The sequence below is a fragment of the Falco cherrug genome, chromosome 2 (genome assembly GCF_023634085.1).
Source record: "Falco cherrug isolate bFalChe1 chromosome 2, bFalChe1.pri, whole genome shotgun sequence".
NCBI lineage: Eukaryota > Metazoa > Chordata > Aves > Falconiformes > Falconidae > Falco > Falco cherrug.
Window position 1 is genome coordinate 101,116,300 of NC_073698.1, and position 72,089 is coordinate 101,188,388.

The window sequence follows — 72,089 nt, forward strand, 5'->3', positions numbered from 1 at the left end:
GATACAAGATTTATTTTGTATTAAATGGTTGTGTATATATAGTACAAACGGATGTAGTTATTAGAGGTTTCAAATCCAATCAACTAGAATAAATTTAACACCCCTGACGCAAAAATCCTGTTTAAACTATCAGGCATAAGTACACAAAGTGGTTCAGTGGGTGTAGAGTGGACCCTCGAAGTATTTGCTCATGTTTTAAGTCAGTCTTTCCCAAAGACACACTGTCTAAAGCTGGTAACTGAGTTGCCAGATTTTTTTACCAGATTAGTTATTTGTGCTGGCAAAGCAGTTCTTCACCATGGCCAGTAGCACTTTGCTTAGTTGGGTCCTTAACCCCTGTAAGGTCCCAAGCCCCACCGGCTGAGCCAAGCCAGCGCAGCCCTGAGCTGGTTGCCCCTGAGCACACCTGCGTGCCACACGCCCTGGCACGGGGCAGCTCCTGGCTGTGGGTTAAGGGCATCCATCACTGGGGAAGCCCAGGGGAGGCTGCTGGCACCATTTTTGCTGCCTGGCTGTACGGGGCAAGAGCACCGGAGGACAGATTTTGGCAGATCTGGTGGTGGCCATCAGTGGGGTGGTGGGAATGGCCAAATCCTCTGTGGTGACTCCAGCCGTGTCAGGTCCCAGAGCTAGAGAGAGCTGCTGGACTCCTTGCCTATGGCTGGAGGCAGTAGGAGCAGGCGTGCTTGCTCTCCTGGGCTTTTCTCATGGCTCTGCCCTTCATCTCACCCTGTCCCTTCCTGGGCAGGAGAGTCTCAGTTTGGTCCTCACAGGCTCGAGTGAACCCCTTCTGCCTCAGTAAGGAAGCTCAGGCTGCAGCGGGATGCCAGGAACAGCTGTAAGTGACTGCGGGAGCCCTTACAGGCTCTTGCAGAGCAAAGGCAAAAGGTTACCTTGAATCGCTGCTGCAGGCATGCTCTTTAGTCTCCTATCTTTGGGATTGTAAGGGAACGCTATTCTGTCTTAGATCAAAGTAAAGACATCTCTTTTCAAGGTTGACTTCTCTAAATGATCCAAATACAACCTCTCGTTGTTCTGAAGCTGCTGGGTGCCTTCCAACAGTCAGAACAGGGGAGGTATTCCAAATCTGGAGACATTTCAGCACAGGAATCTTCAGGCTTTTTTCCCTTTTGCCCTCAAAATCAAAGAAATGGAAACAAAAATATCCAACCCACAATGGATTCTACCTACGCTTTTGTGCAGAAAAGCAGGAATCAAATCACTGTCCCACATAACCTTGTCTCTAAATTGGAGACATGGATTTGATGGATGGACCACTTGGTGGATAAGGAATTGGCTGGGTGATCACTTTCAAAGAGTTGCAGTCAATGGCTTGATGTCCAAGTGGAGACAGTGACAAGTGGCATTCCTCAGGGGTCACTATTGGGACCAGCACTTTTTAACATCTTTGTTGGAGATATGGACAGGGGGATTGAGTGCATGTACCCTCAGCAAGTTCGCTGACAACACCAATCTGTGTGGTGCAGTTGACATGCTGGAGGGAAGGGATGCCATCCAGAGGGATCTTGACAGGCTTGAGAGGTGGGCGTGTGTGAACCTCATGAAGTTCAACAAGGCCAAGTGCAAGGTCCTGCATGCGGGTGGGGCAATCCCAAGCACAAATGCAGTATGGGCAGAGAACGCATTTGGAGCAGCCCTGAGGAGAACACCTTGGGGGTGTTGGTGGACAAAAGCTCAACGTGACTGGGCTACATGCATTTGCAGCCCAGAAAGCCAACTGTATCCTGGGCTGCATCAAAAGAAGTGCGACCAGAAGGTTGAGGGATGTGATTCTTCCCCTCTACTTGGCTCTTGTGAGACCCCACCCAGAGTACTGTGTTCAGCTCTGGGACCCCCAATATAAGGACATGGGGCTGGCCATAAGTCCAGAGGAGGGCCATGAAGATGATCAGGGGGCTGGAGCACTTCTTCTATGAAGACAGCCTGGGAGAGTTGGGGTTGTTCAGCCTAGAGAAGAAAAGGCTCTGGGGAGACCTTACAGCAGCCTTCCAGTACCTAAAGGGGCCTACAGGAAAGCTGGAGAGGGACTTTTTACAAGGCCGTGTAGTGATAAGACTAGTGGTAATGCCTTTAAATTGAATGGGGGTAGATTTAGATTAGATATTAGGAAGAAATTCTTTACTGTGAGGGTGGTGAGGCACTGGTACAGGTTGCCCAGAGAAGCTGTGGATGCTCCATCCCTGTTCAAGGCCAGGATGGATGGGGCTTTGAGCAACCTGGTCTAGTGGCAGGAGGTTGGAACTAGATGATCTTTAAAGTCACTTCCAACCCACACCATTCCATGATGCTATGAGAATTGATGCCTCTGATCTTGCCCTGAATGGTTTGGGTTGCTTGACGCTCGCCCTGTTGGATACCCTATTCAAGAACAACTTGACTATTATTGAAGTGCACGTCTCAGTGGGCTACACTGGATGTTTGTGGACTGATTTGTGTGCAGACTTTTTGACTCATTAGTTTTCTTAAGAGATGGTAGCTATTGCCTCCAGACATATGCCCTATTACTCTTCAAGTGCACTCCCCATGCCCAGGTCCATAAGGAGGGAGCTCAGCAGCCACTCTCTTTTACAGGCACCACGCAGCATTTCAAGCCTGAATTAGCAGAAACTTTTAAGAGTAGCATGGCCCTGCTCCCTAACCCTGTGTATGGGCCTGAAAGTCTCTTTTACCAACGTGTTCAGAAACCAGGCAGCCAGTAGGCAGTTTTTATATCTTAATGGCTTCTAAATTGCTGATGATTTAACGGAAAGGGAAAGTGAGCTGGAAATGCTGACAGTGCAGGTATATATTTCAGGAAAGCACAGAAGAAAAGAGACTTCTCAGTCCTTGAAAAGGATCATAAGCATGATGTAACAGAACACTGAATTTTTGAGGCACAAACCACATAAGTAATTTTCTGAGGCTGGACAGCTGTAACTGGCTTTTGTCACTGAACAGAGATAACCATACTGTACTTAGCAACCTACATCTGATGAGCATTGCAAAGCCTAATTAATAAATGTAATGTGCTTACCAGCTGACAAGGGCTGTTGACAAAGTGCTAGGTATTGTCATGCTTAATTGTGGGGTAGCTGACATTATAGCCATAAAGTGGAAGATGCTTAGGTACTGCTGAGGTGAGAACTGTGTGAAGCAGCTGGACAGATTGCTATTACTTAAGTATTGCCAAACTTCACATTTAGGGGACCATATATGCCTATAAACTGTATTTTTCTGTTTTGATATTGATTAGTAGAGGTGACCTATCACTGACTGTGACCTCACACAGCTCCTTTGCCCTACGTGTTTCCAAAGGAAGACTTAAGAATTTGGGTATGAGAAATATCACATTAATTAAATCCTGCAATACTGTACAGGGTCTTCTGTTTATCTGTCAGTAGATATGAAGGGGCGCATGCCCTGAAGCATGTGTGTAGCTTGTGGATGGACAGACTGTGTGGAGATAATTTTGTGTGCTCAGCAGAGGAAGAAGATAAGTTACAACAGAAATCAGCTCACCTGGAGATGCTGGGACTCCCAACCTAATCTGGAGCTCCGCTGGGGCTCTGTGCTGTGGTATGGTATGTCGTGGAGATATATTCTAACACCAGACCTTGGGTGATAATCTAAGGCCTCACACTTGTATCCTTGGCTGGGAGAGGAGAGAAACAGCAGCTGGTAGAGAACTAGTGAATCCAGGCAGAACTGAGGGCAGAAACACTCCTGGGACAGCAATTGATGGTTTCAGAAATCCTTCACCTTCATCTCCTTGGACGTTGGTTGATATATGTCCATAAATTATTTTGGTCAGGGGTATATTCAGCCCTTTGCTCTCTATGTTGGTGTGAGCACCAGTATATCACTGTTCGGGGGCTGAAATAGCTTCTGTAGGCACCTGCCAAGTGCAGGTGCATCTGGCTATCACCAACATCTACTTGTGGTGTTCCCCTCCAGCAGTGATGTGGTGGCAGAGCACTTGATGCAGATATCGTGGCTTTTCTCTTCACCTGGAGGGACAGCCACATGAAGTATCCACTGGGATAGCTCTTGGTATGGGTTCACCATCTACTTTGGGAGGAAGCTCGTGCTTGCCCTGGCATTGTGCTGGAGGTCACTACTACACAATCCTGCAGTCCCTGGGCATTCAAGTGCAGGAGTCCAGGGGGCTGGAGGGGATGCAGTGCCTCTCTACTCCATGTGTACTCCTGAGTAACAGCATTGGCTAGCTCTTCCCAGGTGGGATTGAGGAGTTGTCCTCACATATCACTGTCACGGTTGTTTCCATGGAGCTCCACAGTAGCCAGGCAAGTTGTGCAAGGGCAAAAAAATGATCCAGCCTGTCCTCTGGTCAGAACTCGAGAGGTCTCTTGTTTCAATTTCTTTGGACAGTGTGACTTTGCATATGTCTTCAAGAGGGGTAATAGCAGGATCCCGTATAGCACTTGATACTAGAGAAACTTTGTAATAACTGATGAGTAACACAGTATTTGATACTGTAATTGAAACTCCACTGCTTATTCTCATTATTATTGGGCTGTTGCAGAGATAGTCTGGAAAAGTATTCAAAGCATTTATTTTTAGTAGATTTTCCCCCCTTTTGGCTTTATACATAATTGAAGATATCCAGAGTAATCGCAGAATCATTTGGGTTGGAAAGGACCTTTAAAGGTTACCTAGTCCAACCTCCACTGCAATGAGCAGGGACATCTTCCACTACATTAGGTTGCTCAGAGCCCTGTCCAACCTGATCTTGAATGTTTCAAGGGATGGGGCATTGACCACCTCTCTAGGCAACCTGTTCCAGTGTTTCACCACCCTCATCATAAATTTTTTTTTTCCTTATACTTAGTCTGAATCTACCCTCTTTCATCACAACAGGCCCTGCTAGAGTTTGTCCCCATCTTTCTTATAAGCCCCCTTTAAGTGCTGCAGTAAGGTCTCCCTGGAGCTTTCTCTTCTCCAGGCTGAACAACCCCAACTCTCTGTCTTGCTTCATAGGAGAGGTGTTCCATCCCTCTGATCATTTTTGTGGTGCTCCTCTGGACCTGTTCCAACAGCTCCATGTCTTTCCTGTTCTGACGGATCCAGAGCTGGATGCAGCGCTCCAGGTGGGGTCTCACCAGGGTGGAGTAGAGGTCCACGTCTCTTCCCACACCTCTCGAGGGGATGGACCTCAAGGCAGGGACTGGGGGAGCAAAGTCCCTCCCACCGTAAGAGAAGATCAGGTTCGTGACCATCTGAGGAACATTAACATACCTAAGTCTTTGAGTCCTGATCAGATGCATCGCAGAGACCTGAGGGAGTTGGCTGATGTAGTTGCAGAACCACTGCCCATGGTATCTGAAAAGTCATGAAAGTCAGGTGAAGTCCCTGGTGACTGGAAAAAGGGAAAAATTGCACCTGTTTTTAAAAAGGATAGAAAGGAGGACCCTGAGAACTACTGACCCGTCAGCCTCACCTTTGGGAAGATCATGGTGCTTGGGAAGATCCTGGAACACTGCCTTCTAGAAGCTATGCTAGAGCACATGGAAGACAAGGAGGTGGTTTGAGACAGCCAGCATGGCTTCACCAAGGACAAGTCTTGCCTGACCAACCTAGTGGCCTTCTATGATGGAGTGACAATATCAGAGGACAAGGGAAGAGGTACAGCTGTCTTCTATCTGGACTTATGTAAGAACTTTGACACTGTTCCCCTCAACATCCTTCTTTCTGAATTGGAAAGATATGAATTTGATGGATGGACTGTTCTGTGGATGAGAAACTGTGTGGATGGTCACATCCAGAGGACAGTAGTCAACAGCTCAATGTCCAGATGGATATCAGTGATAAGTGGTGTCCCTTAGGGGTCTGTATTGTCCCAGTACTCTTTGATATCTTCATCAGTGACATAGTAGGATTGAGTGTACCTTCAGCAAGTTTGCAGATGACACCAAGCTGAGTGGTGCAGCTGACACATCTTAGGGTGTGCCATCCAGAGGGACACGGACAAGCTTGAGAAGTGGGATCATGTGAACCTCACAAGGTTCAACAAGTCCAAGTGCAAGGTCCTGCACCTGGTTTGGGGCAACCCCCAGTATCAATACAGGCTGAGGGATAAATGGATAGAAAGCAGCCCTTCAGAGAAGGACTTGGAGGTACTGGTGGGTATCCCCGAGAGGGAGGATCTATCCAAAAAAGGGTAGATACAGAGTAGGTATAAAAAAGAATTTTTTTACAATGAGGGTGGTGAAACACTGGAACGGGTTACCCAGAGAGGTGGTCAATGCCCCATCCCTTGAAAGATTCAAGGTCAGGTCAAACGGGGCTCTGAGGAACCTGAGGTAGTTGAAGATGTCCCTGCTCATTGCAGGGGGGTTGGACTAGATGATCTTTAAAGATCCCTTCCAACCCAAACTGTTCTATGATTCTATGATGACTGAAGCAAAAATGTTGTTGAACCCTCAGCCTTCTCCTTATATGTTGTTACCAGTTTGCCAGTTGTGTTCATCAAGGCAGCGGGGGCGGGGGATATACTTTCTTTGAACTGCCTTTTCTGGCTGACATACCTACAGAAGCCCTTCTTACTATTCTTGTTGTCTTTTGCTATGTTCAGCTCCAGCTGTGCCTTGGCCTTCCTGACACCACCCGTACACAACTTGGGCAGCACCCCTGTACTCTTCCCACGATACCTGTCCCTGTTTCCACTGTCTGTGCATTTCCTTCTTGCCCTTTGGTTTGACCAGCTGGTCTCGATTCAGCCATGCCAGTCTCTTGCCTCCCTTTGCTGATTTCTTACACCTTCTTAATACTGAAGAAAGAGTACTCTGTGACTGCAGATGGTTCTAGGTGGCTGAAACCAAGTGAAGGCTCTGTCTGTGACTTCTCCACTGTCCTGTGCTAGGGGCATGGCATAGATGAATGCTGCTTTTTTTTTTTTTTTTTTTTCTTCTACTGATAGACAAGGAGGCGCATACACCTACTGGAGACTCAGAATTAGAGAAATGGTCCATAGTTTGAGGCCTAAGGCTGTTGCTTTCTCAGTCAAGTCTGCTGTGCAAGGCAGGGACATGGCTATGGTGCTGTGGTGCTGCCTTCATTTTCCTTCAGCAGCTTTTACAGCCTCCCTTTCTAACGGCTCTGTGTGTCTCTGTGTGTCCCCCCGTGTGTCTGTGTGTGCCCAAACGTGTGTGAGAAGGTGGGAAAACACTGTGTGTGGCAACTCGCTTACCTCTTTAAAAAAAGTATCCGCGAAATGGAGAAATGGATTTTCATAAATTACTTTCCTTTAAAAAGTTTATTTTGTTGTTTTTCATGAGAATTTTCATATAAAATTCAATTCAGTAATACTTTCATTATGCAGGGAGAAAGGTTTTGGCTTTTTAAATAGATCACATGGAGAAAAATGGTGGCTTTTTATTTAACAACTTCTGTTTTAACTTTCACTGGTGAGACTTCTAAATTAAATATTTAGTATTTCTGTCATTGTTTAAATATTTCATTTGGAAATTTCATCTGATAATGAATTACATTGACAGAAAAGAACATTTGTTGCAGCATATGTTGTTGTTAAAAGCCAAACCCGGCTTGGATTGAAAAATATTGCCCTTGAAAAAATTGCACCCGGCTCTTCTTGCATTCCCTGTGTGCATCCCAATCTCGCACTCCAGCAGAACAGGTCATAGAGATGAGCAAAGAAATGTTGGAAAAAATTGAACATTTTCCCAATTAGGATAAATTTAACTTATCAGAGGAGACGCAGTGTCACAGCACTTATAATGTTTCAGGATTGCTATATCTCTGAAAAGTATTTTTGTTCAGTACTTCCATGAAAGTAAGAGTGCATTGTGCCAGCTGAACATGTGCCATCCGATGGTTTACATTTTAATAGACTAAATTCAAATGTGAGTTTGCTGGCATAAGCTTTTAGCAGAAATCTGGGAGAAGGTGGTGATCTAAAAGGCACAGTTGGTAAGGCTGCAAACAAATATAAAAACCACCACCAAATGTGCAGATGCATTCTGCATTGCTAAAGTGCTGTTCGTAGCTGCCCTGCAATATCATAGGTCTGACTCACACCGAGAGGAAGCAAAGAGAAATTTGGGCAGAGACTCTTGCCTGAGGCAGGGTGTCCGTTCCACCTTGGTACACAGAGATCAGCCAGATCAGGGAATGGGGGAGATGGGAAGTTCTCAACATTGAACCGTCACCATCAGTACACTTGCAGGATACGGGGGCAACAACTGTATCTTGAAGCCTGAGTGAGGTGAATGACAGTTTGTGTACGTACCTGCAGCTTTCTTAGAAAGAGAAAAGGGGTTGGACAAGTAAGAATGGAAATCCAAGGAGCTGCACCACACAAGGAGCCAGCACCTGAAGCAGCTGGAAGCCAAAAACTTCCTGCTGTCGTTCAAGTAAAAAAAATAACAACCCAGCATACTCCAGCCTCCCCAGATGCGTTCTTGTCCTTCTTTTCTCTATCTTTGTTTCCAGCTGCTCTGATAGCACCAAATGTTTATTGTTACATTTTTTTTTTCTTTCCATGCCTTTTGGTGAGCAAACAACTTTGTTTCGAATATGGTTATAACTTCCGCTAAAACATCTTTCAGAAAAATTCTTGTGTGTTTGTTTAAATACTATGAACTATACTGAAATGTCAAGAAAGTTCTTCCTTTTTCTTGCCTCCACTCATCTGTTTCATCTAGAGCTTGTTTTATTTAGTCATGCAGGTATTTCACAGTAAATTTGTAAAGATTTTTTGTGCAGGACCCCAACTAATTTAATAGCATGTTGATCTGTGGATAATATTGCAGCTGGAACACTTTGCCTTGATCTTGAAGAGTTTTGGCATTATAAGTGTTGCTATTACTGGTGTTGCTATTACTCCATGAGTGGATCTCCTGCAGGATTCAGGAGGGGTCCACCATGGGAAAACCTAGCTTGTGAGAATACTGCCTACCCCTGGCTCACATTACTGATGAATGCAGCAATGGAAAGCCAAAAAACAAGGAGAATTTGCAATAAATGAGAAAGTATTAACCCAGAAGCAAACTAGGACGTATGGATTCCCAATCAGATTGGAAAAAAGTGGCTGAAGGAGAGAGCATTGAAATCCCCCTTTATATGATGTTTTGATCCTCCCTTCAGTTTTTAAAGGCTTCTTAGTTATATATACACCTGCTTTAAATGCTTTTTTTCTGGAGCACTGCTGACAATTATGGTGTTTACAAGGAGAAAGCTTGGTCCTCTTCGAATTTTGGAAAGTACCTTTTGGGGGGGGGGGGCTCACACCACATATGAAGAGTATTTAGAGTACGAGCCTAAGTTTTCTTCCCTAGGGCAGCACTCCAAACAACCCCAACTGTGCTTTCCTAGAAGTACCCAAGCCTGGATTCCTGAGCTGGACTATTTCCTGACCACGGTGTGTCCTCATAAACGCAAGCAAACGATTCCTGCCCTTGTATTTTTGCAGATGGTGAGTTCCTGTGTGTGTGGAAACACCAGCTCCTTCCTTACTGCTTCTGGAACGTGGGACCATGGCCAGGGTAGGCAGTGAGTGAAAAATGTTTGCAAGCAGCAGTTGCCTGTCATCTCTCTCCTCCCAGAGTGCAGGGCCATTTATCAGATGTGGCTAGTGAAAGACTGTAATTAGCACAGACTTCATAGCAGTGGACTCCATGCTCTGCAATGTTATTGCAGGCTCAAGGGGCTTTCTTTGTAAAAGAGCTTGCATATCTATGTTGTCACTTCTACTGTCAAAACCACACTGTGGAGACTGAATAGGGAAGCGTTTATTAGCGCTAGAGCACTGCTAGCATCTGGGTGGGCTTAAGACATAAGAAGAGGTAAGGCTTGGATACGAGTCGATGCTGCTGCATCTGAAGGCAAAGAGAGCTCAGGCACAGCTGCTGAGAGGAGCAGTGACGCCAGCAGTGCCGGGATGTGCTTCGAAAGATTTGTGGGAGCGCTCCAACAACCTGCCAGCTGCTGGCTTCTGGCACAAAACGTGTATCACGTTACAGCAATTGTCATGCAAAGACTAAAACTCTAGAGTTTCTTTTGGCCTGCTTGAGGATATTTATCGTGTTACTGATTTGTCTGTTCTTTTTCCAGAAATCATGCCAGGCTGTGATAATCTGTTTTTGAAGATGTTATTTTGCTCATTTACAAAAATCTATTAGTGCTAAAGCCAGGTAAGCTATCGCAGAGGCAAAAGCATGCTAGAAAATGTCTGGGATACAAGCCTGGATTTTTTCTAAGAAGAGTAAATAAAGAAAATCAAGAAAAAGGGTGGGGAAGCCTCTCGAGAACACAGAAAACCAGAAGCAAGAAATACATGTTGTTTGTATTAGTGTCAGGTCTTCACACCACAGCATTACCTCCAAAGCGTGGGTGTGCCCATTCTGTAGGTTGCGGATTAACTGCCATGCTAAACCAACCCTCCCCTTCAGTCTTGTTCTGACTTCACACAGCATATATTTTGAATTTGTGGGTTTGCTTTTCTGAATCCCCTTTTCCTTCCTTACCCTTAGGTTACTACCAATAACTGCAATTTCACTGTTATGCCTCAAAAATGTCAGACCACTTCTATAATATATACATTATCGTGACGATCATTTTATTACACCAAAAGATTAAACATTATTAACTGAATTGAAAACAATCCTTATCTTCCCTTAGCATTTTCTCTGCTAAACACTTAATATAGATTCTAGGCAAGCAGGTAAAACTGAAGTTTTGCTCTCATTTCCACCTGTGAAATCCCGCCGCAGTCATTGAGGCATCTAGGGTATAACAGAAGACAAGCATTGGCCAGTTGTTTCTGTCTTTGATGAACTATCATCTCATGAAAGTCTTATGATGGGCAGCACTTCACAGCAAGAATGTTAGGAACGCTAAAAATAAAAGCCTGGGGAACTTTTAGAAAAGAAAATTAAATGTAATACAGTGATGCTTCCAACTGGGTTGGAGCAGAAAAGCCACAAATGATAGGTTTTGTCCGGAGATGTAAAACTTTTAATCAGACCATCTTAGGCAAGATTGCATTTTAAAGAAGGTCTGGCATCTGTAAATTGTAGGCTAATTGCAGGAGATGCTAGAGAATGCTACTGAGGCAACCACCTGAACGGGATAAACTGGGATTTAAATTTTCTTTCAAACACATCAATGCTTTTTCTAAAACAATGAAGAAATATATTCATCTCAGACCTTCATATTAGCGATCATGTCTCTTTCTGCATGAAGAAAAAAGCAACTTTATACAAAATACTTCATGTTTCTACTCATTTCACAGCAGATGGGCTGTAGGTTTCAGTGAGTGTAAGCTAGGGATCTGAAGTCAGAGGTCAGCTTCCCAATGCTAGTCTGGGGCAAGAAATGTCCTATAGCCTCCTCAGGGTGAGTCTGTCTCAGTGCTGACATTCCCTGACATCTGCCTATGAACTTTATCTAGTCCATTTTTCAAGCCACCAAGGGGATAGCTTTCCATCCCTTCCTTTAGCATGTCATTGTCTGCTATTAATTCTTAGGAAGACTCAGCAACGTAATAGGTCAGTTCTTTGTATCCAGCACTTCACGAGGTTTTGGCTGTCTCTAAAGGTGTGCAGAGACAGACAGCATAGGAAATTGTTGCCTCTGATGCTCTTTAGCCACTGCCTATCTTCAGATATCCTATTTTTGAACTTTGTGTCCCTGTTCCAAGTTAGGCAAATTTTCTGCATTAATACTTCACAAAACAAACAGAAGTTAAAAGCAGGGAAATTGAAATTTCTGCACCGCATGTTAATCCAAGGGAACATCATCACATTGTCATGGATTTTATATATGGGATTTAAAGCGTGGGGAGCAAGAGAGACAAATGTGTAAAGTTATTTGGGATATTAGGCAAAAAGATTTTCTGCAGTGCTTTTACATTACTAGTCAAGGATTATTATTTTTTGCTCTTCTGTCATTGTTCCTTTTGCCATCTAGACAATGGCATCATGTTAGTGGTAAGTGATGGAGAGAGAAGGAACAGGGGTAAAAGCTACCTCAACTGAAAAGGGGTGGCTCTTCAGTGAAGCTGATAATGGATGTATGTGACATGTAAGTGACTCTGCTTGCACTAGATATGCTGAACTGGCTTTTCACATTCTGCTGCATTAGGTAAAAGATCTTGGAGAAAAATAAGTGCCAGGTTACAGTGTACCTGGGGCAAGCCATGCTGTGCACATCCACTGACACAGTAATAATAGCATTCCAGGAAAGAAAATGCTGAACAACTTGTCTGACATCAACACTCGTCTGTTTTTCCATAAGAGCATCAATGATCAGGATTCTTTTCAATTTGCTACTGATGCAGGGTGAGATTTTTGGAGGTGTTGAGCAACCGTGTCTTCCCCCTCTCCCCACCTCCTCCTCAGCATCGGCGATTGCTGTTAGCACTTCACAACTCTGGAGTTAAAAAATGCTGTATGCTCAGGAGGAGGAAGGACATCATGCTTAAAACATATTTTCCTGCTGTATTTTATTAGAATACACCTTTAGTGGCTGAAAATGGGTCATGACAGGGACTTGGGGGCTGTACTGCCCTGCTGGGGAGCAGTGGGCTCCCCAAGAAGCTGTGAAAAATGGTGCTAAATGGCAGCTGAGCTAATCACACGGTTATCTCCTCAGTTCAGCTCCTCCCCAAACTGCATGCAACATGCAGAAGCCAAGCCATGTAAGAGTGAGAAATCCCTTCTCGCTCTCACACAAGGGGATTCATTGGAGAAAGGTGCTACCAAAGTGTCAAAGAGACAGGGAAGTGTCCTGACCATGGGGTCCTGTTTGAAGCTAACGGACAGACCACCCAAGCCCACTCCTGAAATGCCGTGTATTTTCTGCTCAGGCAGTGCTGTAGTTGCTTTAGGTCCACATTATTCATCAAGACTACAGAACAACGGGTGCCTGCAGCTGATTTACTCACCCGCTTTGGAGAGGAGAAAGGGGAGGAGGGCAGGGATGGGAACACTGAGCAGGAAAATACACAGGTCAGAGAGAAAAGCTTGGCACTGACTTTAAGGATATTAATTTTTTAACATAGTGGGAAAGGAAAGGAAGGGAAATGGTTAATTTGTGTGTGCATATTTGTTTTATAACAAAATAATAGGATCCTGTGGCCAACAGTGGAATATGATTAGTTAATCACAGGTAGTTCTGATATTTTCCCATAATGAAATGGCATGTTTGAATACAGAGAACAAATAATGAGATTCTTGACTTGCCCCCTTCCTGTGTTTTAATTGTAAACAAGCAGATGCAATCCATAATGCTAAATAAGATTTCTCCACATTTCTTTCTGAAAATGGTTTTAAGCAAGATAAGGCACTAAAATGTAATCCTTCTAAGAATGTGCAAATGCTGAATCCTTGACACAAACACAATCTAACCATGAATTTGTATGGAAGCTTTAATGGTTTTGTAAATTAATCAATAATGTGGTTAAATTATATTTGCTCAGCTAATTATTTCCCATGTCCTGTAAATTAGAACTTCAGTAGTCTGTAAGAAAAATCAGTCCTGCTGCTTGTATTGCATTTGTGTTTACTTACTGATACATTATTAAAGTGCTTGTTTATTTGTTCTGCTATAGGCGGGTAGCTTTTTCTTTGCTGTTTGAGTGGCAACCATGGAGCTGCAAAGCTGTGCAATGGTAATTATATTATTATATATTTAATATGCCAAATCCATTTTAGCAGATAAATACTGTGCATTTATAACATTTCCTCAAACTCCTCCTTGTCTCACACTTGCGGGAAGAGGATTTAACCACCCTCTTCCTCCAAGAAACCTTTGGGACGTTTTTGATAGCTGAAATGGAACTTGCTTGGGTTCTTGGCCTCCTGACTTTGAATGGAACAGCTTCAAGCATGGGTTGGCTTAGATGACACCCAGACACTCCTTCTAATTTGCATGATTCTGTGATTCTATGAACCCAGTCATCCAAGAAACTTTCCCCACTCAGTTTTCCCAAAGTCCTGTACCCAGACCCCCATCACTTACAGGTCTGTATGACAGCACTAGCTTGCAGCATGCAAAGCAGCAAATTGTCATTTCAGTTACACAGATCCAGATGCTCTCACGCTGTAGCAGTCTGTGCAGTTCCTATGTCAATACAGCAAGATTTAGAGTGGCCTCTCCAAATTAATGTGTTGGGAATGTACATTCTGCCCAACAGAATCAAGTCATCCCTTATGGCTGGCCAGCAAATGACACCCTTCACACGAGATCAGGGGTTGCAGCTGGAGAGGAGGAGAGCTCTTACCCACCAGTGCTTTGCACCTGCATGCCCTCCTTCCGAAGGTGGCACGGGGTGACACGGGGGCCTTCATGGTCCCTAACGCAGGAGGCTATAGGTCCCCTCCCTTGCCTTGCTCACAGACATGGCAAAAGGGGCTTGAACTGCCAAGGGCAGCTGGCTGATGGCAAGCAGGAGCCCAAACTGCAAATACAGCTGTGTGGCAGGAGAAATGCCGAGCAGACAGTGTAGTCGCAACTAGATCAGGTACCGCTAAGCACCACAGCAGTAGGAGCAAACCTGAAAAAAACAGACACCTGCTTGGCTTCTCAACCCTTCATATGCTTTTGGAGCTGCCATCAGATGAACTGCACTTTTCTGTGCCTCTGGATTAGGAAAGCCATGCAGACAGCAGGTTTGATTTCACAGATATAAACAAAACCAAATGGGCAGAATGGAAAGTTGCCTGGTCACAAATCAGGGCTCAAGGGACCAGAGATAGAAGGGGAGGTTGCCTGCTTTCATCACTTTAGCATGTCTTTATAGCAGCAGCCTGCTGCAGAGGTTGGAAAAGCAGGTGGATATGAAAGCCAAACTGAATGTGGAAAAGAGTCATAGAGTGCATCTTACTTTCCCTTGCCTCCTAACCATAGTCTTATGCACACACAGAAACACACTTAGGGAGCATAAAATACTACATGCAAGTGGGACTTTTACCTTTTCTTTATCATTGATGTGCCAACAAGCTGGCATATTTAACACTGCACTGCTCAATTTTTTTTTTTTGCATTCTCTTTCTGTTGTTGAAGATACATAAATAGCAAGAAAAGAAATAGAGGCAAGAAAGTTCAGATGAAAAGCAGGACTAGTATTTCAATATCTAGCTAATTACAACCTAAATTGATCTTTTACAGTATAGCGAATTAGTTCTTGTTGCAATATATGGAGTACTACTTTGTAACAAATAATCATAGTTTATACCTAATTTTTATTTTCCATGTTAAGGCACAAACAGAGATCAGGCTGAATATTTTATGCATACATTTGTAGCTATATGGATTTGTAAAAAGAATCCACTGTTATATGCCTGGGGTTTTTTTCTGGATTTTTGACTGGTTTCAGTTGCTCTGATTTTCCCAGATTTCTTCACTTGACATTTTCCAGGATTGTCTGCTGGCCATATCATACAAGGACTCTTGAATGAACAGTTCATCTGCTCTCCGTAGTTACTATGCTTAAATTTTTTTTTATAAAATGAGTTCTTTCTGAAGTATTTGTACATGGATAGCTCTAATAGGAGATTAGCTCTAACACCTGGAGAGCCATCGCTTTCCATTGCACTAGATTCCATCATAAGGCAATTGCTGGGTTTGCTTTTGCACAGGAAAACAATTTTTTACATAGCTTAAATCACCATTCTGTAGACCTGATTGTGCAATCATTTAAGCATGTGGATATCTCCAAAAGCCTGCCTATTCCCATATCACTCAGTAGAGCCACAAAAATGTATAAAGCTATATATGTGTACAGGTATTAGCAGGATTGAGGCATTTTATTGTTCCTTTCTACCTCTTAAATGGTCTTTTGCAGCTTTGATTATCCTCTGCAGAACTGTTTCAGGTTCAGAGTTACTTTATCTTTATCCTTTTGATTTGCTTTGTTCCTTGATCCTGTCACTCCACTCTCTTTCAAGCTTCAGAACAAAAGTACTTTTGGGAGCAAAGGCCCTGTGGCAGGGAGCACAGCTCCCATTTCTTCCTGGCAATTTGCCACCAAGCCAAGCCGAAGCAGAATATTCTTGCTTGTTCAGTGCAACAGCTTCAGTAATTGCATCAGTGCCCACCTAAGTCTCCCTAGTGAGACCAGTCCATTTCCTTAGCACAGGCAAACCTGTAGGCAATAGCTAGAGTTGAGCACAGAACTTTCTTTTTTTATTATTTATTTTTTAAATAAGTCACTTCAATGCAAAGCATTTTCCTCAGCAGGTACTTTTATCCTAAGTGGCTCTTGCTGGTTCACACACACCCTGTCCTTTCTCTAGCTGTGGAAAGTTGTTCCACTTGATTGCTCAGTTTGCCTCTTTGAGTCAGTGGTGGCAGGGGAATTATAAAGGCAATGAAGGCGCAGCCAAGTCCCAGGTACTGTGTGCCAGATTTAAGCTGATCTGAAGTCGTGCAGACTGGCTCTGACACTTTCTTTGCACAAGGGACAACGACTTTCGGAAAAAGTTGCTCATTTTTTTTGGCCAGCAGTGTGCGCCTGACTGAGGAAACCTGCTGAGGTGTGCTCGCTTTGCAAAGGCAACATGATCGGTGGTGCTTTGCAGATCGCTGGGCTGCTTGTTGGTGGCATTGGCATGATTGGGACATTCGCTGTCACGGGCATGCCTCAGTGGAGGGTGTCTGCCTTCATAGAGAACAACATCATCGTGTTTGAGACCATTTGGGAAGGCCTGTGGATGCACTGCATCAGGCAAGCCAACATCAGGATGCAGTGCAAAGTCTATGACTCTGTGCTGGCCCTCTCACGGGACCTGCAGGCATCCAGAGGGCTGATGTGTGCTGGGTCCGTGCTCTCATTCCTCGCTTTCACGATTGCCATTACTGGGATGAAGTGCACACGGTGCACGCAGAGCAGCTGGCAAGCCAAGGGCTATATTATTCTGATGGCTGGGATCCTCTTCATCCTCTCCGGTGTCGTTGAGCTCATCCCGGTCTGCTGGGTTGCCAACACCATCATCAGTGACTTCTACAACCCCATGGTCAACATTGCACAGAAAAGGGAGCTTGGAGAGGCCCTTTACCTGGGCTGGGTAGCTGCCTTCTGCCTCGTTGCTGCTGGAGCCATATTCTGTTGCTTTTGCTGCTGCTGTGAGGAAACCAGAAGCTACGGATACTCTGCAGCAACCCACTACCCCACTCACAGCCAGCATCTGCACAGCAAGACTGAAAGCTCATACTCCAGAAGTCAGTACGTCTAGATGCCTCCTACCTTTTTCTACTTTTGAAGCATGGATGGATTTCAGCTTCTGCACAAAAGGGCAGCTAGAAAGATGCTTTTCCCTTCTGCTCTGCAACTGCTGCTGCTGGGGCCGTGTTTTGGAGCTGCAGTTACCCGCAGTGAGCTCTGCTGTGGTGGTTAATGCTGCAGCATGGACAATTTTAATGCATAGCGAGGTGAATGTTTAATATTATTTTAATAGTAACTTCTAATACCTTTTGGGTTGTGTGACGCTGCTTTGGTTGCATTTTACGTGTAAAACAGTAACAAAGGGCTTAGAGTTCCACTGTGATATGAAATTCTGGTCTATTGCAAAGAAGAGGGGAGTTAAGCACCTGGGTGGTTTTATTTCCTGCCTGGGAAAGAGGGGATAACAGTGAATAAGGACAAGATAATAATGTTTAAAAGAAAAGCATTCACTAAGGGATTGATTTACTGTAGGTTTAATGAAAGGTTCCACGAAGAAGTTACTCAGCAGGGGAAGGTAAGCTGGAATATATGAAAAATATCACACATTTCAGAGAATAAACTTAGCTTAATGTTCGTCCTCAATATTATCTTTCTGGTGAAAGTGAATTTTTCTTTTGTAATCCATATAGGTCAAACTTATTCACATCCCTCTTTTTAGAAGCAGCAGTATTCCTTTGCAAACTCCTTGTGGCTTACTACATTTTGCAATATTGCACAGATCACAAACACCGTGTTGGCTACTTATCACAGGACTCTGTGATATATATATATTTTTAAGAAGTGTCTTTTGTGCAGTCAGGCCAGTATTTTTGCTGATACCCACTCACACCAGCATAGTTTATAGACATAAAAACCATAAACAGTGATAGTAATTTCTCACAGTTCACATTAAAACAAGCTAAACAATATTTTTACTAGTAAGATCATGCACCTGTGATAAGAAACAATGTAAAGAAACAAAGTCTACCAAAAAATAAATAGTTCCATACAAATTAATTTAATAAATGACCCAATTTAATCAATAGTAGTAATATTTTAATAGAATTTTGTAACCAATGAATAAGGTGCAACTCCAGACCCACAAAAATCAATGGAATTTTGCCTTGTCTTAACTGGGAACACAATTCAATTTGTCGTGTTTAATGGAGAATAACATTCTTGTTCTAGAGTTTGATTGACTGTTTTAAATATTTTATAGAAAATTTATTATGTGATCTGTACTAAATTCCTTAGAATATTATCAGAAACTTCAGAAGCAAATTCTTCATAGGATGCAACTCTGAACAAGCTAGAAGAAATCAAAATCTGCTCTAGAACTCGCTTCACAGTGTTTGTAAGATACATAGATACATGTGCTTGACTATGTAATTTTATTTTTCCTCCTTTTTAAAAGCAAATTATTTCTACATATGTATATGTGTAATATGCATGACCATCCCATAATATAGTAGTGTGTGGCTTTATTTCCTTTGTATTCTTTCATTAATGTTTACACACCAGCCCTGTGTCTTTTTGGGGGGAAGAGAGTAGAGGAGAAAATCTGTTGTTAGAGGGACTTTTTGAATATCCTACACAGAACACATTGCTAGAACACCAGGGTTTATAATGATGTCTATAATAAAATCTACTCCCTAGTTCATCCCTCTGAAAGGTAGGTACAAGATCTTACTCAGAAAACTACATGTGTATGTAGCGGTGCACTGCAGTTGTCTCTGCTGTCAAAACACGGAGTGACTCATACCGTATTCATCTACAGGACTGAGGCAAGCCTCATTGAAAAGTGAGGTAAGCATGACATCTCTGTAAAAGCCCTGTGTACATTGAACACTACTCCAGCGTCTGCTAGTAGTATCTGTTCCTGGTGAAGCACACACTGATCTAGTTGTACAAACAAAAGAAGAGACAAGAAGACTATAAAAATACTTGTAAAACTATCCACAGGGCTAACAGGAACACAAGTCCAATGGACTGTGAGTGGGACCCTGAAGTTTTTGAAAATCTCCTTTAGAGATCCTATATATGCTGCAAACGGTTTACTTTATTGTAACATACACATATTATTCCCCTTTAAGTACCTCCCATGCACATCCAGACATTTCCTTTAAATTGTATCTCACCCACACCTTCAAAAGAACTGAAGTGAAAGTTTCCATTTCAAACAGAGCTGCCCTCCCTCAGGTTTGTGCTTGAAATAAACCCTGAGCAGTCTGAGCAGAGGGTCCCATCTATGGGCATATATCCAAGCAGAAAACAACCGCCTGAAACAATAAACCTTCAAATGTTGTATCTAGTAATTTACAACTCATTTTTGTGCTTACAGACAAGGTGAATTACTTGGGAAATAAGCAGTATTGCCTCCATAAATGAAATCAAGGGTATCTAGCTTGTTCCCCTTTGGGGTGTTGCTGCGCTTTGGGCACTTGCATGCATTCCTGTGATGTGAAATGGATGTGGAGCCTTTCCAGGTCCACCTGGTGCCCTCTGCGAGGTGTTACTGAATGCACAGCTTGCAGGTCAGAGGAAAGTAATGCTTGTTTAACTCAGATGAGTGAAGGTTCAAGATTTCAACCACTGCTCCATGATTGAGCAACTGGGCTTCCATTTATAATGAGCCTTTTCTGAAACTCTCCCCTGCTACTGCAACCATTGTGGAGGTCTAGAGGGTAGGTCTGCTACCTGCATTACTGGGCACTGCTTTCGGTAGAGCTAGGCAGTGAGGTGGTAAACACATGGACGGCAGCACTGCAGCAGTTTCAGGAGCTGTTTTGTGCAGGCAAGGCAGAGTTGTAACAGAGACTGAGCGTGTGTGAGCTCCTGTTTCGCAGAAGAGCTCCTGTTTTTTATGAGACTGAATCATCGGGGACACATGAGGTTATCACACATCTGCAAATCTAGTAAGGTCAGCTGTATATAATGGATTTGTCTGTCTCTTTAAGGTGCAGTCCTGAATAGGTATTCTACTCCATGGTTTTGAATATACATGGTGCCTATATGTGAGAGTTCATTTGTAGACTGTTTGCTTTCTGTTCAACTCTCTAACAGGACTAGTAAAGAATGATAGAAAATGGATCAAGGCAAGGAGAGGCCATACCTCGGGCCTCGCAGCCAGGAAAGCTCATTACGGAGGTATAAAAATGACCTTACTGTGTCAGCCTTGAGATGTATGGATATCTGCTGCTGCCACTGTCGGGGGCAGGTGCCTACAAAGCAGCAGGAGGCGAGGGCTGGTGAACAGTTGTGCTTGGAGGTACTGTTCCTGCTTCCAGCCTCCTGTGCTCAGGGTATCTTTGGGCTTAATGGAACTGCAGGCTTGCCTGGAATTTAAGCCCTTCACCAAGGGTCATAGTCTGACCCTACAGAGCAGATACAGTGGGCTTTCTGAGCATGAGTCATGGTGCACAGCTCTCCTTGCCTGCTGAGCTGGAGGAAAGGCAGCGCTGGGTAACTCCAGCCCTGTGAAGGTCTTGGCCAGTACCTGCAGTCCTGATGCAGGTATGTCTACTATCCCAGTCTTGCCTTGCAGTGCAGGGTTGAGCCTGTGAATTAAGCCTCTCAACCAATGCCCACCTTCAGTCTGCAATTTGGATGCTTCTAGACCATGGACTTTGCCTGTGACTCTACCAAGGATCAACCCCGAGGCAGCAAAGCAAGCTGACCCCTTGTTAACCATGCTGCCCTCCCACTCCTCCCACTGCCCTGTGGAACTGGTGGCTGTAATACTTTGCTCAAAGTCTCAGCAAGGAACTGACACCTAAGGGATGTAGGCCATTGACAGTCCTAGATATGTGTTGCCTGAGAACTTAGAAGGATGATGCCAGCTCATTTGCCTGGGTGCCATCAAGAGTCCCACCAGAACCATCAGTTCCTTTCACTAGTGGGAGGTGGTCCATGTAGGGATAAAGAGGACAAATAGGAGCAGAAGACAGTGTGACTGGAGTTCATTCTAGAAAAGGTAATATCCATGTAACTAGTCCATTGCTCTTCTCAATGAATAAATATGCCAAAATGATTTCTGAGAGACATTTGTGCAATAAAACCTTCTAGAGGTGGATACTCTGCCGTGTTCTTAGCCATCTCTCCCAGTACTTAATTATAATTTTCACAGAAAGGTCTCCATGAAGCTAAAACTTAATCTCCTCACTGCAGGCTGAGGCTGCTCCATTTTTTCTTGTCCCAGCAGCAGCAGGTGTAGAAAACGGACTACTGCTTTCCTTTAAAGCAGACAGCCTTTTCCGTATTTCAGGACCATTACCAATCCGACCTCTTGCACCTGTCTTGCTTAGCTTAATCATCTCTAACTCTTTCCTCAGTGGTATGCTCATTAAATTTCCCCCCATACTTGTTTACTTTCTCTGGTTGTTTTTGGCTGCTCCGCCTCTTTCTTTAAATTTGATGCCCAAAACTGGACAAAGAATCCCAGAGAAAACCTCACCACTGCTCAGCACACTGAATATACTTATTGCACATTATCATAGCGTGGGGTAGATGATTCACAGAACCAAGCAAATACCTTCCTTGAATATGTTGAATGCATTGCAATTCTGTTATTCCAGGCCTCCAGATCACCATCTTTCCTGCACTGTGGGACTTAACCGTTGGCAGTACATTGGCCAGCTGGGTGTATAGCGCAGGATATCAATGTCTGGAAATAGGAACATGATAGTTCTCCTTCCAATATATCCTTTTGTCTTTTACTCATTCATAGATTATGCATCCGCATTACATTATTTTTACTCTTCTCCATCCCTTCAGCGTCTCTGTTAATTGCCCACTGCTGTGTCAGATGCTTTCTTAAGGTCCGACTGGATTTTCTCAACTTTTATTTTCTGGAAAATGTTACTGAACAAAACCTGAATCTAAAATTGCTAAGTCCACACTACATTTTATTTAACTTTCCATTTACTTCTAGGTATTTATTATTTTCTTCAGAATGGATTTAAAATCCTCTTATACTGTTAGATTCTGACTAATGAGTTTCTAGTGCACAGGGTTTTCCACCTCCCCACTCATTCCCTTAGTTCCGCTGTTCTCCAGACACACAGTACCACTCCCAATGTGACACATATGCTAACAGTCCTTGCTACCAGATTTGGAACTGCACATGCTGAACTTCCTTCAGTAGAAATTACTCTTTCTTCAGTTTGTGCTCATAAAGTTTTGGATTACTTTTTTTTAATCTATCTTGGGTACAGTATTGTAATTCTGTCACAGTCTCCTATATCCTTGGTATTACTTAAATTCAAAGAAGAGGTGTGCTAACTACCTTTCTTAGAGCCCAGCATGCCTCTTCCTTTGCTGTTCTACATTACTTGTATCCCTGTAGCACCTTGTTTATTCTATTTTTTGGAAAGCCTAATTTTGATTGACTCTTTTTGGGTCTCATTTCTCCCTACATTTTCTGACTTTTTGATAGATTTTCTTTGGTGGTTGGTTACCTTTTCTGTTCTTCTACCAAATACCTTCTCTGTGGGGTTATTCATCCACTTGAGTATCAACCTTCTACAAGTCTCTCCTTTCCTTCCCCAAGGTACTCACATTCCAGACACTTCCTAAGGAATTTTTAAGCCTCATCCACATTCATGTCCCTAAGCTGCTCAGTCTAATTAATAGAGGAGAATGTGATCAGGATCAGAGGAGCTCTCCCTCAGTGCTCCAGGCACTTTCACCTCATTGGCAATGGTCTTCTGCAGAGATACAGATCCTCGCACCTTAATGATCCTTCACATACCATTCTCTGCCTCACAATGTGAGCAGTGTTCCATCCCAACATAAAAGCATCAGATCTGCTGAGGACTTTCCCTCCTCCATTTTATAGTTGTTGTAAAGTCAGTTTGTATGTACCAGACTGTTCTCTATCTTTTTTCCTTCCCTTTTCCCCAACTGCCAGCCCCTTAACTGCCATCACATGGTTGGCAGAAATAGTTATTAGACATTCTTCCTTCTTCTGAAGTATTGCACTCTGTGCTAAACTACACATTTCAGATCTGGATTGAAAGCAGCTACTGCTTGATCATGGAGAAAGAACTTTATATTTTGGTTGGCTACATAGTATGCTGCAATCAGGAACAGCACTGGATTGTCCGTGCAGGGAAGCAGTGTGCTGACATTGGTGAATCATTTGTGCCCTTGCAGGCTGTGGGTTGTCACTGTGCAGAGACACATCAGCCCCAGGAAGATGCATCAATGTGCAAAATTATAGTGACAGTGGTGCATCCTTGGAGCTGCTACGATTCATGATGCTGCAGAGGGTGTTCTGAGAGCAAGTGACGAAAATTAATTGCTTCCTGCAAAATACTCCTGCTTTGGTCTCTGTGCCAGCGCAAATCCAAAGTGATTTATGACTTCCAGGAAGAGGTTCTTTTGTGTGAGTGCAGGAACAGCTGGTTGACTGGGCAGAGCTTCCCTTCTCCTCTCCATCCTTTCCTCTCCCTCTGTTTGAAGGGGAACTGAGGTAACTGGAGATTAGCTCTGCCAGCTACACAGGCCCAATGGGCAGGGGCTATGCTGCTCCTTCCTAGGGGATGCCCAGCTTACCAGCTGGGAAAAGTCAGCCAGGGTGTCCCAGGGAAGACATGAATCCCAATCATAAGGAGGTAGAAGTAAAGGAATATCCTGGACAGACACAAAGAGGTTTGATAAAGGACTCTGGATTTGGGTAAAGAGAGAATGGGGAGAGTGTGGGGGTAGAGGGTGACCCCGCTGTGTGCTGAGATGATGGGTTTGGAGGTGTCATTGGGTGCACAAGGCTGAGGGTGGTGGTGGAGCTGATGCTGCTAGGGTTTACTTTGTAGGTGGACATTAACCATGTAGTTAGTTACATTCAGGAAGTGGGGTTTGGGGGAGGACAACAAGTGAGGGGGACAGGGCTGAACAGGGAGGAATCCAAATTATGAGATGGGAAAAAAACTTGTTCTTCAAAGTCTGAGACTGACTTGCTTAGTTACCCACACTGCTTGGTTACAGGAAAGCTAGTTCAAGGGTGCATTATTATGTTGTGCTTCAAAAGCAATCTTTCTTGGGATTCTGAGCCTAAGACGTTGTTTCTGACAGTATCAGGTTGTCTAATGAAAGCTATTACCTCCTTCTATAAGCTTGCCTCTCATCTATCTCTAAGTGATCACTGCCACAATATACCTTCTCCTCCTCTTTTATTCTATCACAGTAAATCATGTAAATAAAGGAGTTCCCCTGTGCTTCACACAGTAATAGCCTAACTGTATATCCTGCTTCTAACCCTTATGAAAACAATCAATACTGCCTTGGGAATTTGCCACTGCCGTTTTTCCAATAGCTTAATGTGAACTGTGCAATCAAATGCCCCCCAAATATGCTTTGAGGTCCTGTCATTGAACATCAAAGTAAGATAGCATATTTTCTGGCAGGTTCTATTTCTATCAAGATGGCTGCTCCCTCTACGCAAGTACTGAGGTGACAAATACCTTGTAAAAGCCTGAAGCAGTTTAGATGGATTAAATACTCAAAGGAGTATTTAATATTTTATTACTGTAGGGTTTTATTTTTATTACACTGAACTCTAGTTCATTCACAGTGTCCAGGAGACAGGCTTCCTCAGACACGGAATATCATTAAAAGTTTGGCAGTTTTGACAGGCTGTGAATTTCAGGCATGCTGAGGAAGATGACAGAAAATAAATATTAGCTCTTTTCAATTCAACTGTCAGTCATGGGTTGCCTCAAAGCTGGAGTTAGAGGTCAGTGCCCCAGTACAGCGCCTGTTACGTGTCTGGGGGAAATCCCTCTCTAAGCTACACTGAGCAGATGTTCCTCTCACTTCAAACTGTGCCACGCTTGAAGAGAGGGGGAAGGAGATGTGCCTTCATCTTTTAACATATGTGCAGCAGCAATATTAAAGTCAACACATATAAAAAGGCCTCTCTTGGCTTCAGTCCATTTTCTCCTGAATTAAAACAGAATCAAAGTAAACTTTCACTTCACCAATAGGCCCAAAATACTGTAGTCAATGAAAATACCATAGAAAGTAATGGAACTGTAAACTCAACTATGACTTCATTGACCAGCCCTTGCAAACAGCTGCAAACAAAGTGATTAACCTGGCAGACAATGAATGGACTACTGGAAGCCACAAGTAGGGAAGAACTGATGCCATTCACATGTGTTTCCAAAACAAATAATCTGCAGACAATCCTAACCCTATTTGTTGTATGCTTAAAACAGATTTTACTTGTAGAGGATGATCTTGGTCTGCATGGCTTCACCCAGCACCTCTGCCCAAGGGGACAGGATGGAGAGTGACTGCAGCGCCCCAGCCTGCGGGACTCCCCATTGCCAAGCTCTGCAGGTGGTTAGGCAGCTTTGCAGCCTTACTGGGTAACTGCAGCCTCTGGGACGTTAAGAGACTTAACTGTAACTCTTAGTAATCACTAATCTAAAGTGTGCTTTTATTAAATCTGCATATTTACCTCTTCCAAAAATGTTACTGAGCCTTAAATGTAGCTCCTTAGCCTGTAGCATAACCAACCAATCTATGCATGACAAGAACTCATAATGAACTGAGTACATTACAGTTGTACATTTTTGTGAGATTAAAGTCTATTTGTCTATATATAGATGCATGTGTATGTATATGGGCTCTAAAATTCAGTGTACATAGAAGATGCACAAAGAGGAATGAAACCTGCTTTCTGGGAGGCAATTAAGCATTTACATTGTTGATGCCTGTAATTAATTAAGCACTGGGGATCTTTGACAGGTCCTGTTAATCTTGTGGACTGGAGATGCTCTACTTCCTCCTTTTCAAGAGGCATCAGCATTTTAAAAGCTAGGAAGGGAACAGAAGGTATTGTGCAAGGAAAGCATTCAAATGAACACCCTGATTTGAAGGGAGGAGAAAATGTAAATCTGAACAGAAATCCAGCGAAAGGTCAGGTGTAAAGGCTGCATGCTTGCTCAGTTGCCTGTTTTCCTCTTTGAAGGCAAATTTTGGGCTGGATATGCTTGCCTGAGAACTGGTATTACCTTGGGGCAGGTAAGCATTCAAATAGCTTAACAGAAGAATGATATACAGAATGGGGAGACTTTTAAAGTCTAGTCGGGGGTAAATGGAGTTTTCCTTTGATTTCTTCTCACCTGACACTAAAGCCACTATATCTGTCATGCCTGCTATGTAAGCATATATTTAATTTCTAGTATAAGAGCTGTCTGCTGTTCAGGGTGATTTTGAAGTAACTCAGTCAAATAAGCATTTCTCTGAGAGGTGAGGTGGTCCTTCAAACGGGGGTACAGTTCTCTAGGGTATACAAGGGTGCAAGAGCTCCCTCCAGGGTGATTCAAACACAAGATTTTTCTGAAAAACATAGTTCTTTGAGCGATTAGCAAAGTCAGGGACTCATTGGCATTTAAGAGGCTGACAAGATTTTCCAGCCCTCACGAGTTTCCAAGATATTGGTAGTGTTCTTGATTATTCCCCACCCCCCCCCAACCTGTCTCCTGTAGCTCATTTTCATTTCTGAAACTGATCTTCAAATGTCAAAACTGCCATATATTGGTTTTCCTTTCCTGCTTCCTTCCCCTCAGGTTTCAATAACAAGAACCATCCTGCCGCCGTACAGTACGTGCAGCAGCGTACCCTGGGTGCTCCTCTCTTAACGCCTGTGCCGACACTGGATGTCACTTACCGTAGCTACTACTTCCAATCAAAGATCAAAAACCCACTCAACCATTCAGCACTGTCTGGATGTGTTGCTACACAAACCAGCATATAATGCATTTTAATAGTATTTCTGTGAGCAGTTCATCTTCTAAACAAACCATGCCCCGACTGCCACAGAGTGTAATTTTATGCATGACCTCTGTGGCTGACCTTCGTACAGTCACCTAAGGAAAAACTGTTTCAGAACAATCGTGCTAGATAAGGCAGTTGGATAAACAGATTCAGGGCATTAGGTATGGTCTGTTCTCCAGCTGTGTGTACCTTCAAGAGTTGGCTGCCTGAAAATGTTGCACAAAGAGTTTTTCTGTTGAAAATTTAAATGCTAGTTTTGAGAGGGCTTTTCCATAACAAGTTGATGTATTTTTTGAAGTTAAAATAAATCAAAAAGCAGTTTTGAGAATTCAGACATAAAAAAAAGTCCTGTAAGATGGAGACTGTACTCAAGTAGCACAGGTCTTGTGTGCAGACTTCTAAGGGAGCAGTCTTCTGCCAGAGAAAGGAGTTTCTTTTAGACAAGTAATCATCTATGACTTCTGATTTCATCTCTACTACTTCCTTCTTTGTGGCATCAAGCAAAGTGCCTTAACTTTTCGGTATCACAGGATTCTTTTTTTTTTTTTGTCTGCAGAAGAGTGATGCAATATTTGTATCTCTACAAGAACAAATCTGATAATGTATTTAGTTTCTAAAGGTTACATTTCACATCTTGCCTGAAGATATTTTTTCTCTCCAGATTCCTGCTAGCAGACTTGAAGGCAAAAATGAATTGCCCAGATCCCCTGGGAGTATTTTCCAGATGGACATGTACCATTATACTTTATAACTTGCATTATCTGGCATTCCTTTCTTACAGTTAGTAACCATAGGAAGGAGGGCATTTTGGGTTGTGGGTGGTTTAGATGGGCAATTCACTTTTCAAGGGTTTTAGCTTTTGCTTTGAATATGTTATGTAGGTACCTAAGGCTGTAACTAAATTAGTACCATCAAAGGCAATGTCTGATATTTCCAAACACACAAAGCCCACAACACTACAACCCACAGGTAATCAAAGAATATGTCTTTCTTCAATGGCACTTCTAGGGGCCTTCATTTTCTTTAGTGGGCCAATGCTTTTTTTTTTTTTTTTTACTACCCCGTTGGCTCAAAGATCTGGAGTAACCAGAAACACATTGATTTCAACAACACCAGTGAGTTGTCATCATATACTATTGTGTCAAAAATAAACGTACAAAGTAAAAAATGAATAATGCGGCAGTTATTCTTAACTTGCCCAAGGCAAATAAGTCTTTGGCGTGCTTTTTTGTCCAGGCTTGTAGCTATCTGTGCAGGCTGAGATACAGGCTTGTTATGGGAGGGATCTCTGACTTCTTTCAAGGCACATTGTACGCTAAAAGACGAGCTCATCCTTTTTATATCAGAAAATTGCCCCCAACCCCTCCTAATGTTATCTGGAGAAGATTATTATTATGGAACATAATGACAACACTATCCTCCTAGTCAGGAGAGAGTCTCATAGAGGTTTATTTCCTAACAGCAATCTTACTTGTGGATTCAAAAGCAGAAGCTGTGAAACTCTGCCAGCTATTTTCTTTGTCATCCTTGTGAATTATAGAGCCAGTAAAGTAAAGCTTTGATGTTGATTGGAATACTTGACTTTCCTGTACCTGTCTAATATCATGATTATACTTTTGTATTTGATCAAAATGAGGAATCTACATTAAAGAGCTGTGCCAAGTACCTCCCAGCTTGATTTTGGAAAAAGAAAAATCAGATGTTTTCCCAGGGCTGTAGCGCTTAGAAAGTAAGTCCCACTCCAAATCCAGGTTTAGCTTTTGTCAAAAACAACTATAATGACCTTTTTTTACATAATATTTTAACAGATGGAAGTTCAGACTTTCTGTATGAAATTTCAACATAGCTGCAATCTTGCAGTTAAGAAATTATTAGCCCTGCAATCAGGTTCCTGTAATTGAATGCCTGACACTTAATTATAGCATCACTACAGACACACTATGAGAAGTAGTAAAATCAACTATGACACACCCCTCCTAGTCCCCCATTGGGTAGAAACTTGTCAGGCTTGATGGGCAGGCACTGTAGTCAGAGCAGGTTTCAAAGCAAATAAATAGCAGGTCCTTCTAGCCGGTCAGAAATGGATTTCCACCTGTCTGAACCTTAAACTGCAGGAAGCTGCTTTAAAAAAAACCCAACTCATCATATGAGGAAACTACTGGAGAAAATATTCCTTCTTATAGTTTATATTTCTTTTGTGAAAAAGTGGTTTGAGAAGACTTCCTAGGCCACCTTGCTTGAGCTGTCTTTTTTCAGAAGAAGCATGGCTTGCTGTGTGCTACAAATCACTGGTCTAATATTTGGAGGTGTCGGCATGGTTGGGACTTTGGCAGCCACAGTTATGCCACAGTGGAGAGTTTCTGCCTACATTGATGGCAACATCGTGGTGTTTGAGACCATCTGGGAAGGACTGTGGATGGACTGCATCAGTCAGCTGGGCATCAGGCTGCAGTGCAAATTCTATGACTCTGTCCTGGCTCTCCCCCCACCCTTGGAGGTGTTCAGAGCCCTCATGTGCATTGCAGTGGTCCTGTCAATCATTTCCTTTTTGATGGCCATTGTTGGTGTGAAGTACACTCACAGGACCAAGGAGGATCCCCGGGGCATCAGTATCTTCATACTGGCAGCTGGAGTTACCTTTCTCCTGACAGGTATCCTTGTTCTGATCCCCGTGTCCTGGACTGGAGGTAGCATCATTCGTGACTTCTATGATCCGGAAGTCCCTATGCCACTGAAGCGAGAACTAGGAGCTGCTCTCTATGTGGGCTGGGTGAGCACTGTACTTCTCATTGCTGCAGGAGCAATGTACTGTAGCTTCTGGTGCTGGGCTGGTACATCCTCAAAATCCAGGTATCCATCGCTTTCCCGACAGAGACTGCACAAACCTGACTTGGCAGGAGGGCCATCCCTAAGTGTGCATGCCTATGTGTAGTTGCTACATGTGATCTTTCTGCTTAGCATGTCAACATGTACTGATTGACTTCAATGTCAATTAAACTCTTAGTCTGTAATGGAGGAGCAATTTTGTTCATTTGCTATTTACTATTGACATACATATCTGCTCTCTAACACGCTTACAGGAAATGTGATTACATGGGCATTATATTTGAGCAGAGAAGAAAAATGTCACTGTTCTGTGGGAATGAAGAATGGCATGGGAACAGCAGCAGTCAGGAGTCTCAGAGAAGATGAACAGAATATGGTCGGGCTGGTAGGAAGGCAGCTAAACTGATGTTCTGCAAAGGGAGCAGTGCATTTTACTCTACAGTAAAGTCTCCATAAGGACTGCTCTAGGACAGTGGTGCGAAGCATGGAATTTCCAGCATGGCTGAAGAAGCTGATGAATGAACGGAGAAACCACCAGCAATCTAACCTCCAATACTGGCACACAAATGTTCTTGCTATCACATCAGAGGCCTCTGATTGAATATGGATTCCATTGATGTTTGTTAATCACTTTGCCATGAATGTATTAGTTTTTCATTGCTTGCTACCTCTTGCCTTTTATGGCTTCTCCTGTTCAATAGGTAGCACCTACTCTTCTACAAAATTCAGAACAGACCATCTGTCTTTGTGCACTTTAGAGCACTGTGCTAATGTAATGTAGAATTAAACAGGCCAGGCAATGTAAATGTGTAATCCCTACTTGCCCATTGGAGGATCAAGGCTTCCTGCCTACATCTTCCATCGCACCCACAAAAGCCAAGCCCTGATGTTGTTCTGACTGGTTTGGTTTGTGTTCTCAAGACTTATTTGGAAATGTAGACAGAGCAGCCTGTCTGTCTGTCCACTGTGCAGAATTCAACAGTATTTGCATACTTCCTTACACAGCTGAAAACTTGGAACCTGCTTTTGACAATGTCCATGTCACAACATTGATAAGTGACCAAAGAAGATCCAGTTCAAAACATGTTTCTGGCTCTTTACACAGTAGTAATGAGTAGTACCATTTCATGGATAATTTAATGACACAGATATTCAGTCTGATCCTTTTCTGTGACTGGGATTTGAAAAAAAATGGAGTGTAATGACTTTTCGAGTTGAGCGGAGCAATGCCTCTATATATTCTTTTGACTGTTCAGTTTGAAGCAGAACACGCAAAGCCGCATTTAATGAAACAAGCCTTTTATTAACTTGACTTCAGACAAACCTAAATGAAACAGTGCTGTTGAACACAGATATTCATTACATATATTAACTAATGTGCATTTACATTTAAGACAACCAGCTCAGATCTTTTAGTGGGAATTCTCTAGTCACCAGAAAACAGGCTTGATGTATCCCACTCATCAACTGAGCAGTCAAATCAACACTTATTAATTCCAGATGAGCCTTCAAGAGAACATTTGTAAGTAGGTTTTCTAGTACTAAAACTTTTTTTTTGTGTTGTCTTATAGCTGCTGATGTCTGTCACAGCAGCTGTCATTGGGTCAGACAGCGCATTTCAGTGGAGTCATTCTGTTGACTTTGGTAATAATTTATACTACCCTGAGGACCTCCACCTATTATTTTATTGTATTTATGTCCTAAAGTACATATTTTGTTTAATAAGGAACTATTTGGTGAGTAAGCCAGAACTGCACATTTTTGATTCATTTAGATATGCCATTTATGATGAGCAAAGCAGAGGATGAAGACATTAGCAATGCAAATTTGATACATATTTATGTGTAGGTAATGGATTTAAATGATGACATATTCAGTATAATGCAACTTTATGCAGGTATAAGTGCTTAAGAAGTAATTAAGAACGGTTCTTTATAACATTAATTAAAGGAACCTGAATGCCTTCAGTATCAGTGAGTTCATCTAGAAATCAGATTTGAACTGGGCGTGGCATTTACACTAGTAACTTTATTTTCCAAGAATTGAAAGATAAATCAGCTTTATTTCAACATTTAAATTAATTTCAAAGAAAACCTAAGCTTTTTACATCTAACATTAACACCTGATGACTGCATATTGCTCCATTTCTCTCTTTTACCAGTTGGTCAAAAGGTGAGATCAAACAAAATCCCTAAGCTCAGACAACCTTGTGCTTGCTTGTGGGTTTGGAAACTGACCTTAATTCCAAGCATACAGCTAGGCTGGGTTGCTGCTTGGATGTTTGGAGTTTTATTGACAGAAACAGCAATTTCTGGTGAAGTGATTTAGCAGTTTAGACTCACCCAAATATGTTTAAGGGTCCATGACGCTAAAATTTCTGAATTTGATGCAGAAACAAATTTCTTGTAAGGCACTAATCTGTAAGAGATATAGCACAGTGGTTAACCTTCTCCATTTGAACAGAACAGAAATTTATTTATTGTGGATTCTAGTGGGCAAAATGCTATAAAGATGATTACTAGGTATTTTAGCTCTGTATGTGAGGAATGCATTTGGCTGAGTAAACTGTGTGGATACATTTGTGTCTGCTAAGGGAGGCAGAGGTTTTTCTTTTTCCTTTTCCCATTTTCAAGACCTGTGATGGTCAGAACTGGCTAGCTGGAAGCTGCAGTTTCCAGGTATGAGTAAGAAAAGGAAGTTTTAAGGCCTTTAATGACAAACTGCAGTTAGGCTTTGAAAATAAACTGCTGCTGTTCATGAATTTTCTGAGGGTAATAGGAAGAGCTTGGCTTGAGGGGGGTGATGGAGGAGCGTGCACAGATCTCTAGTGCCCAAGGCTGCACCTTCTACCCTCCATTTGCTGCTCCAGGAGACTTGAGCTGCTGCTGCTCCCGGGTTGTGTCCAGCCAGGCCTGGTCTCGGGTAAACCAAAGTGTCTAAGGTGACTCTTGGAAGTTATTTAGATGGCTGAACATGTCCTTCCCAAGTGAGATAGGTGAGAATAGGATTCTCAGGAACATGTGTAATGCAGCAAAGACATTTAGGGAAAGGGCCACCTCTTCACTCCTGGATACAGGAGGATCATGGAAACAGAGCTTTGGTCACACACTACGTGATGGAGGACCAAGAGGAAGCAGCATGTGAATAGTCTCTACTGACAGGACTTTTCTCTCAGAAGAAAAGGCCCGACGGGTGTCATTTGATGTGCATAGGTCAGGGATTACTAAAATGTTGCCAGGTTTTCCTGTACTGAAGCCCTGCTTTTATTGAGGAGTGGAGGTGGTAAACTTGCTTTAGTGATGCTATATTCACATTCCTCTAGGCACAACTGTTGGAAACTTCAGGCCTGCTGTATTTGTTAGTAACAGCTGATTAAATATTGTGGTTAAATATCTAGTTTAATATATTGATGCTATCATATAGTTTAATATTTTGTGATTGCAGGAAAAAAATGCTTTGGAAATAAATATGAATGGCTGAGATTTTGCTATGTTTTGAAACAAATGTATGAACCCTTTGGGTTTTGTTGTTTGTTTTATTTGTGTTTTTGTTTTGTTTGTTTGGTTGGTTTTTTTTTACCATTGTACCATTGTTTCTTTTTAATATTAAAGTGAATGAATGTATTTCCCCATTGCCAGGGAAAGACAGCTTTGGTATTTTTATAATGTCCTTTTCTGATTCAGTCTTGGTTTTTACATTGTGCTTTGGGTTTTGCTAGATAATAAACAGAGTGGGTCTGATTCCTTGGGAAATAAAATACACAAAACTGATGTAGTGCTGACTTCCAAGACTTGCTTATACGAAGTTTCCTGAAGCAAATAGATATTTCAAAAGCTGGTCCTGAAATGTATATTCATCTCTGAGATGAAGAGAAAAGATTGTGGAGCAAATAATCCACCACTAAGATGCAGCCAAGGGAATATATTTATGGCAAAAATGACGACTTAGCAAAACATTTCATTATAACAGAAAGATGAATTAGACAGGTTTTGAGACAAATAAATGCATGCAGTCATCAGTCCTGATATGCAGAGACAAAGCTCTATGTGAGGGACATTTAAGATTAAATGAGTTTATGCTAAAAAATGTTACAACTCTCCTGCAAATCAGTGTGAGGACTCACAAAGTCAGAAATGGGAGATTGATTGTGTTCTGATTGACTGTAACCATCCTTTTGAAAAAGGCACAAGAGGTCTTTTCAGGGGAGTCCTGCGTCATCTGTGAAAACTGGGACAGGGCTGGCCCACCAAATAAACAATTCCTTTCCTTTATATCTGGTATGGAAATGCTCTCTGACTTACACACTTTTCTTTCCTGATTTGAGCCTCAGAGACTGAGTAAGACTAACTTGACATTTTATGACTACTTTAAGAAACAAAGAGCAAAAGAAAACAAGAAATACCCTGATAAGGGTTGGACATTTTCAGCTGAAAAGGTCTGTGTCAGTGCTTCTAGCATTCAGCTTCCACACACAGAAAATGTTCCAGCTGTCAATGAGGACAAACAAAAAATATTCAAAAGCACAAAGATTTCATTTTTTAGCAACATCAAGGAACAGAACTGGCTAGGGAAAGGGTTGTGACAGCAGTATTAACAAGCCATGTACACCTGCAGAGTTTTCTCATTTCCAAGGATCAGAATGGATTGAAGCCAGTGTGACCTCTGTGATGATATAATCAATTGCATTATTATTAAAATAATTAAAGGAAAAAGAGAAAATACTATATTGAACTCAGCTGTTTGTACCAGAAGAACAGCAGAACACAAAAGGTTACCTGAGATTGTCATCGCCATACTTCCAGCCCTTTAAAAATGAAAGAATGAGCTAATTTTACCATTAGGCTTTTTATTCTTTTATCTAGTCATTTTCCTGTCCCTCCAAAAAGGCTTCCTGCTTGAATGTGTCACAATCTGAAGTGTGAAATTTTGAGGCATTATAGAAAAGTAAACTTTACTGTGCCTCTACTTTCTGTTACCAGCCAGCTCAAGCAGCAAGCTGAACAGTGCTGATGCAGAGACTTGGTATCAAAGTGACACTGCTCTTCACAGTGCCTCCTTCACCTGGGCTCTGCAAACCAGAACAAATCTTGCTGATAAAACGAGCTTTAAGAAGTGTCATTTTAATGAAGGATTCTGGATCTGTCTGTTATCCAGGAGTGCTCACTGTTTGAGTTGTAATGGTTGCTGCAGTGACTAGGGGAGCAAAGCTGGAGAACCTGGATGCAGCTCTCTGCTCTGAAGTGGGAACTGACTGAATTGTCCCAAGATGTTTGAACTATTTATTGTTCATCCTAATGCATGTACACTTCCCTTGACCCAATAATTTCTGAACACTACCTGTGTACCAATCACTAGAGATTAATTTATCATGCAGCTCCTTTCAGCATTTCTTTTTTTAAAATTTAGACATTGCCCTTCATTTAAACAACAAAAACAGAGCTCACAGCAATTCAACTGACAAAACCAACACCTTTGTGTGAGAAAGGTGCTTCAAAAGTAGAAACCACAAACCCATCAAGTTCTGTTCCCTGCATCAGCATCAGTCAAACTGAATAATACATTAAGCCTGCAAATCTCTGTTGCCCGCTTCTGCCACAGACCTTAATCTGTGGTCTTTGTCTCAGTTACCGTGAAGTAGTCCCTGATTGCCAAATGACAAAGATGATGAGTACATTAGTGTTTCAGCTTCTGTCTGATGGATGAGTGACTGACAGAATGATAAGCAATGTTTATTCATTCAGAGTTTCCACTGTAATGCCAGATGGTGCTGGGAGATAGAAAATAATCTCTAGACCCCAACAAACATTGCCTCACATACTGTCACATTCATTCTGAATTTAGCAAAAATTGGCAACATAAACTCCACATGTTGAAGAAAAGTATATTGTTATCTAAGTAATTTTGTGAGGCCAAATTTCACAGGCTAGTCTGAGTCCTGGTCGCTCACTGGTACACCCAAAATGTGCGTGTGGCTTGTGGCTGGCCACAGGATTTTCTTACACCAGCCTAGTGGCTGCCGCAGCCCTGATGGGGAGATGCAGGGAAGGCCAATGCTGGTGCCAGAGCTCCTGCCCACAGCTCCAGGACAGAGGGCACACCATGGTGGGCTGCCTTTGCAGGGGTCTAAAGGAAGAACACGCTCCTTCCCTCATCTAAACATCTACTTGTGGTGGGTTGACCTTGGCTGGCAGCCAGATGCCCACCCAGACGCTCTCTCTCCCCCCCCTCCTTCCCCTGCTCCGGTGTGCTCCCTGCGAGGGCTGCAGGGGATCCCCGCTGGGCACCTCCTCCCCTCCTGCCCTCTCCCCTCGGGGCCGGCCGGGCTGTTCCTGACCCGTTCCCCCTCAGCGCCGGCAGCGCTGCCCTCCCTCACGCAGGTTTCCCCACGGCCATGGCGGCCATGGTGGAACTGGCTGGAAGCGGCTGTGCCTGGCATGGGGCAGCCCCAGCTGCTCCCCACAGCGGCCACCCCCGTCCCCCTTGGCAGACCCTCGGCACCCGCTGCTGGTACAGCTGCACTGCAGGTTTCCTGCCGGGGTGCAGCAGCGAGGGGCAGCTGGGGGCCATCGGGGCAGTGCCGTGCCCTACTCCCACCCAGACCTCACGCCGCAGCTCCCAGCAAGGTGAGCTGGTCTGGGCCGATGGTGGTGACTGGAGTGGTGACTGGGTCCGGCCGTCACCTGGTGCCACTGCAGCCCCAGGCCTGGCTGGGATGGCAGCCCTCAGCGTGAGGCAGCATTGGAAGGGGACTGGGCTGCAGCCACATTGTGTGGCAGAACCGTGTCAGAGCTGGCCTTGGGCACTGGCAGCCAGACCCTGGAGGGAGTGGAAAAGGTTGTAGAGCCTCTTGGTGCACTGTCCTGACATTTCCCATCCGTAACAGTCTAACCCAGGTGCCTTGTGTTTGGGCCTGGAAATCTCCTGGAGTCCTCCTGCCCTTTGGGCCAGCCACAGCCGGCCAGGATGGGAGCAGTAAGTGCAATCGAGAGGGGTGCTGCTCTGCACAGCGCCGGGGGGAATGCTCTGATGAGATGACCAGCTCATGCCATGGAGGAGCACAGCTGCTGCTCGCACTCTGTACACTCTGTCTGCAGCAGATGCCTGTGCTGCTGCGCTGGGACATGCCTTCTCTCCAACACTGTTTGCCCCTGTTTTCCAAGTCTGCTTCTGTGCATGTCTCTTCAAGCAGCAAAATGCAGTGATTATCAAAGTGATTATCAAGAAATGGAATTTGTGGAGTAAGCAACTCAGTTTGCTGAGGGATGCGTGCAAGGCGATGAAGTGTTGTTTAATACAGGCAGCAAAAAGCACTAACCTGTCTCTGAGAAGAGTGGCAGTGACTTCCTCTCCCTGGGCTTACCACACCTATTACCTGGTTTGTGTGCCACCCAAAAAGCTGTTTGACACGGCGCAATTTGGAGACACTCTACTGCCAAGAGCTAATTACATGCTAATCTTTCTTTGAGTGGTACCTATGCCAAATCAAGAGAGACTGAGCATTCCTGTGTCCTGGTTTCAGCTAGGATAGAGTTAATTTTCTTCCTAATAGTTGGTAGTGCTGTGTTTAGGATTTAGCATAAGAATAATTTTGATAACACAATGATAGTTTTAGTTGTCACTAAGTAGTGTTTATACTTTCAAGAACTTTACACCTTCTCATGCCCTGCCAGGGAGAAGGCTGGAGGGGCAAAAAAGGTTGGGAGGGAACAGAGCCAGGACAGCTGAGCTGAAGTGGCTAAAGGGATATTCCACACCATACAACATCATGCTCAGTATATAACCTGGGGGGAGCTGGCTGGGGCCTGCCAGTTGCTGTTGAGGGACTGGCTGGGCATCAGTCAGTGGGTGGTGAGCAATTGTATTGTGCATCATTCAGATTTTTTCTTGTTTTTTGTTCCCTTGAATTTTACTTCTCTTTCTCTTTTTACTATCTTCCTTTTCATCATCATCATCATCATCATCATCTCTATTATTATTATTATTTATATTACTATTACTACTATTATTTTACTGTATTTCCATTATTAAACTGTTCTTATCTCAACCCATGGCTTTTACCTTTTTCCCAGCAGGAAAGGTGGGGGTGTGAGTGAGCGCTGCATGGTACTTAGCTACTGGCTGGGGTTAAACCACGCCACTGTGTAATACACTCTTTGTAAACCTATGGTTCACCTGGCCTTACAGTACTAGCATGTGGTTTCAGATCAATAACATTTCATACAGAAAGCCAAAATACCCTTAATATCTTTCATGGTGAAATAAAGGTATAGGGATGCAAGACTGAGATAAATGTTCAAGTTGTTTTAGTACACTCGTGAATTAGGAGTGAGGGTAAAGTTCAAAGTTTATTGAAAACAATGGAAAGGTTTTTGTTATGACCAAAAGATCTTTTAAGCATCAAACATGTCAACATCAGTTATAGTTACACAGGATTAGCTGTCACTGGTCCTGGAGATAGTTGTTCAGTTGGTCAGAGTTTCATATAGGAATGGATAACACCCTGCAAATGCCTGCTGAGATTTGGTGTTGGGTCTTCCTTTTCCTTTAGCATTTCTGGAACAACACTCCCAACTCCTTATATATGCATATGCATGTTGCTAAGCAGTGTGTATGCACACACACACCCCCACACACAGGTAGGAACATGATAATCACGTACACTGGAACTTTTTTCCATAATTTAAAAAGTGTTTCCAGATTGCACAATCTGTTATATTATTGGTAAACTAAAAGTTGCTAGACATGGAGATTTTCCAAAGATTAGAAGGACATAATTAAGTACAGTTTACTCACTGTGTATTTACTTCTTTAATTAGCAGCTCAAAATCCATCCCTTCCTTTAAGATATATTTGGGGAATTTTTTTTTATTATTCTGTCCTGTCAGAAGTAGAGTTAATGAATCCAGGTTTCATCCATGTTGCCTTACTATTCCCCTTATGGCAACTTGCACTGCAGGGCAGGTAGGCATAGGCAGTGCAAGCTGCCGGACACCTTCTCCAGTGGGTGGGAGACATGGCTGTGGGGCTGGGCACAGCCACATCTCCACCAGAGATCTGCTGTTTAGGCCATTTGGCTCTCCCTCCATAGCTGTGTGTGGGGTTTTTTTCCCTTTTTTTTTTTTTTTCTTTCTTTAAACATTTTCTCTGAAATTTGTAGTAACAAATTAATCTTTGAGGCTTTGACCCCTGTGTCAAATAGGATTGAAATTGGCTGACAGGTACTGGTGTTACTAGGGAAGCTGGACAGACAGAATAACTGCAGAAGACTAATTTTCATGAGAACGAGCGCTGAAAATATATTTTTAATGAGGTTTGATCTACCGTATTTTCCTATGTTATTTATGTGGTAGAATATGTAGTTCCTAGCACTTCTATGAGAATAGTCTTAGTCAGTTAACTTCAATCTCCAAACCAGCAAACAAAAAATAATCTTTTTCACAGGCTCTAGATTAGTAATGGTTATTGATGTGCTCTTTTCCTTTTCTAAATGATTTGACAAGAATAGATTATTTTTTAATGCCAGAGTACTGTAGAAATCTTTCCAACAATGTGATACAAAACTCTCACATCTAGGTTTTTTTATCTTCCCATCACATTTTAAATAATATGTCAGTCTATTTATTATTAGACTTTCATTTTACATTGTATGTCTGTGAGTGTATGTAGTTGGTTGCATAAAAAGATATTAGTTGGCATCAGCAGAATAAAATAGTGGTATCTACATGTTGGAATAATGTCATGTTTTTGACTGTGCAGCCTACTTTACTAGCAGAGCATTACTGCTCCAGGAAATCAATGAAATAACACTTTAAAAATTATTACTAGTATTCTATATTAAGAGAAGGAAATACAGAAAAAGACATGGCTGGGGTTTTGTTTTATTGGGCATGATCACTTCAGTGAAGAAAAAGTCATGCCTTGATGAAAACCATAAAGCCGATGATTTATGTAAGACTTGATGATCTAATAGTACCATCAAAGAAGAAAACAGAAAGATCAAGTGATTAGTGGGATTAATAACTAAAACTTCAGTTGGGCTAAAGACTGTTTAATAAAGTGATTCTAGAACAGCTGAAATGCTAGGTTTGTACTGCTCTAGAATGTTTACTTTTTTCCCCAGTTATGTACAAAAGGATTAATTGATCTTCAATTAAGGGAGAAAGTAAGATGACCCAGGGGAAGGGCAAAAAAGCCAATCTTTTTAAAATATTCATATCATTCTATATAATTGTCAAACTATGAACAGTTCTTGCAACAGATAACTATTACATTTTGCTAGGACATAGTAGTTTGATTTTTAAAGCTGATTACAAGAACAGGGACAGTGTGTTTAGGTGAATGAATTCAAATTGATATTTATTTTTCCAGAAGCATGTTTAGCAGTAGCAATAATGCAATTGCTAGCCACAGAAAGTGTTTTGAGGTCTAAATCAATTAATCAGTCTTAATAATGGCTGAAAACAAAATTCAACTTTCAATATACTGGGGTTCTTGTTAAAAAAGATTGATTTCCTGCCCTTTTTCTAGCTAAAAACCCACACCCCTGTTTTATTTATATATTTGAATATTTACTTTTATATGTACTATTAGCATTAAGGTTTAATACATCTTGTGTCTCTGTTGTCAAATCATAAATCATAGGTTCCCCAAATTCCCAGTGCAGCTATTTATTCAGGAAAACCAAGTATTCTTAGATTACTCTGCACTTTTATTTTATGACAGACTGGGTGATCAGCTTAGATGCACAGAACAAGTTGTTTCTGCAAAGCATCTTCTAACAGAAGTGTTGGAGGACGTCTTAGACTTTACTGAAGTCCGTACCTAAAAATAAAATCGGGGTTTGAAGGTAGGATATGTAATATGGATTTAAGCAATAATTATGAGTCGGTAAGGACAGAGATAGGCAAAACTCTATTTTAAAAGGGTAATGACTGAGCAGAGGGAAGCTGGAAGGTTTTGAAAGTGCAGAAAAACAACACTGGTGGCATTTGGAACACTGTAATAAGAACTGCAGTACTTGAACTAAAATGTCAACACATAGTGTTTTCTAGCGAATGGCAGCCAAACTTGAGAAACACTGCAGGCACCTGATTGAGAAGCATCTGTGCTGGGAAACATGACTGTCCAGACCATACTAGAAGTATGGGGCAAGACTACTAGAAATTAGTGCTTAGGCATTGTTTTGTGTCTTTAAATAACTCTCCATGTATTATGTAAAGTAAATTCTGCGTTTTCTGTGAGACCAGGAAGATGTGTGATTCAGGTTTTGTAGATGAAGGAAATTTTAAGGCCCTGGTTACACAATACACACAAGTGCAGGCTTGCCTTCGCTGACTTCTTGTGTGCCTGTCTAAACTGACGCCCTGGTGACTTCTTAGGTTTCAGCAGCTAGGAAGCATAGCAGTGTTAGCACTTCCAGGGCCAGATGCCTCGGATGCACCCTGTCAGCTCCATCAGCCCAGTGAAGCCTGAACACTGTGTACCACGCAGAGGGCGAGGCTAAGCAATACTTCGTTCTCAGATACAAGATCAGACCACTCCACTCAGATATGCTCTTAACAAGTAACTAGGAGGAATAAACAGTATGAAAAACAAAGGTGTGAGAAAAGATGAACTATTTCCAATGGGGAGTTAAGCATATAGGATCTAAGAAAGTGGGTGATAGGGAAGCTAGGGGCCTAGAGGAAATTAGCGGCAGCAAAGTGGCTTGCAAAAGAAGGAATGGTTTAAATTGTGCGTGTGTGCTGGGGATTTAAACACATATCCAGATCAATGATGGTTGTGAACTCTCATTCAAAACTCAGTGCATTCAATACACTCCAATAACACCTGCGGGTGCTGCACAGAGCCTTCATGTTTCTCACGGGACTGTATGGGCTCAGTCGGTGTTGAAAAGTCTTCATCAACATTTTGTATTTTGCATCTTGACCAGCTGCCAATTCCTGTTGGAGCTACGTGTGAGTACATGTGAAGGAATGACAGAAATATCTTCCTGTCGGTGATTTTGAAAGGCAGAAATAAATAATAAAGGATTGCCTTTTTCTTACATCTGTATTAACTGAAAGAATTCTAATAAACCGGGAAGGCTGGGCACATGTTCACAGAGTCACACGGGTTTGTCTGTGACAGAGGACATTCTTGTTAAATAATGCAGCAATGAAGCAACAGTTTAAGAATATAGATGGAGAGATAAATAGATGTTTCATGACTCTCACCTTAATTACCTATTCATCAAGTATAACTGATCATGCAGAAATGCCACCTGGCTTGCAATATTCTGGATGAAGGAACACTGACTAATCTCCAGTCTTTGTGCCTGTCTTCGGTAGCTCTTTTTAGTAACAGATGAAGTATTTCTCCTGTTCCTTCATTCTTAATTTGCCACAAAGCACTTAGATGAAATCTCTGGTCCTGGTGACTTGCTGCAGTGTAAATGATCACTTCTGTTTCATGTCCTTTCCAAGAGCTTTCTGTCTCTGATAGTGTCTTATCCATCCTGCTGGCCAACAGCGGATCTGAGGCAGGTATCTCCCCTATTTGTTCTTCAGTAAGCCATTTACCTTTTGGAGGGCTTTGGCTCTCCTTGAATTGGGCTGTTTATTTGCCAGTACTGAAGTCTTTTACAGATTTTCAACTTCTGACATGGATAAAGAACTCAATATTGTAGATTTAATGGCCTTTTGTGTATTGGTTTTATCTTTTATATCTGCTTTGGTACAGTGTCTCAAATGGACAGCACATACTAAATGCCTACCTAGTCTCTCTTTCTCTACAGCCCTGCAACAGACACAAAAAAAATTCACTCTTCTTATAGTATTATACTATACACTGAAACTTGACTGACAATATTCTTTCAGAATATTCAGAACTTGCTTTGTATATTCCATAGAATCCTTTCTCTTGCTGTAATTAATTCTCCACATCTGGCCAAAGATTGCATTTCTTATCTTCCTGAGCATAAAAGTTCTATTAATATGTAAATTAGCAGGTTTTAGTTTTCTTGGAGAACTTTTTAACATTTTAATGATAAGTTCACAATAGTGGTCCCTTTCTATGCTTCAAAAATATAAGTTTTGCTTATATTTCACTACAGAATGCCAAAGTAAAAATCAGATTTTTGTTACAGCAAGGTAGATTAGTACTGGACAGCATAGTTCTCTTCCAGTGGCTGTGGATAGTTATCAGCAGAAGCAGGCATAAGTGTGTAGGAAATGAATGAATTTAGGGAGCTGAATCCTGAACTCTGTAAAAAAAAAAGAGAGCAACGTTTGTAGTAGCAGTCAGAATGATCCAAGAAGACAGAGTCACCTGCCTTGACTATATTATGTACAGAAGATGGCTTTACATGTGCAGTTGTATCTGTTGTGGGTATCTCACACCCCACCCCCCCCACCCCCCGCCTGCCCCAGATTGCTGGCAGTAGGTGTTTGACCCACAGACTGAAACAGAAAAACACAGCCTCCATCCATCCTAGGTGCCTGGGAGGTGTCTGTTGTTGCCAGGGCAGTAAGTCAACGTAGCTTTGTGGAAGTTCGTGGAGCTGAGCATATACCTGCTGAATGTCTGGCTTTTGGAGGGGACAGTTTCATGAGCTGTAAAGGATATTTTATGGATAAAAAGAGGTCCTTTCCTTTGACTGCTGTCAATGTAATGGAAACTTTCAGGCTTATATAAGAAAAAAGCTGAAAATTCAAACAGAGAGCATTGCTTAGCCTGGAAGTCTATTTCCTGGAAAGCTTTATGATTTCTAAAAGGATGTATTTGACTCTGATGCATGAATGTCCAAAAAATGTGTGTGACTGTGGCACACTGTCTTCTCTACCAGCACATGATAAAAAATGCATAGATGTGGTGCTTAGCAACGTGGTTTAGTGATAGACTTGCAGTCCTGGGTTAACGGTAGAACTTAATGAACTCAAAGGTCTTTTCCAACCTAAATGATTCTATGATGAAATGGAAAGTTAGGTTTCTTCCTGAATACACTTTGTGACATTTTTTCTCTTGGTAAGGTTTCTACAACCCTGTAAATCCCACACTAACGGTGTATGGTTTGCATTGGTACCACCTCCTCCAGTTACGAACTGGGAACACCCGTACAAACACTGGCCCACTAGCAACATTAAATTGGTATAAGGCTGTGCATGGCTTACTGCCACTTTAGCTGAGGAAAGGACCGAGGGTGAGGGCAGGGGCTGAAAGGGCTCCCACTAGCACTAGCAATTAGGGAGGCTGTCAGCGAGACAACTTGCTAGCTAGCTCTGCTGTCACCTGTTGGGGGGAGTGGGGTGTGTGTGTGTGTGTGTGTGGCACAAAGACAGAGAAATTTCTGTAAAGAAAAAATCAGCAAATGTGATTATAATTGCAGAAGACACATTTTTTAACCTAAATTTGACAAATACCTGATTAGGTAACCTTGCTACTTGCATTTTAGGAAATGCAAAGGATAGACACTTTTGTATGGAAAGCAGTTCTCAAAACTGTTTTCCCGTATTTTAAAAACTGGACGTATTCATCCTCATGACTTTAGGATCTTGCCAAGACAAAAGAATTTGGCCCACTAGGAAAGTTATAATTAATAAGTTTAATTAGGCCATAGACATGTCCAGCTTGTTCAGTCTTCATCATTTACCTTGGAAGATGATTGGGGTAGGATAATATAAATACTGCAGTTGTTACAAACACTGTCAAGTGAAGACACAGATTTCAGTCTGTGATTTTTCTGAGTACTTCTGCATGATTCAATACACTTCTTTCTCTTTTGTATATTGCACAAAGATATGTGTGCAGGATACCCTTTTTCTTAGGCTGTTTTCTTCCTCAAAATACATTTTTCAAATCTTTAACAAGTATTTTGCTCCACCTTTACTAAAAGTCCCACTGACATTTTTGAGAGTTAACCATTTCTCCGAGTCTTCTCTGCCCCTGAATGCTGAAGAAGCCATGGTAGCAGCACTGCTGAGAGAAATAAAACTGAACACCACAAGTCACAATTCTCCCACACACGGAATAGGAGACTGCGGTAGTATCTGGTCTACCAACAAGGCTTGCACTCCTGTTAATTCATTTGCTGCAGCCTGAGAGCTGCGACTGGCGGTGCACGTCATGACTCAAGGCAGCCCCACTAAAACCAATACTGAATAACCTTAGTAGTAGAAATGCATCCTACTGTGATGAAGGATTTTTAGAGCAAAGTTTATGCCCTGATTCTACACTAAATAGCTCTAGATAGCACAAGCCTTGTGGGATGACTCTCATCTAAAGATTCAGAAAACCTGTGGCATTCTATACACTTGAACTTCTGGAGTCTTTTTGCTGGCGTTTTCCCTAGCTGTCTTCCCCTTTATTTCCCTCTCACCATCTGATCTCCCCTCCAGAATATCCCTGCCTTTCAGCTCTTCCTGAAATTTTGTTCTTCCATGATTGGAGGTGGTGTGTCCCCCTACACGCCCGCAGAGAACACTTGCTTTCTGAGAGATGGGGAATCCTAAAATAGCTGTTTAATGCCACATAGTCTCTGGAGCCCCAGCACTTAAGCATGCGCCTTATGTCTGTGCTGCATGCCAGACAGTTATCACTGGCTACTGAAAGATGATTCTGGTTTTCCTGCACCCTGTGATACCAGCTTGCCATGTGACCCCTGCAGCTGCAATAGGATGTGCTCTGCTATGCTTCTGACCCTCTGTAGTAAGTAGTGGGAAGCTATAGAAATTTGTAAAGTGCCCTTTTCCCCTGTGTCCTGGGATGAAAAATATTTGGTTTTTACCCAGTTGCCCTAAAAAGAATCATAATTCAAGCAGGTAGGGGAAATGCAAACCAACGCATTTATTTATGACACACAGTAGACAACAGTTGCAAGTACTTATAAAGACCAACAAAAGAAAATAACATGCTGCAGGTGTGTTGCGATAGCACAGATAAATCAGTCACACGGCAAGGTGCTGTCAAAAGCTCTTGCATGGCCCCTGGTGAGCCAGTTCAGGAAGGTCATTGAGCTAAAAGCTAATGCTGAAGTTAATCCAGCAAAAAAAAGAAGTATTAGTTTTCAGCCATATCAGCTATCTGAAGTGGCTCACCCTGTGGTTAAACTCACATGAATACTAGCACGAGAGAAGGGTGGAGGACTGGGAGAGACTGAACAGCCCAGATTTCATCATCCTAAGCCCCTGAGAACTGCACCTGCATGTGCCTATGTCACTGCAAAACACTTCTGTCATTTATACAAGTTTGTACAGGTAATGTAATGTAAGTAAATAAACATCAGCATGGAGTAAAAATACATAGTTCGTCACTAGTTTTTCATTGGGAGGATACAGAGTCATCTGCTCTGGGATGACTATAAGTTCCAGCTAGCTGAATCTCAGATTCTTTCTCTTGGGCGTTCAGTATTGGAGAGATGGAAAGCAGTATGTCAACTGAGCGCCTCACTTTGAAAGTTCTGAAATTAAATTTAATTAAAGAAACAGAAATTTTGATACAATCAAATATGGTAGTTTCTGAAGTCTATGGATCAGAGCCTGAGACCTAATGTAAATTTTCCAACACCAAAATGTGTAGAACTACTTGCCACTACCATTAAATTTTTCAAAGTGGCTTAAAATCATATTTTAAATGACTGACTTAAGTTTTTTGTATGTCTTCTGAATCTCAAAGTCCTTAGGTTCTTCTGCATGAACTCTACTTTGAAATCATAAACGCTGGAGTGTTTTAAGTTAGGGAGAACTTCAAAAGTTGGGATTCTTCCATAATCCACTGACTCAAGGGATTTTAAGAACATCAAACAAAGCTAGACTTTCAACTAAATCCTAATAGCTGGCATACTGAATTAATTTATATATGTATGCATATATATTTGCATATAGGAACATAACTAAAATAAAAAGACTATTCCCTTAAAGGAATTTACAGTTCTTATGAGTTTTCATTCCTGTAGGCCATGTATGTAATCTCTGACATAAACAGTCTGAATATTTGAAACCAGGTCACTTGATTAGTTCTTGATCTTTTTGTTTCTTTTCCTCAGGGTTCTTTTGGGGTTTTTTTGTTGTTGTTTGTCTGACATTACTCCTGTCTAACGAAGAAAACAGGAGTTTTAATGTTAGTTAATTCTGAAGTGGCTCTGGAGCTGAACAAGACTTCATGGAAGAGTAGATTTACAGCTGCTCTGGTGCCTGGGGAGAGAAAGATAGGAAAAGTTATTTCCCTTGTGGTTGCTTCTTGGATCTGTCAGGAAAAAAATTCTTAGTTGTTAATACAGGTGAAATACATATCATTAGTCTTAAACCACCACGAAAGCAGGTAAGAAACAGCTATCTGTTGCCTGTGCAATGTGCAGCCACCTCAGTCCTTGTTTAGTTCTGGGAATGGAAATTCTTAAACAAAGACCTATTTTGAACTTATTTCTACTGGGGATTTACATTTTTCAAGTTCTGATATCAAAAGGCGAAATATTTGGGAAGCACTAAGAAGGTAGAAGGACATGTACTGAACCTCAGGAGAAGTGATAGCTGCACTTCATGCTTTTTCATGTTGTAGTGCTTGTTAATAACACTATTTTTATAGCTGAGAAGACATCTCTGTTCTAAAGTTCTCACATCTCCTCAGCTTGCAAGTATTTTCCTGTATTCTGCACATGCGTGACAGAATAGTCAGTTACTAGTTTCCAGCAGAATTTAATTCTCCGTGATGTGTTGGCTGAAAATTGTGGCTAGGGACATGTTAACAACACAATCAAAATAAAAAACGGTTTTGACTTCCTTAGCGACCTCCAAAAACCACCACGTTTCTGCAAAATAGAAGGTTCTGTTTTCTCTGTGAGCTCTTTCACATGCATAAAGAATGTGAATGGTGGTATGAAATAAATCAGTCTTCAGTCAAATCAGATTACTTAAGCTTAGTTGGAAAGCAGAATGTCATCTATGGTTTGGCACTAAACTTACTTTATTAAAAACTGGTTTTCTTTTTCAGTGTATTGACATAAAAATACATCATATTTGTTGTGAAATAGTAATTTGTCAATATAAGCTCTTAACTCAAGTTTTCAGTCATGCCAAAGCGACGTGGAGAGCTGAACTCATTAATGAAATTGATTTAGGTTTCAAAGGTACAAGTGACACTCAGGAGCTAGGTCTCCGGCAGATGAGACCTAGGTCTGCCCAGGTGCTCTGCCACAAGTCGGTGCCTTTGGGGCCAAGTCTGCAGATGGGAATGTGCATGCCTGTCCGGGCTGCCTTAATTAATCTGGCACATTTGCTGAAACCAGCAGAACTGGATTGACTGGGGCACTGGGGATCTGTTGTGCTATGAAGTAGTAATCTGCAAGACAGAAGGGGCAGCAACCAGGTATGAGGAGGTAACGTGGCACTGGAGCCTGCTGAGGCAGTAATGGGGGTCAGAGCCAGCCTCTCCCTGACAATAGATGGGAGGAAGTGAGAATCTGAGAGTTTGAACCACCTCTGATCCCTGCCTCATCACTTGTAGGGCAGTGGTGGCATCAGATTGAGCTAAGCATCTGGTGAAGAAGCAGTGGCTTGTAGTAGGGACGTTAATCCACAGCTAAGACAGATTTCTAGACCCAGGTTGTGGCACTGTGGGACTCAAACATACGTTTGCTCCAGGGAAGATGAACTGATGTGTTGCTTTGGTGCGTCTGCTCGGATGAGTTCAGCTACCACCCTGCCTTGGCGTCTAGGCATTTCAGTGTAGCTACAATTAAATAGGAAAAGGATATCAGCAATTGAATAATTGCTTCCCATTGTCTTCAATAATTTCTGCAGGTAAATACAAGGGCTGAATCTAGCTAGAATGACAAAGTCATAAACAAGAAAATAAAGCAAGCTCTTTGTTTTAATTAGCAGTTCTGCAACCAAATGCATCTGCTGGGAATGAACAAAGAAAAGGATTGCGTAGTATCGTTTTGAGGCTGGGTGTCAAGAGAGGGTAATTGATGCATTCTGCCAACCTGACAGTAATTTGTCAGGCATGTTACAGACCTGTACTACTGTCTCTGTTTAAGACGAGATGTCCTACTTTCCTGATTAAAACGAACTCCTGATTTGCAATTCTGAACTAAGGTAATTGCTTCAGCAGCATTCCAAACTGGGCTACAATTATGGAGTGGGCCTGCATTAACAGTGGTAATTTAATTTGTGTGTCCATTTGTTACACAAGTAAAGAGTCTTTCAGACATTACTGTTAGTGATATTTTTGCCTCTAATACATATTGGAGGCCACATTCACAAGATATACTTTCATGAATAAAACATGAGAGAACCAATTCCTCTGTCTACTGAAACAAAGAAAACAAACATTGCCTTTGGGACACTGTATACAAACAGAGATGCATTCAGGCTTGCACTGGACTGACTTACCTAAGAAGGGGAGCAGAGCTGTCTGAGACAAGTGTTTCATTTTGCTAGAACTGCCAGAATTCTGACAGAAAGTGGTGTTGAACATCAGCTAATTGAAGTAAGTGCTAACCAGCTCAGAAGAGGAGCTTATAATTAGCATCCTAATGAAATTTGCACACTAGCCTTCTACTTCCTCACTCCCTCTGCCTCACGTGCTCAAAGGAAAGAATGCTTCCAGTGGTCAATGACATCTATTTTTTTTAAAACAGATGGGGATTTGCAAAGGTGCTGAAGGGGATCTCTTGTTCAGTTGTACAGAGAATTGCAGTGATGGATGGGCATCTGTCTCCCAGAAACAAATGGAATACCTGTTTACCACAGACCACAACTTAAGAAAATCTTACTCAATTTCTTCTGAGCATTCTGGTTCAAGTTGACAGGGTTTTTATGGTTTCTGAGTTAGGCTTTTTTTCACCCCAAAATGTATTCTGCTGTAGCTTTGTGTGAAGTGTTCTACAGAGATTTTATAATTGCTTGTTTCAGTAGTATCATTTCCTGCTCTCCAGCCAGCAGATGCCAACCCAAACAGGCTGTGAATTCAGCCCTCTGTCATATTGATACCAATCTGATATAAATCCCTTGACTCTTAGCTATGTAGTTTGCTAAACAACTAATCCAGTAGCTTCTGAATTCAGTGGTAGTTTTGTGTAAGAAAAGTTCTTTGACTGGATCTTCCACCTTCACCTGATTCTGATGAAGGTAACCACTTTGGAGTCTAGGGTTTGGATGGAAACTTCAGCTTGGAGGCAATAAAATAGCCAATGTGTTAATGACTGGCTAAGTTCCCCACTCAAGTGCCTGAAGCAATGAGTCATTAACCCAACCATGTAATTAACTCGGACAAGGGACACATTGCATTTAAACTGATTATGGAAAAAAACCCAACCAACATATGCCAAGTAATAAAAAACTTTCAAGGACCTAGGCAAGGACACAATATGAAATAAAGCAGAATGCAGTACATTTTACCCTGAAGAATACCTAAGTGCTTTGCAAGTGATATACAGGCAGTACTGATGAAATAAATCTGCCTTGAGGTGAGATACAATATTCACCTAGGAAAAAGCACATGCTCTAGAATATGGGGAAAAGACAAAAATAATTATTTTAACTGTAGGATGCATGGAAAAATCTGCATTCTGAAAAGGGCCCTTGGATCTTTAAAGAAGATGGGATCTCTGGTTTTATGTGTCTTTTAGAACATCCCAATTAGAGTAAAATATAAAATACTCGATCTTAAGGGTTAGGAGTAATGTTATTACAGGCAACAGGGTCAGTGAAGGTGCCCATGCAGCAATACCAGAGAGGAAATTAGTTGCTGCTGACAGGACAAACACCAGCTGCCCTGCATTGCTTCTTGTCTTTGTTTCCAGCTCCACAAATATAATTAGGGAGACTTATAATGCAGTGAAGTATTTCCTCTAGTAGAATACATTTACCTTTGTCAAATTCTTTCCTTCTCCAAAGGAAGTACAGAATAATGTCTTCCCTCAGATGGGAGGCTTAGTTATGCATTTCCAGTGAGAGTGAGACAGCATGTCAGCCCCTCATTACCTGGTTGTCATAAAGAAACTGCCTTTCTTTTCTAATTGGCCTTTGTGGATATGCAGATGGGCCAGAATTGATCGTTTCCTACTTTTCCGTCATTTCTCATCGGAAGTCTTATATTGCAGAACAGCATGAGCTTCAGAGGACCATGCTGCTGGGAAGACTCTTCAATCCTCCTTGCTGGAGTCTTCTGTGGATGAGAGCCAGCTTGGTCTCTGTCGGATGTCTCAGTTCAGACTCTTGGAAGCAGCAACCTAGTTTAACTAAGTTGGGCACATATTAACCACCAGGCACAAAAATGCCTTTTTTCATGCCACATGAGCTATGGGCTGAGCAGATGGGCAGCTCTGATGGGTCCTGGAGCTCCATGGCCCAGTGTACTGCATGTGCGTGTCTGGTGGCAGCTCACCCTCTCATGGTGCTCAGCCAGCTACCAGAGACCAGCTCCTTCCCTGTCTCCTCTAAGTTGCCCAGGAAAGGGATGCTCCTTCCCACCTGGGCATTATGCAAGTCTTTGGATGAGCTGTGGGAGAGAAGACTATATGTCTGATGTCACTGTGCTGAACATCTCCTTATGGGATCGGGGATGTGAACAACTTGGTCAAGGTCCCACAGTACAGAACTTTCAGGAAAGCAAGTGACACAGCCACCATGTCATTTCTCAGTGCTTGACTGTAATACAGTTTTTTTCAGAACACCAGGAAGATGAGAAGCCCCAGTGAAGTGCAATTTCTGTATTCCTGTTTCTGAAACTCACTGCATTACAACTTTTCCCAGTGGCAGGATAACTGGCTCAATTTCCTTTGTTGGGTTATGCTACAAGCCTTTGGCTTCATGGTTTAGTCACTTTGAAACTAAATTACTGTCTCATTAGCGTGTAAGTATTAGCACTTAAGTACCAAAAATAAAAGTGGCCTATATCAAAATGATCCCATTAGTTAACTGTAGCATTCTTTCCAACACTTTCAAAATGAACCAAAATAAAGAGAAGCTCAGTGGCATCCTGAGTCTTCTTCAACAGCAGATTCACCAACACCTTAATGAGTATATAAAGCAGATTTTAGAAAACATGTCAAAAGGAACTTTTTGGTAACCAAGAAAACATGAAGCAAGGAAAGAGTGGCTTCGTGTACAAGTCTATATACATATATAAAAAAGTGTTATATATATATGTATATGTGTTGCATTCAAGGGGAGTTGGATATAACAACTATGGAAGAAAAAAGTACACACGGCTTGGAAATGCAGTCTGCTTTACAAAGGAATTCAGGATATTTTCTGTGCACTTGTGTTGGATGGCCATCTAGAAACTCACCTTAAGCACAGAATTCTCAGGTTGATGCCTGGAGTTTACCACTGCATCCTAGCATCCATGTTTTGAACAAGTTTGGGTGATGGGGAGTGGAGATGGGCCAAAGACTCCACAAAAAGCAAATTTCTGACACAGAAATGACATTAATTTGCATTTTATTTATTTAAAACTGGTTGCATTCAAATCAGCAGTGAAACTGTCAGTCATTTCTAGATTTCTCCTTGGGATTAAGTGGGGAGGTGAAATGGTGTCTTTTAGAAGCAGTGCATCCAAATCCTAATCACATACTACTCACCTTTCTCCACTGATGCACAACTACTAGCACTTACCTTTTTGGTCAAGGTCAGAAAAAAATCACCTGTAAATTTTCTGTCAACATCCAAGGCTTTAGACTAAGCACAAACTTTCAAATTTGTATCATACAAAGGGTATCCATTACTTCTGTGGTTTGGAGCTATGGAGTAAGGCTGGGGTAAAGAAGTAAAGTAGTTGTTGTTGAGTGTTGTTTTGATACTGTCTGTATAACTATGGTAAACCAGCTTTATTATAGTTATATGATGAACAAAATTAATGAAGAAGAGTAAAAATAAATTTGGAAGTAATGTCTGTTAAAATCACGGTCTGATTCTCAGAAAATGACTGGAAAGCATGTATAATTGCAGTAGATGAAATAACAGACCTTTGCCAAAAGGATACCTTTGTTTGCAATGGATAGATACTGATGATTCTTACTGGATTGCACTACATACCCCTGCACTGTGCTTGGGCCATCAAAGGAACAATTAAAGATACCCTGGTTTCTAAATCCTAAGAGTTAGGAATTGTTGCAGACAGTGATCCATTAATATCTTTACTGTGGTTGACCATTGTGTAAATTGCATTTGCATGATTGCCACAGGAGAACCCAAAAAGTGTCACTTACAGCTATTGGCAAACTCTGATTTGGACATGCCAAGACACTAGGAAAAAACATATTTAGGAAATGTTTGTTAGGAAAACACCACAGTAATTCAGAACTCACTTGTCTGATGCACTGGTGATGCATGCATTCTTCTGTTACCGGGCCTTCATTTCCCTGACTGAGACGGAATTTCCACACCCACTCTGCAGAAATATTATGTTCATTTTCTGTGATCTGCATTGTACTGAAATTGAGGTTTTAACACAAGACCCTGAAATAAAAGCTCAGTTGAGGGAACAGGAGTGCAATGGAAGTTTTTTATGTTCTTTCTACAATCATCTTGACACAACATTCAAGATGGAGGAGGCAAAATTCAGAGAAATAGGTCTTGCTATTGAAGGATACTGCCTTCCAGTTTGTCACTTGGGCTTTTCTCCATAGTGCAGTGCTCTGGTCAGTGATGCCTTAGAGTGAATTGGGATTTTATGCGTGTTTCTTAAGGGAAGACACCCAGTAGGATCACTTTTTGCTGGTGACCCGGTGCTACCCACCTCCAGACCATTAGTGGGGCTGCACTGATTTACAACAGTTGTATATAAACCTGAGCTAGTGTGTGGTGTGAGGCTATGTTAGCTGGATCTGGAAACAGATACCCTTTCTGTAAAAAAAATCATGTGCATTTATCAAATGTTGCTTAATGCTGGTGTGCCCGGTACTCGTGTTTCTCTGTAGGACTAGAAGAAAAGATGAACAACCAGTTTAACACAGAAACTCTACAAAATACCTTTTTCACTTCTAGCTTGCAAGAAAAATTTTTGTTGCCTCTGCCAGGATAAGAAGCTCTTAATAATGCTGCAATTTGTCACCTCTAGGAGGGATTACTGTAATTCATGGTATTTCAAAGCTGAACAAGAAGACAATACATATGCTCTGGGTTGATCTCGAGGGCAGCTGTCTCCTCTCTGCATGGTTTGGATTGATGCAGGCATGTTGAGCCACAGTTATGCCCCTTGTCTGGCTTTTCGTTAGAGTGTGATGCCAGTTTGCAGTCTTAATTTCCCAGTGTGGCTGGCATACATGTACCAGCAACTGAAATCCCAAGTGCAGCAAATTTATCAGAAGCGGGGTTAGCACAGGTATGTGCCTCTGGAGGAAACATCTGGCACTGCCCCAGCCGCTTTATGCCAAGGCAAGAACTTGCCTCTGTGCGAATGGGCTCACCCTGGGACCTGGTCGCAGCTAGAGCTGGGAGTCCCAGCTGGAAGACATCACCTAGGGGTGGTTTCTCAGCTCTGTAAGAACGTACCCCTGCCCCTATTCAGGGTTCATAAAAGCAGTAATTACATTTTAAAAAGTGGTCTGGTAGTGGTGATGTCTTAAAGTGGTAACGCTGACCTTCCTACAAAACGAGTGAGTGTGGATTAAGAGACAAAGTATGAGATCCATTACAGTGGATTTTTAATACAAGATTTGTCACATTATCTGCAGACCTGGGAAAATACAGGTCATAAAGACTAGGAGAAAACTTACGGCAGATGAGGTGGAGTGTTCTTGCTCCTCCTGAAGGAAGTTCCCAAGGAAGAGAGGTTGATTGTCTTTAAGCAACACTATACACTTCTCATTTTCTAAAATCTTCTCATTTTCTACTGCAGATAAAACAAACTGTGTATTGGTGCCCTTCTGTTCCACCAGGAAAACTACCACCAGCCTAAATCAAAGAACACCAATCAATATTTGTCTATATGAGAATGAAGATAGGAAAAATTAACTCCCTCAATTTAGCCCAAAGTGAGCTTTTACCCAAAAAGTGAGAAGAGTTAGAGACTCAGGCTCATAAACTGATGAATAATTTCATTACTACTGTTGATTTTGTGTAGAAGGTGCTAGAATACAACAGTATTGAGTGGCAAAGTGAGATAAATGATGAAGGAAATGCTGTCATTCCAGATGTAAAAAATGACAGTAGCAAATTACTGGTTATATTCAATTTGCATGAAGTACATTTGATAAAAATCTCCCCCAAACTACAGGCATCTCAAATAAAACCAGAAAGAAAGCAAGACTCTGGGAATAAGAAACCAGTAATCACATTGATGGATTTACATTTTAGAATTAATTTGATTTATTTCCATATCTCCATCAGAAGAAAAATACAAATTACTATTCCAAAAACATACGTAGCTGTCGAGAGCTTAACAAAGTCAGTCTTCCAAGCAATAACAGACATACTAAAGGTCTACGCTAAGCAGTGCAACATTTTTGAAAGGTTTGGATGTATAGCAAGCAATTATTGACTCATTGAGTGTGCAATAACCTCAATATATCAGTAGCGAAAACTGGATGAATATATGCTAAGGCAAACACTTTAACTTCTGAAAAGAAATGTTTGATACTTGTTTCAAAAGGTCATGTTAATCTACAGCGCAGGGACATATTATACTAGAATCAAAGCAAATAGTCCTAACGGTCATCAAAATCACTATCTTTTCACTGATCCCTGTAAAAGCTGCAGTTCAGAGGCTGGTGGCAGATGTGGAATTCTCTGCTGAGCACAATGGTAACCAGTGCTATGTGATTTAGTTGCTAAGCTATTAATTCCAGCCAAGGAGTGGTGGCTGGGATTTGTGTGCTGGGCTGGTGAAACACAGGAACAAATCCTGTTCTAGCATAGGTGGCCTTCAGGTGTGAATGTTTAACTCTTTAATTCTCTCAGACCACACTTCCATAGCTTTCAGAGGCACATGACAAGAGTAAATGAAACATTCCTGTTGCCTTTTTCTAAAAAGAAAAGCTTCCCTTGCTTTTTGTTGAGGAAAAAGTGCACTTGTTTATTTGACTTATCTCATATTTTATCTTCACTGTTAATGGGAGAATAGAGGTGTGAAAGAAGAGAAGGAACAAAACCAACTGACCAGTTCATCAGAAGATGTTGTGAGCTGCATTAAAAAGAGAATAAGTGAAGGATCATGTTCTGTATTTGGAGAGGCAGATGGGGTATAGGCTGGCATAAAGGGAGACATCAGCTGTTGGTAATGGTGCTGGGGCAATCTTATATGTTGGTATATTGCTGTATTACTAGCATATTGTGATTTCTTAGTTGGAATGCTAAAAAAGTGCTTATTCTCATATAAAACAATGAGCAGATAATTAGAGGAACCAGAAACGTTAGTAATTAGAAAAGCTTGTTTTATAAAGGGCTTAGCAGCACTTCTGCCAACCAGCTGACAACCTCTGGAAATTACTAAATGGTACTCCTTTAATGCTGCTTTCTAAAATCCTCCTTTGTTTCCTTCAGCTCTGTGCCTGACTGACAGTGCAGACTCAATTAAACCTTGATTAGACCAGAGGATGCCACTGTTTTTATCTTGGAAATCTGTCTTGCTAGTAAATGTAAAAAAACCCAATATTGTTGTGGGTTTTCTGTTATAGTCCTATTGAAATAACAATATTTTTTCCAAGTACATTATACGCACTTGTTTCAAAGGCCACCTGAACAACTGAAAAATGTAACAGTAGAAAGCAAAGTCAGAATCATGCCACAAGGTAAAGGGAGGACCAGATTTCTTAAGCTAAGGTAAAATTTCTGGAGTAGAGATCAGAACAAACATTCCTTCTGTACGGTGAGCCCACATGCAACCTACATGTAGCATACTCCCTTTCTGACCAGAGACAAAAGGCCAGTTTTTAGGAAGCATGTTTGCATATGCTGAGTGTTTAAATGCACTTTAAACAGTCAGAGAATATTAAATATGACTGGGAAAAAAATAATCATTGAACTGAACAGAAACATGTTCTGAAATCTCTCTTGGCTGTCTCTGAGTGCTATTTCACAGCCAAAAGCTGCGATAATATTTTTGTTTATAACCCCCCCCCCGCTCCCAAAAAGTCCTTATCAGCATTCTTTGTAGGGAAATGAAAAGCAGCACAGGTTTCTCTCTTAGGCATTTACTGTCTTGTTGTTCCATTTAACTTTTAAAAGAAGCTATATACAGATTGTCAGCTTGTTTTTAATTCAGTTTACTTCATCTATTGGTTTACTATATAATTGTCTTCAGCACAGACATAGTAAATTTGATGTAAGATCAGCCACTATGAGACCAGCTACACCGTAGGAAAAATCAGTGTGGTGCTATTAAGCTCTTCAGGGGATGTCTTTTGCATAGATGGTTAGAAAAAATTAAGTCTCAGCAAGAAGAAGTTGAAATGGCATACACTTGTAACCATCTTATGAATGATTTATGTGCCCATTTTGCCACAGATTTCTTTTTTTACCTACACAGAACTTACCAAACACAATGTACAAAACCGGCATTAAATGGAGTGAGTCACAGACCATTTGGGGAGGAACTCTCCTAATAACGCAGAAGTGATGAGCCTTTGAGTTTATTTTTTGTTTTACAGCATTCTAAAGGCCACTGCCCATTTTTCTGTGTATGCTGAAAGTGTAATTAACAGAGCTTTAGCCCAAAATGTTTAATTGGAATTTCAGATGAGGGACACTGAAGACAACAGAAAGGGAGCACATGAGGTAGCAGGAAGGGAGCACAAGAGGTAACAGAGACATGTGTGTAGAGCAGCAAAGTCAAAGCTGTTGTGGTTCAAGGCATAACAGATGCCTAATAGTTATCTGTACCCTGTGACCTGAAGGAGAGGTTAAAGGATGGCAAATGAGGGAGGAAAGGCTATTGAGATGCAATTATCTTTACACTAGTTTTAATTTGCACACTTTAATCTGCGTAGGCTTTCTATCTAAGTAGTCCCCCAGTTTGCAACGCACCGTTACTGCAGGCAGGCTCAGGCTTACTGGTTGGGTAGCAACTGCGGTACAGAAAAGGGACAGAGAGATTGCGCAGCAGAGCAAAGGCAGCACCTTACCTCCACTAACTGTCTGCGAGGTACCATTTTTGGTTTTCCCTCTACTCCTGAAGATTCTGTATCATGAGAGGGAGTCTTTGGAGCCCACGGGCAGCTGCAATACACACTTGTCTGCAAGGGCAGAGGAACATCAAGGGAGGTCAAACAGCAGTGAGTACTAGCCAGGGGGGTCAGTGATCAGGTTGAAATCATTTCAGGTAGGTCAGGTGGCATGGCCAAAGGACACAGCCCGGCACAGCTTTGCAGCAGACTGGAGGTGAGCTGGGTCTTGCACGTCGGCTGTCCTCTGAGATCAAGACATTTTGTCTGGACTTTCCGCATGCCCAGTGAAAATGTGACATGGGAAAAGATTTCAACCTGCTGAAAACTGGTGTGGGGATACAGTTACCAGCTGCCATAGTTGCCATGGGACCCACTACTTGCTCTTTCTGTGTTCCTTCTTTGAAAGATTTTGGGTTATGCCTCCATTCTTATGGAAATTAGAACTATGCAGTTGTGCTAGCCATATAAATGTATCTGTTTGTGCCCCCTAAAAATATTGAATCTATTAGCCAGTTTCAACCTAATTTGACAAAGGATTTTTTTCTGAGTTTTGTAAACCTCAGTGGCGGGGTAGAAAGAGAAGGTCTTATGAATCCTTTTTTTTTTGTCTTTGGGAGAATGGCAGCAGCATAAGATCAATTATTTTATCACACAACAGAGAATCTATATTAAAAGAAGTGGCTTTATGAATATCCAGTTGCAGGAAGCTTTTTTGATGAGACCTGGTATTTTAAGTCCTAGGAAACACAACCACTTCACAGCAGTTCATCTGAAAGCAGGCTTCATTAAGTTGGCTGCTCACAGAACTACTTATTTTCTTCACTGACCCACTGCTGCTCAAAAAATGAGAAGTGGTATGGTTTCAGAGTGCCCTAGGACAGCGAAGAATGACCTCTGAAGCCCGGAAAGTCTTGAGCTGGACATATTAGGCATTCTACAAAATTAACTTGAACAGGACAGCCAGTGGCACACTGAGTTGTGAAGCTGTGACCTGATCAGAAAAATAGAAAGGATCCTAAACTTTGCCAGGTCACTTGTAAAAATGCCGTAAGGAAGGGTAAAGAAGACCTTGAAGAACAACTTGCCAAAAGCATAACATTTTTTTCAGACACAGCAGCTGCACATTCAACATGGCCAGGTGCAAGGTCCTGCACCTGGTTTAGGGCAACTCCCAGTACCAATACAGGCTGGGGGACGAAGGGATTGAGAGCAGCCCTGCAGAGGAGGACTTGAGGATACTGGTGAACAAAAACCTGTATGTGAGCGGGGGGATGTGCACTCGCAGCCCAGAAGGCCAACTGGATCCTGGCTGCGTAAAAGGAAGTGTGGCCAGCAGGTCGAGGGAGGGGATTCTGCCCCTCTGCTCTGGTCTGGTGAGACCCCACCTGGAGTGCTGTGTTCAGCTCTGGAGCCCTCAGCGCAGGAAAGACATGGACCTGTTGGAACGGGTCCTGAGGAGCACCACAAAAATGATCAGAGAGATGGGACACCTCTCCTATGAAGCAAGACAGAGAGTTGGGGTTGTTCAGCTTGGAGAAGGCTCCAGGGAGACCTTAATCGCAGCCTTTTGGTACTTAAAGGGGGCTTATAAGAAAGATGGGGACAAACTTTAGTAGGACCTGTTGCGATAGGGCAAAGGGTAGTGGTTTTAAAGTAAAAGAGGGTAGATTCAGACTAGGTATAAGGAAATTTTTATTTTTTTTATGATGAGGGTTGTGAAACACTGGAAAAGGTTGCCCAGAGAAGTGGCCAATGCCCCATCCTGGGAAACATTCAAGGTCAGGTCGGATGGGGCTCTGAGCAGCCCGAGGTAGTTGAAGATGTCCCTGCTCATTGCAGGGGGGGGTTGGACTAGGTGACCCTTAAAGGTCTCTTCCAACCCAAACCGTTTCGTGATTCTATGACATCTGCCAGAACATGTGAAGACCTAATACATCACAAAGGCATAAAAGCTCCGGTAAGATAAGGACAGAACAGAGAAGTGCCAGTATCTTTCTGCATCTGTTTCTCATGGAGAAGCTCAAGGCATTTCCCATGCTGAAAGTCTATGGGGGATGCACCAGAGGCTCTGTCTCAAGTAAATGCATTGGACAAGATCAGAAATCAAATTGATGAAAAGAGCAGACACAGATGTCTCGGACCAGGTGGAGTTTCTATGGAACTTAATGATGAAACTGAGATGTGAAACTGCTTACATGAGACTGTCTCCATGTCACAGAACTGCAGGGTTGTTAGAGAGACTCTGTGTGAGAGAGAAGTCTGATCAGAAAGCATAACACCTCCGCCAGGCAGCCTGGTCAACCTAGACTAAAAGGAATCTGTGGGTGAATAAATACACATTGGGTACTGGGAAAGCTCAGCAGAGCTTTGGTAAAGGGAAACCAGACCTTTCAAATCTTCTGGATGGTGGCCTCAGAAGGAGTCAGTGAGCATGTACACCAGGAACAGCCTGCTTATGAGATTGGCCTGGATTTACAAATGGAAAAAGTTTCTTTGCCAGCAGCTCTTCAAGAAGCCAAGCAGCCACCAGATTGGAGGGGAAGTTTGCATGCCTGGAGATCCACTGAAAAATATAAGAAATAAATGGTAGGAATAAGTGTCTGGTTTCAATCTAGCAGAACGTCGTCAGAGGAACCCTTCCTAAATGAGATGGGGAAGAAACAAACAGGGAGATGGCAAAAGGTGCTGCTCCTAGTAGCTAGCTTTACACTAATGATACAGATATTTGCACCTTCTAGAAAACTTCTATGCCATATTCTCCCATAATTGCTAATCTGCACTGGGCATCCTTAAAAGTCCCAAGAAACAGAAACCTACTGAGGTACAGTATTTTGTCCTTTCTCCAAGGCATGGCACAGTCTCACTCAGAGAAAGAGGATTATTCAACAGAAACTATGGAAGCATAATAAATAGAGACCCGATGCTCCAGGGTCTAGCGAAGAAGAAATCCTGATTTTTGGTATATGAGAATCCTCAAGGTTATAATATATTGTGAAGATGACTTTCAAATCATAGAATTTTAGGAAGCATAGGCTGGAAGAGACCTCTGGAGGCCATCTAATCTGACTTTCCACTCAACACTAGATCAGGTCAGGTGGCTTTCTTTAACCGTATCTTGAAAGACGAATATTCCACAACTTCTCTGTTTCAGTGCTGTGCCTATTCTGCCAGGGACAAAAATAAAAATAAAAGAAAGATGCCCGTATCAAGTTATTTCTACTCACTTTTTGGATTCTGATCCTTGAAAGATCTCACATTAAAGCATTTATTTGCAATGCTGAAGGCTAGAACCAGAATTCTTCTTCAGAAAAAAACTTCAGCTGCTCCTGCAGAGAGATTTCAAAAGCTGAGCCTCTGAGAAGCACACTTATGACCATGAGACTCGTGAAAAGTTGCAAGACTTTGCAATCCCACTTTTATCAAATGTTATTTTTATTCATATATAACTGAAGCCTAGCAGAAATCTCTGCTGTTCTGAAACAGTCTGAGCTAGAATTTTACCTCTACCACCCTCACCAGCCAGCCAGATAATGAATGGCTGACAGACATGTCATGCCACAAGTAACACAATGTTGGCATTGTATTAAAATATTCTTATTTTAATTTTAAAGAGCCTTTTCCAAGCATCAAGACAGTGGTTTATGCCTAAAAATATATCGATACAAATTAAATATTTGCATGACAAAAGTGGCTTTAATTAAAAACCTTTGGTATAATTTAAATCACATCCATGAAAATAGTCATTGAAGAATGAAATATCTTGCAGCAATTGACTCTTATAGTTCAACATAATTGGAAGGGAATGTCTGGGGCATCGCTCACTGCAGTGATTTTATACCTCTGTAGAAAAGCTGATTGTAAGATTCTTTTAATAAACAGTAAAGTAGCTGAGGCAAAACTGATATATAATTCTGAAAGGTAATAAATTTATATTTGCTTAAAATGAAAATTATTTTGATATGGTACAGATGGATTTTTTGCACGTCAAATAAAAAAAACCTCAAGTCCAATGGAAGTTGCCATGTTCCCCTGAGGTTTCCGGGATGTTCAGGAACTCAGCTGGATGAAACTCATGAATATGTACAAGTTCCCTTCTTTTCAGTCACACTCCCCAAGGAAAAATAATTTGAACATCCTGCGATTCCTAACTCTCTCTTCCAGTGTTATATCTTCTCTGCATTATTGCCTTTATAGGTGATATGGTGTGTGCACACCACTTTTCCTTCCTACAACTAATCAAGAGCTGTCAGACCTATTCAAGAATGTGGGTGGGGGCAATGATCCTTGACCACATTCAGGGGCTGACCTACACTTGTTTGCCGTAATTCTGTTTTATACCTAACAAACATCCTCCTGAGAGATTATATAACTCTCCTTTAAATTTTGGGCCAAAGGCCTGCAATTTTAAAGCTGGTTCTCTTCAGTATAATCCCTCACTGCCATCTGCAAAACCTCTGCAGTGAATGTGCGTGGAATTGAGTAACAGCCATGGAGCTGGTGCTGGCAAAATCATTGTACACACAATCGTAGAATGCATCAGAGGTTTGAAAAGGCCCTGCTCAATCAAGCTCAATGTGTCTTGAGAATAAATTTAATGGCTATATATTCCTCAGTCATGAGGAGAATGTTATTTACCCTTTCCTCCTATCTGACAAGCTACTGAATACTCAGGAAGAAGCAGGCTGTGGGAATCTGTACCATGTACCATCACTACAAAGTGGTGGTTTCTTTTAATCTTCCTTTCTGCCCTGTGGACACAGCATTATTTCCCTGTCTCTGGCCTCCTATAGCTTGATAAGCTTTAAAACTTGAGCTGTGCATAATACCTCAGAAGAATCACAGAATCATGGAATGATTGAGATGGGAAGGGACCTCTGGAGATCATCTAGTCCAACCTGCTAAAGCAGGTTCACCTACAGCAGGTTGCATAGGATTGCATCCAGGTGGGTTTTGAACATGCACCCTGTCATTGCTGATGACGATGTAGGAAATGCTGCAATACATGGAAGTAGAAAACAAAGGAAAGCATTTGCTGTATCCCAGGGAATAACCCAGACTGTTCAGGATGCAAATCAGGGAAGAAAAGAATAATATATTACTGTCAAAACTCTTTCTGCAGAGTGTATGACTGAAAGAGGTTATAATTAACATTTTGATTTCAACTTTCCTCAAGCAGTAAAGTCCTTACTGTCTAACCAGCTGCCACAGCTCCACAGCAGGTTCACTACAGCAAATTTCAACTCAGTAAAAGCTGAGAAGTCACATGGTTATCATAAATTTTATTAATCTATTTGCAGGTCTCTGCATGCACTCAGAAGTATGAGGCTATGGTTTGTGTGCAGACGGTTAACATACAAGCACATCAATATCGCCATTTTCCAGTACAGGCAGAGCATAAAATAATCTACACGTGTGATTTTCAAAGGTAAGGAACAGTCCTGAATCCTGCTGAAGTTGATTGAAACTGCAGCCATTCAAGCCCTGGAGCAGAGGTCTGTCCTGCTTGGTGGACAGCAGGTGCTCTTTTGGACAACTTCTTTGGGTGTGGGGGGAAAGATTCAGAACCCCTGTTCTCCTGCTGAACTCCCGGGCAATGTCAGGCAGGTTGCTAATGTCTACATCCACAAAAGGATTCAAGCCCTTAACTTCAAGGGCAAGAGGAAGGCCTTGGTTTTGATTTTAGAAGTGGGATGTTAGTACTATGAGGGTAAAGCATTGAAGAATGCAAGGTGCTCAAGTACTGGTGTAACAAATATAGGATAAATGAAATTGTCAGCATGCTGGTATCTAAAATGGATATTGAGTCATTAAGCCTCAAGTCTGCAAGCCTTCTTGGACAGCTGGAGGGAACCATGTCTGCTGTTACATACAGATGGATACAAGTGTTCTTGACATTTCATGAAAGAAGGAAACAGCATGAGCTACGTGAAGAAATGAGGCAAACAGGACAGCTTAGAAATGAAGGTTGCTGCCCATTTTAAGAATCCAAAAGCCAGTCCTGTGAGAACAACTCACAGGAACACAATCCCAGTTAGGCACTCATTGAGGAAGTGGCCCTAGAAAGCCTTACAGCAAAAACTGGTTCATATGGCTTGCAATCTCTACATTGGTCTACAGTGCAATCCCCGGCTTTGGCTGAGCTCTGCTCAGACACAGTAGCTGATGGGAGGGACATGTAGAAACACTAAAATCCTATTTTCTAGAGCTGCAAGTCAAATGGCCTGCGTGCCTCCTTCAGAGAGGGAAAAGCTGTGCTTCCCATTTCTAAGACAGACATCTAATCACTCAGCTGGGGCAACCCTGGAGTAGATCTCAGTCTTTCTTGATTTAGATTTTCCATTTTTTGATAAATAACTGCCATTTTATTTAGGTCAGGAAGAGGGCCTCAGATCTTCTATCACAAACAGTTCTAGAGCCCTGGTTGCATTTCTGATAATACATCATCTGTCAAACAACACAAGACCTAAACCAGTTTTTCTCAGTTGTTTTAGCAGGCAAAATCATGCTGATGTGGCTGGCTGCTGCCAGTGGTACCATGACACTTCTCAGCAACTGAGGAGGACTCTGACTGAACCGCATTTGTCTTCACAGCTAATCCCCCTTAACATCATCTGCTAGGCAATGCCGTGGCCCTAACTTCATTGACAAGGTCTTCTGTTGTACCAGCAACTTCATCTAATTGTTTGTAGCTGAGTCCTAAAGGGAACGCCTGAAATCTTCCAGGAGGTGCCCCCAACCCTTGGGCAGTCCCATGCCAACTCACATACTGTCATTCTCTTTGATCTCCTTGTTAATATGCTGCGCCTTCCACATAATCCAAGGAAAACGGAAAAAAAAACCTGGTAGCAAAGGGAAAAGCTTCTTCTTAATCTGAACTTTTTTCTTCCTTCTTTTCTTCCTTATTTTCCCTACCTACATACCTTTCTTATTTTCTTTTCCTTACACTTAGCTGGTTAGGTGAGAAACATAGTTAAAAAGCAGAAAAATAATTGCATCTATTGCATCTACAGCTACTAGCAGTATTAAGATGCCTGTTGGACTAGCCTCCCTTCACTAAGCTAATCTCCTGTCCCAGTATGTGCATTTCTGTTGTTCATAACACCACTCTGAGTACAGTCTTACTTCCAAACAATATTCCCATTTAGCCAAACTGCTGCAGCTGCCCCTGTGCACGGTCCAGTCATGGACCTGGCACAAATGACGAGGTGAACAACATTAGGTTGAGCCTGTATGTGATAGGTTCAAGTCGACACATTTTACCACAAGTGGGACAGGCTAAGGCCGTAAACGCAGACACTTGCCGATGGCTGGCCAGCAGGTAACTGTGTAACACCCATGGAGGGTGTTGTGGTACCCTGGCGACACACAGGGGATCGAGGACTGAAACCTTCCTCATAACACCGTAGTGCAGAACCAGGACTCATGCTGCTGCTCCAGTTTAGGTCACGAACCTGTGGGCCACCTGTGGCCCTTCTCACTGGCGCTTATGGAAAGCAAGTGTTATGAAAGGAATGATAATTGCAATTGTATAGCAGTAGAATAATTTAATTAACTGCTGCTGCACTTGTGGCCAGTGTTCGCTTTCCAAATGCTCTCACCAGGGAGTGATGTGCTTCTCAGCTGGGTTGGTACTGAAGGATGAACTGTGATGCTACTGGGTGGAAGGGTTTATTTTTCCTTCAAGAATTCAATTTGTTTTTCCTGGTGGATAAATGGTATGTATGCATTCTTGTATTTATCTATATACATTTCTACAACTCTCTCACATTTCTTTTCAATAAAAAAAAGTTAAAAAAAATAAAGATCTTCACCTCTATAGATGTCAGCTCCCCTCCACAGCCACCTGTTACACACCAGCCTTCCCTCCCTGCTCCCTTGACTCCATGGGCTGCCCCAGTTCCTTCAGGGGAGGAATGGGTCAAACCTGCCACACTTAACTTCATGTGGATGTCAAGGATGTGGCAAGGAGGAGACATAAAATGAGGGCTAAAAGCATGTGATAGAAGTACTGGCTGTGAAGATTCCAGGAAAACAAATGCTTCCAGATTTTCTTAGAAGTGGACAAAGTGAACACATTTTTCAGTGAGCACTTTATAATGCCTTTCATTAAAAGAATGTTTCTGCAGTTGAAAACAAAGCTTTATGGAACAATTTTTACTCATTTGTACCTTTATAGCACCCAGCAGGTGGGCAACCTGGGCAGCATCTGAGGGCACTGGGTGCTATTGTAACCGAGCCAGTAGCGTCATCACCAAGGTTTCTGTTGTCATGCCCATAGGCTCAAGTGTCATGAGCACTCAGATGGCTGAAGTCACAAAGGAAATTTCACATCCTTTGAACAGGACAAAAAGCTGAAAATGTGACTATTACCACTTTATCATTTATTTCTCTAAAGTTGGTAGTTTATAGGGTTATGCCTTCATTTCCCCTAAGTGTCCTTCCATTTCTAAGTGAACACCCTTACACATGCCTTGCACTGGCTGTCCTTGTTGATCAGTAGGAAGCTTCAGATGTGGCTGCATTTCAGGATTGAGTGATTTATTACCTATGCATCCCATACAAACCTCACAGGCTTGCTGAAGACCTAATATTTTCAAAAGGACAACATGTTTCTCATTTTTGCTAAATGTTGAGGACTGGATTTGACAAATGCATCTTTTCTGAGGGAGTGGTTAACCATTAGGAAAAATGTCATTTCTTCTCAATGACAAGCCATTAGTTAAAGAAAGACCCATATACATCCATATGCAAATTATGCAGCCCATGTTCACTTCTGGATTTGCTGACCCAGCCACCCACTTATTTTAAGTGACATCTAATAATTTCGCAAATTTTTCCACTTTCTTGTTATCCATTCAGATTTTTTGTCTCAGATCTGTCCTTGAAAGCAACTACTAGACACAAGAAAAAGCACGATGCAGGAAATAAAAATGTTTCTGTTGCTTGATTAATGCTCTTTTCTTCCTGCATATGCATAGATGTGCTACAGTTTGACAATTTGGTTTATGTGGAAAAGAAAATGCCTGATTAATAATGGAAACGTGTTGCTAATTTTAGGCTAAAACCTCTCAATATCGCCAGGATTAGTAACACCAAACTAGTCCCGTCTGTCAGAAAGGAACCACAAATATTGCTATGAAGAGCTAGGTGTTGTCTTGAGCCGAAGGCACGATGTGTGCTGAGTCTGTGAGGTTGGCATTCCCTATGCCATCCAAATCAAACAAATACACACATAAGTGTGCACGCACACGCTGACAAATTGCTTTGCTTCCCAGGCTGAACTTAGTGAAGAACTACCTGCAACTAATAAACCGAAGGACCTTTAGATCCACGCGTTTTGCTGCCTGTTGGTGAGCTCACCATTCTATTGGATTCGTGCAGCTCAACACTGACATCCGATGGCTGGTCCTAACAACCCCAGCTGCTCCAGCTCCCCAGAGGGACAGTGATCTGCAGCTCCGGAATTACTAAAGAGAATAAACGTAAGCACAGGTGACTTTTTTCTGTATGGATTACTATGGGGTAACTTTTCTGTTCTGGCTGCTATTTGAATAGACCAGATTTGCTGCTGGGTCTGTAGTTGCCCTAGGGTCTACAGCTATGCCACTAGAAACTTCAGCCCCGTTTAAACGAAGAGGGCTTTTGCCACTGAAGGACTGAGACCAAGAGGACAACCTCCTTTCCAAATACCCAGAGTGGTTCTGACCAGAGGTCAGCTGAGCTTGCAGCCATGCAGGAACATGGTAAGCAGTTTCTATCAGCGTGGCCCAGGTCTCTTGGATGAGGGATCTGAAACAGGCTCAGGGATGCAAGCCTTCCAGAACAGATACATTTGTGAATATTTTGACATTCATGCAGACTGCTTCATAAAGATATTTGTTTTAAATGCCATTTGTAGGAACCTAAAAATCAGATATATAATTTTAAAGACCAAAGCAGGGTGACCAAAGAGTGATCAGCCTAAAGCAGGTTTGAGAAAAATTAGTATCATATCATATTTTTCCCCTCTGATTATAACATATCAAGGGCTGAACTTACTTGAAATGGAGTGGGGTTCTGTCCAGCTTTTGCTTCTTTTCTATGCAATCAGTTGCTCCCTTGTTTGGCTAAGGAACATTGTACAGTTATATAAGAGTAAAATGATAATGAGGGGATTTTAAAAAGAATGCCGATGCAGCTGAAAAAAATAATCATAGGCTAATTCAGAGTTTTGGAAAAAAAAATAAGGCTGTATTTTTTTGTATTAGTATGCCACATTTGCAAAAGAATTAGGAAAGCAAAAGGGTCTGACAATAGTCTGGATATCCTTAAGTCTGGCAAGTCTGGATATTAAGCCAGATTAACTCCTTTTTTCCAGTAGTTAATGAAGTATCTACAATTTCATGTGGTAGGACAAAAATTTGACCCAAGAAATAAGGATGTAGTATAAAGCAGACTCAGTAAAGTGGAGATCCAAGTCTGAAAGGAATACATTCACATCCTAAAGAAGTTAGGAGACATTCAGATGTGGTAGCTTGGGCTGGTTTCAGGAATCAAATTTACAGCATCTAACCTGATTTATTAAGGTCATATTTTAAATAGATTATACAAGAAATATTGAGGGCTGCTGGGCAGTGAAGCACCTGGCTCTTTGATTTTGATGCATACCAATAATATGTTAAGGCAACAGTACAGTTTCAAGCAACAAGGCAGTGCACACATTTTGGGAATTCTGGAGAGACATGATGATGGTATCACTTCATATTCACTAATGGAATAACTACAGTGGACCTAGATCTCTCTCGGAATTGCACTCCGGTAATTTTCTTATCCAATCCAGACTGTAGCTGACATTTTCTGCTTAAAAGTCTGGGATGCAGTTGCAAATATAATGTCTGACAAATCAGTGGTTATCTGCTATTTAGAAAAGAAGTCATATGATTATGACTGAGCAAGCAGCCTTTTTGCTGTAACAGAGATTACTTTACTTACACATCATATCTTGAAAGCAAAAAGTACAGCTGGCCCCATCCCTGAAAGTCTTAGTGAGGAGATATTACGCCTAGTGAGACAAACACAGAAATTTTAGATTTCCTTCTTTTCAGTATCTTTTCAGATATGAAAGCCCAAACATTCTAGGGCATGGAGCTCCCAAAGGTCCAGTTAATTCTGCAGATTTTTTAATCTCTCAAAGTCACTCACTCTAAAGAGACTGGAGACACAAAACTGAGGTTCCCTGTTCAGAGGCCATGTTTGATGGCATGGGTCCTAACAGGCAATAGATTTTGATTAAAATACCTTCCATATCAACTTTCTTTTATGGATTAGTGGAAGACTTTTGTCTTCAGGAGCTGATCAGAGTCCTCAAGATATGGGTGTTCACTTCTCACCTCCTCCATGAATTTATATATTTTTGGGTTTTTTATGTACTTAATGATATCTATTATACAATACTGGTATGGAAGAAAGGATCAGGGGAAAATAAAACATGCATCATTCAAAACAGACCCCCAAACTCTGCTATTTTCTCTGACAACAGCTGAAATAAAGGCTCTAAAAACAACAATAAAACCCGGAAGGCAGGAATTTTTACACTTATATAAACAAAAATGATGGAAAAATCTAAAGGAATTTGGCTATATTCAGGGTAAGCAATGCTTGAAAAAGAAATCTGAGTTGCCCAAATGACACTCAGAGCTGCCAAAAAGGAATTGATTGTGTTAACCACTTTGAACAAGTAAATTGATTCCTTTGCGGTTTTGCCTTGGACTGGTCAGGAGCACACAAGGTTGCCTCCTGCGGCAAGTTCTTCCCATGGGGTGTGCTTGGGTTGAGGGAATAGTCCTGAAATTACTGATCTGAAGCTGTCTCACACCTGCTTCCAGACCTTGCCCTTTGCTAACCTTGGCTTTTGTTCAGAGCCCCTGTGACTATTGGACACGAACGTGGGGAACAGCGAGGGCTCCCTTCCGGAGTGCTCAAGACCTTTCAGGATCAGGCTGCTTTTGCCCTTGATGCATTGATAGCTTGCATGAGACCCTTGAATCTTATTACTGGGTACAAGACTAGTGTAATGAATCTTCTGGAGTGCCCTTTTTTTTTTTTTTAGGTCATATGATCTCTTTAGATCTATTTAATACTGCATGTCTCATGCCAGAAAGGATTAACCATTCTACCTGAGTAAAAAGGAATTGAGATTGTTTAAAAAACAACTTTAAATCCAAGTAAACACTGAGTCATTAAAATGCTACAAAGAATATTGTTTGCTTATACATATTGAATTTGCAGTTTACCAAATCAAGAGTTGTTATAGTTTCCATGGAAAAAACAAGCTCCATTTGTTGACCTTTATATTTATGTGCAAAAATATTGGAAAGGGACCAAAACATTCTCTGCTTGTAATTCAGATTTTTCTCATTTTACAGTTTTACAAATGAAATACATTATTTTGACACCTTTTGCATTTATTGTGGTAATGAGTCCTGCAAATTCCTTATGCAGTCATAAATTCAGGATACAACAGCTAAAGGCAAATACACTTCAGACGGATAGTGCTTATCCTCCTCAGACCTGAGCCAAGGAAATATCTATTCAGAAGAGACCATGCTTATCCCATGGTCAAAGACATTGTCATCACTAGCCTGCTTTGGGAACTTTGCTGAAGGAAGCCACTTTTGCTTTTTGGTGGACCTTCATATCAGACCTGCCTGACTCAGGAGATGGCATCCCCCAGAACTGTAAGCATACTCTCCCTCAGGATCATGAGAGGTTTGGCAAGCTGCTTATGCATGCGTGGAGGGACAACCCTGTTTTGCACTGCATTATCTCTTCACCAGTGCAACTCCCGCTGCAAAGGAATTTAGGCTAATTCTCATTTTAAATTATTCTATCATCTTGAATGCTGATTAAGGCTTTTTTTTAAATTTTTTTTTTACTCTTCTCCCTGTTGTTTTTATTTTTCTGTCTTGGTGCTTGTATGACTCCATTTGTCATATCAAAGCTACTACATAGGAGTTCCTAAGGCAGGGCCTGAGGCTATTCCTTAAAGTTTGAGTCTGCAATCTGAAATAATGTCGCCTGCATGTACATATCAGTCAGCTCACAGGTATAGGCTGTGTATTTCATAGCTTTATCCATCATAACCCTAAAATAAGTGGACAGTCCTCTAGGGAAACAGAAAGGCACTTAGTAGTACTTTTCTTATAATGTACTACACAGGGAAATATCCTTTAAACACAAAGTAAAAATGTGATCCAGACATTATTTCTATTTCGTGTTGCAACATTCCTTTCCTCTTATACAACCCTGGTCTCTGATGACTGATTATTTTTTTTCTTCCTCTTCTGTTTGTTATGGAGGCATATTGCATTCAACAGCAAGCATCTATGGAAGAGTAACTTTAAACTGTCTAATGTGCTTGCTGAGAAATGGAATGGTTGCAAGGCCAGTCTATTCCTTCAATTGCCAAAGCACAATTTCTTTCTACTGCTCTGCCTACAGAGGTATTTTTCTTCCTCGAAGGGGGAGATTTCTCCAATCAGCATCAGTGATTTGTTCCATTGTAGGCTTAGTAGTCAAAATAGACTTAGAAAGAAAAGAGGGAAAGGTCAGGTGCCTATTTTCTGCTTTTAGAAGTATTGGAAGACTTTTTTGCGCAGCTGGTGATAGCACTGTGATGTGGAGTAAGTGCAGATATGGCTACCCACAGGTCAGTGGTGAAAACAGAGAACTGAGAATGATTACAGTGACCTCTTCTTTGGCACAAGGCCTGTCTTTGCCTGCATGTGAATATTTAGCAACTAGCACAGAAGAGCTCTCTTTCTATAAATGATACTCTGTATTGCTGCATTTCCTAAATAATGTGGAGAAGAAGAGAGAAGACACTGGGTTCAGAGTTCATTACTTCGTCTAACGTAACAGGCTAATATTTCATATTTAAATTCTAATTTAATGTGAGAGCTTTGGGGAGGGATAGAGACATTTTAATTTTGAAATCACATGCTATAACATTTGGGGCAGCAGAAGAAAGATGACAATAGGAATGCTACCTTAGGTAAGTGGAGGTTGTGGAGACTGCAGGTTAATGGTGAGCTAGAGATCTGAGCGGCTTATAGAGTCACCTGCAGCCCTTGAGGTCTTGGCTGTAACTCTTTTGGGATTTTTTTTGGCATCTGGTATGTCTGAGTTTCTCCTCCTGAAAAAAACAACTGGAAAACCCCCCCAAAACCCCAGATT

General features: G+C 41.9%; 2 protein-coding genes across 2 annotated transcripts; both read left to right on the forward strand.

The window, feature by feature from the left end:
• The first annotated feature begins 16,388 nt into the window (after positions 1-16,388).
• Positions 16,389-17,227, forward strand: LOC102051589 (claudin-8-like). The gene has a single exon (XM_005438929.3). The coding sequence runs from the start codon at positions 16,539-16,541 to the stop codon at positions 17,211-17,213; it is 675 nt and encodes a 224-aa protein (XP_005438986.1). The 5' UTR covers positions 16,389-16,538; the 3' UTR covers positions 17,214-17,227.
• Positions 17,228-29,228: 12,001 nt separating this feature from the next.
• Positions 29,229-29,897, forward strand: LOC102052944 (claudin-8-like). Its single transcript, XM_005438937.1, has one exon. The coding sequence runs from the start codon at positions 29,229-29,231 to the stop codon at positions 29,895-29,897; it is 669 nt and encodes a 222-aa protein (XP_005438994.1).
• Positions 29,898-72,089: the final 42,192 nt, after the last annotated feature.

Excerpts from the sequence above, each read along its gene's own strand:
- LOC102051589 (XM_005438929.3), top strand. The coding sequence starts at position 16,539 with ATGATCGGTGGTGCTTTGCAGATCGCTGGGCTGCTTGTTGGTGGCATT.
- LOC102052944 (XM_005438937.1), top strand. The coding sequence starts at position 29,229 with ATGGCTTGCTGTGTGCTACAAATCACTGGTCTAATATTTGGAGGTGTC.